At 37.5% G+C, this 72,089-nt stretch overlaps 1 protein-coding gene across 10 annotated transcripts; it reads right to left on the bottom strand.

Annotated features, from left to right (window-relative positions):
• Positions 1 to 22,816: 22,816 nt before the first annotated feature.
• Positions 22,817 to 56,502, bottom strand: KMT5B (lysine methyltransferase 5B). Of its 10 annotated transcripts, none has more exons than XM_087919797.1 (11): positions 56,289 to 56,371; positions 40,537 to 40,772; positions 39,768 to 39,884; positions 38,612 to 38,759; positions 33,584 to 33,749; positions 31,740 to 31,849; positions 31,043 to 31,209; positions 30,739 to 30,758; positions 30,496 to 30,632; positions 28,659 to 28,855; positions 22,817 to 25,456 (listed from the first exon to the last, which is right to left on the bottom strand). In XM_087919797.1, the coding sequence occupies exons 4-11, from the start codon at positions 38,704 to 38,706 to the stop codon at positions 23,985 to 23,987; spliced, it is 2,364 nt and encodes a 787-aa protein (XP_087775923.1). In that variant the 5' UTR covers positions 38,707 to 38,759; positions 39,768 to 39,884; positions 40,537 to 40,772; positions 56,289 to 56,371; the 3' UTR covers positions 22,817 to 23,984. The 10 variants fall into 10 exon arrangements, with proteins under 10 accessions (XP_087775923.1, XP_087775933.1, XP_087775916.1 ...); XM_087919807.1 differs by lacking the exon at positions 39,768 to 39,884 and adding an exon at positions 32,900 to 32,959; XM_087919790.1 differs by lacking the exon at positions 56,289 to 56,371 and adding an exon at positions 55,766 to 56,202.
• Positions 56,503 to 72,089: the final 15,587 nt, after the last annotated feature.

Raw genomic sequence — 72,089 nt, 5'->3', positions numbered from 1 at the left:
CATGGCAGGTCGGTGGACCCGGGTGGAGGAGCAGCTGCTCCAGGATGACCAAAGGGCCAGTCCTGTGACTACTGCAGTTCTGGAATATGGGACTGACTTTCCCACCAATGTCAGCAAGCCACCCGGGGTGGATTTCCCTCCCCCGCCATTGGTCTTACCTTCCAATTCCAGCTCGTGTGGCTCTACTCAAGGTAAGGTTTGCACTCGGCTGAGGGTTGGGGGCAAGCGGGTGGGCGGGCCATGTGGGCAGCACAGCCTTGTGTTCCTGCGCAGCCTGGATTAATTGCTTTGGGGTGTGTGCTTTGGGGAGGGGACATTTCTCTGCGGACCACCAATGGTTCCCCACTCCACTGGTTGGCGACCACTGCTCCAAAGGACCCAAAGGCAGGATAAGAATCAATGGATGGAAACTAATCAAGGAGAGAATCAACCTAGAACTAAGGAGGAATTTCCTAACAGTTACAATTAATCATTGGAATGACTTGGCTCCAGAAGCTATGGATGCTCCAATACTGGAGATTTTTAAGAGGTGATTTGGACAACCATTTTTCTGAAATGATATAGGGCAGTGGTTGCCAACCAGTGGGCCGTGGACCACCCCGAAAGCTCCTCCCAAAGCTATTGATCCAGGCTGCACGGGAACACAAGGCTGTGCCGCCCACTTGGCCCGCGGGAACACAAGGCTTGCGTCACTTGTATTGCGAACAACATGAAGTAGTGAGGGGAGAGGGGAAAGGGCGGAGTGGGGAACTTACCCCACGCACCCCATGCGCCTGGCCTGGCCACTGGGCTGCTTCTTTCCACTTCTTACTTCTTCTGCTTTTGGCTGCATTCAAGGAAAGCAGCAAAAGTCTTTCTTTCTCTCCCCCAAACTCCACCAGAAATGAGTCTTTGAGATCCTGCAAGGCATCCTGTTCCCAGAAGCTGCGCCGGCAAAGACTCATTTCAGGTGGAGTTTGGGGGAGAGAAAGAAAGACTTTTGCTGCTTTGCTTGCATGAAGCCAAAAGTCAGTCTCTCTCTCTCTCTCTCTCTCTCTCTCTCGAACAGAGCTGGAGACAGTATCCTGAGATCCCAAATAAAGAATGATCAATCTGTAGGAAAACAGGTGGGAAATTTTCCTGCAGACGTTTTTTGGGATTTTCCCAGGATCTCTGCTGCTTTCTGCAGAGACCCTGGGTAAACACCAGCAAGCCACCGTCAGTCAAAATTCATATTAGTGGTCCACGGGATTTAAAATTATGAATTTGGTGATCCTTGAGGTCCGAAAGGTTGGTGACCCCTGATATAGGGTCTTCAGCTTGAGCAAGGGCTTGAACAAAACGAACTGCAAGATTCCTTCCAACTCTGTTATTCTGTTATTTTGTCTGAATGGCTCTATTCGGGTTGATGGGAGAGCCCCCAAGGCTGGTAGTGCTTGAGGATTTTAATTTGTGAATGTTGAAACTTTAATTCAGTCATATTGTTTTCATGTTAAAAAAAAGGGAGGGGGTTTCATTTGAAAGCATTGAAGTAGCCCCCAAATGAATCCAGATTAACTTTAAACTATTAGGTTGGGAGCAAAAATTGTACTATGTTGTTTACAAACTGTACAAAGAGGATTTCCTGGAATGGGTTCTGGCCCCTCACTAGCCTTGGGGAGGCCATGTTGTGAACTTGCCACTTCACACACTGCTTGTTTTAGCAGCTCTTGCTCAAGGTCCTTATCTTGAATTCTTGTTTGTGCAGCTTGTTTGGAGCCAAATCCCTCAGTGCCAATTCCTCCACGTTGGTGTAGCTCATCTGAGCACAATGCTCTTTTGCACAATTTTCTGGTTTGCTGATCAGAGGCCGCCACCTTGTCAGAATCCATTGTTTTCAGAATGCTTCTAATTAAAACTGCTAGCCAATCGTGTGGGGGTTTCTGAAAGGTGCATTTCCACTTCAGGGAAAGCTGGAAAGGTTTTGCTTTGCCAGGTCTTCAGAACACAAGCTGTCTTCTGTTTGTTCCCCCCTCCACACACTATTCTTCCCTTTTCTTTTCTCTTTGCACCCCAGCTGTTTCCTGCTGCACTCCCCCTAGGTGGCCTAATGTCAGACGCTTTCAAGATATGATTATATATCATTAAGTCATTTTAGACTCTCAGGGACTACATAGATGGTTCTTCCAAAAGGATCTTTGAACAGAAGGAAAAAGTGTCTGTCTTGTCACGATGAAGGATTGGAGAGATCAAGAGCAACCTGATTTGAGAAGGGCCCTGCCTGATCTCTACAATTTGTCCTTCAACACTTCCATGCCTTTGTAAAGCTATTTTACTTTCCCTGAGGATTGAAGGAAACTCATCCAGTGCAGTAAAACCTGTTGATCCAAAGCTTCCTAATCTCTGAAAAGGAGTTAAAAAGCAATTTCCGGAAGTGATTAGAAAAAGAAGTATACAGACCTAGAGTCCTTAAAAGCACCTTCACCAGCACACCAAATTGGATTGGCCCCATTTTGGTCGTAGGCCATGCTTGTACCTCTGAAAGGCTGTTCAAAGCAAACTGACTAACCAAATGCCTCTGATGGGAAATCTGGAAGTTCTTTTAATTAATGCCAATAGTTGTGCAGTCATAGAACACCTAATTCACGGTTTGTTTATTTACTTCTGCTGTTTATATGCTGCTGAACTCCAAAAAGGCTCTGAAGGGTTTATGATGATGTAAAATAAAACAGAAAAAGAAAGAAAGAAAGAAAGAAAGAAAGAAAGAAAGAAAGAAAGAAAGAAAGAAAGAAAGAAAGAAAGAAAGAAAGAAAGAAACTCTTAAAGCCAGCAGCAATCCATCTCCTAGTCTCTGAGGAAAATACTTTTAAGAGTGATACAAACTTTAAAAATTTATTATTTATTAATCAAATTTATGTAGCTGTCCATCTCACCATAAGTGACACTGGGCAGCACACAGCAATCACATAAAGAACAAAAATAGATATACTTTTTTTTTTTTAAAAAAATCTACATTAAGAAATAAATAGTATAAAAAGCAAATGCACACACTTAATATGAAGACCACCATATCTTTAATCCCCAAAGGCTTTCTGGAATTGTGGAGCCTGTCAGCTTTCCAGAATGCTAAGAGGGTTGCTGTTGACCTGGCCTCAAGTGGAACACTATGCCAAAGGAAAAGCTCCTGGAAAAGAATACCTTTGGGATCCCTGATCAAGGCAATCCCTCAAAGGTGGGCCTAGGAGAGTATCTTCCCTTACAGAAGGATAGAAACCCTGGGGAGAACATGCTCCTGCAGATGTTCAGGACCTGAGTCTTATAGGCCTTTAAAGGACAATCAGCCCTTGAAGGGATCTGAAAACCAATTGGCACTCACTGCAATTCTTGCTGTGGTCATGTTATTTGAGCAAACCAAGTGAACCCCTTAATTATTTGAACGGCTGCACCAGTGATGGTATTCTACAGGTTCAGCCCAGTTTGGCCAAACTGGTAGCTCTGATGATCATCTGTGATCGAACTGATTCGCTTTGACAATCAGCTACTGGGCCCTCCCATCCACCCCGGATCTATACTGACCTTTATTTTCTGCTTTTCAACCTCAGCTGCTTTGCGCAGAACAGCCGATTGTGGCACGTCAGCTGTTTTACACACAGGGCTTGCAGAAGAAGGTGAGTTGGAAATGCACGCGCGCAAAGCGCATGCTCACATTGAACCTGTAGGAAAAAGTTTTGAAACCCACCACTGGGCTGGACTCTAGATCAGGTGAAATTTCCAAGCGGTCTTCAAGGGCAGCTAGTTGGAATTACCCAATTGTCCAAGGCTGAGTGACTATAAATGGGCCTCTGATTCAGGGATGGCCATAAATGTCACACAAGGCAGAGCTGTGCAAGGGCACAACTAATAGGAGAACTCTCTCCTCCCCTCACTCATACTTTCATGATACCATGTACCTCTTCAGTGGGCTCTTTGAGGGTCCAAGGCCATCTCTGTAAATAATGCTAGAGACTAGAGGCTAATAGTGTTATTCACCATGCAAATGTATCCTATTTATTTATTTTAATTAAATGCAGCTTTGCAAAAAGTCACGTAGGAAAAAGAGAGAAGGATTTGGCATCACACTTGTGGCAATAAATCAAATATCCTTTCCCTGAAACAGTTCTTTATTTTCCAAATAGACAATCCTGGTGCTTCCCCAGGCTACTGAATCTTCTTGTGGAGTAATTTCATTCTGGCCAGTTAAGTAACTGTAATTAAAAGAAAGACTGGGAACAAGTAAAGGTTGGATAAAATAAAACTGTCATCAGAAAGATTTACAGTGATAAGAACTACAAAATACCACGTGAGGGTGAATTGTCTTATTTACAAAATGCATATAGCCTGCTGAATGGTTATAATGACAGCATGCCTGTTGTGTGCACTCAGCCCATAGTATCTTGCTTTTGCAACAAAGCCTGGAGAATGTCAAGGTTATAGTGACAAAGAAAGCAAAAACAAAGGTGATCCTTGAAGCCAGAAGTTTGCTCATCTGTTCAAGCTTTCATGAATAGAAAATGATGAGTAATGAATGATAAACATAACATTGGAACATGGATTATAGTTTTATGCTAAGGAAAACATTTTATTCCTTTGCAATCCATTAAGGGTATGGTTATTAGTTGTGAAACTACTTAAGAGTGGGAGATGTTAAATGGGGAGTATTAAGCAAATTCCTTTAACAAATCCAGAGAGTTCTCATGACAAAGTTCCAATACCAACTATTGACTTGGTCTGTTACATAATGCTTCTTATTCTTTCTCAGAAATACTTCATTTGCATTTTGAACATAACTTTGCTAGCTTCACATACTGATGCCAGAACAAGCCACTTTGGTTGTTTCATATAATGCTATCTGAAGGCCAAGAAGAAACACTAGAACTTCTGATGTTTTGAAATATTTGTGTGGAGAGAGAGAGAGTGTGTGTGTATGTGTGTATATATATATATATGGGGCATTCAGCTTTGTTCGGGTATTTTCCCATGTCATTGTAGTTGTGCTTTTAAAGTTGTAGCAACGTTTCGGCAGAATCTCATCTGCCATCATCAGGCTTCTGTATAGTGTCCATCTGTGAGTCAGGCTTTTATAGTGGTTTCAGATTTAAATTTGGGGCAGCCTATTGCTGTGCCAGAATGGTTTTTTCTTCACCCTGATTGGTTGGGAGTCTTGGTTTGTGTTTATTGGTCTTGGAGTTTGCTGTGTTCTGCTTGATTGGTGTTTCTAATATCTTCTGTCTGTTTTTTGGCTCTTTTTGTATCTTGATAACACACTGAGACATAATAGAGACCCAGAAGATGAACAGACCTATGGAACAGCTGTCCTGCCCTACATAAGAGGTGCTACAGACAAAATTAGTAAGATACTGCACAGACATCACATCAAGACTGCCTTCAAAACAGACAGAAAAATAGCAGCCATCCTTAGAAACCCCAAAGATAAAATTGACCTGGAAAACCAAGGCATATACAAAGTCCCCTGTGCATCATGCCCGGCCACATACATTGGACAGACCAATAGAAGAATAAGTACCCGCCTGGATGAACACAAAAATGCAGTCAAAAAGCTGGAACACACTTCCTCACTAGTCCAACACATGGAAGCCACAGGTCATAGCATCAACTTCAATGGCACCAAAACCCTAGCCACTATAGAAAACCCCAGCCACAGAATCATCAGAGAAGCCATAGAGATTGAAAAAAGACCAGAAAGCATGAATAGAAGAGATGATTCTACCAGATTGTCAATCATTTGGAAGCCTGCACTCACAAACAAAAAAATCTCCACACCACAAGCCGGGCAAACACCTGGGCACAGACAGATCCCCCCTGATACCTCCAGCTCAAACACACCCCAACCAGGCACCCAGATGAAACCTAGCTTCCTAACTAATGATAGCCATCCATTTACCCAGAGCCAAGCTGCACTAAAGGCCTCCAATAAAGTAACACAATGTTGCCAGCCAATCAAAATACAAAAAGAGCCAAAAAACAGACAGAAGATATTAGAAACACCAATCAAGCAGAACACAGCAAACTCCAAGACCAATAAATACAGACCAAGACTCCCAACCAATCAGGGTGAAGAAAAAACCATGCTGGCACAGCAATAGGCTGCCCCAAATTTAAATCTTAAACCACTGTAAAAGTCTGACTCACAGATGAACACTATACAGAAGCCTGATGATGGCAGATGAGATTCTGCCGAAATGTTGCTACAACTTTAAAAGCACAATTACAATGACGTGGGAAAATACCCGAACAAAGCTGAATGCCATACATCTAAGTACCCGCAAAAACTTAAGAAAACATATATATATATACATATACATACATACATACACACACAGAGAGAGAGAGAGAGAGACAGGGAGAGAGGGATAGGGAGAGAGAGAGAGAGAGCATCTATACTAGCCATCAAGCCATGCCCCCAGAACCTGTAGTAAAAATTTTTGAATCCCACCACTGGTCATTTCCCAAATCTGTTACCAGTCAGAATTCCAGGGATACAAGTATGTACCATGTTTCTCCAACAACACGGCCTCCATGAATAGGAAGGCCCAGCATGATTTCTAGGCATGAGGTGAAATTAAGCCCCACCCTCAAAATTTAGGCCTATTAAATCCATGTGTTTCCCCGCCATTTCTCACATTGTTCGTTAGAACTACACGAGAGGAAGAGAAATGAGGGGGGAAGGGCAGGGTGGGTGGGGAGAAAACTTGCCTTTAGGAGTGAGTGCCCTGCAGATAGCCTAGGCTAGAATACCCCAATCTACCGATAGAACATCAGCCGATAGAAGCTCCCCAAAGGAAGAGCCGCTTCGGGGTGAGGCATGTCTGCCCATGTCCCCTCGCCATTAGGCAGTGTCTTTCGGGCGATGGAAGCTCCCCAAGGGCAGTCACTAGCCACTTCAATCAGCCGATAGAAACAGCCTCGCGGCGCGGAGAATATGCGTGTGCTCGCCCCGAGGCTGGTTCTACCGGCCGATCAAAGTGGCTGGTGATTGCCCTTGGGGAGCTTCCATCGCCCGAAAGACACTGCCTAATGGCGAGAGGACACGGGCAGCCATACCTTGCCCCGAAGCGGCTGGGGACTCTGCCTTTGGGGAGCTTTCGTCGGCTGATAGAAACGGCCTCATGGAGAGGTACGTGCGTATGGGCTGTTCTAGGTGGGGGAGGAAATTAAATCACTCCCGAAAAGACGACCTAGCCGTTTTTTCGGGGGTCAAAAAAAAAAAAAAGAAGGCCCGGCCTTATTTTGTGAGAAACACGGTACTTAGTAAGGCAGAAAAACAAAGAAACACAGTGCAGGTAAATATTTGATGGACTTGCCAAGATCAGCAAAGTATTTTATTCCTTGCATGTGAGAAAGCAGCCACCTGCATTCAGTGTGTCGGGTTCCTCTCCTCTTTTAGTGTTTAGTCTGCCATTTCAAGGTCTCCACTTCATAGCAGGCACTTATCTCTTTCCCTCTGCTTTGCCTCTATCAGACTTTGCTTTCCTGTCTATTAACATCATCCTTGGCTGCTTTGTACTCCAGTTGTCATTATTTTGTTCTCCTCTATCTCTCAAATCTCCTTTTTTTCTCCTCCCTGTGTCAACAGTTACACAATAGCAGATGCATGCACGTCAAGAAAACTTACAAGATAAGGCAATACTAAATACTGTATAAATCTTTACAATAGTACCAAGAACACTGATAAGTGCTGAACTAAAGATCTGTTGGTTGACTTTTTTTCCTTCAAGTGCTAGGCTACATTGTTCTATATTCATTGGAGAAAATATAGCCATTTAGGAATTACAATACTGGAGGCTAGATGAACAATTAGGATTTTCACTTTCTATATTGGAAAATAATCTGAGCAAAGTCAGAAATGGGTGGGCAGTGACTGGACACTATATTCCTTGTGAATTCAACCAGTGAAGGAATGGACTTGCTCTACAATAGAGTGGGATGGTGGCAAGGTCCTACTCAGAAGTGTGGAAGGATGCCACTGGAAAGTTTTGGATGAAGGAACTAGAGACCTTCTCCTGGGGGCCAAGAAGTTCAGCCCATGTGCAAGCACATGCCTCATTGCTTCTTTACAAATATGTCATTTTCTTTTTCTTGTTATTTTTTTTTTGTTAACATTCTTTATCAAAATCTTTCTTATATTTCCTTACTTGTTGAGGAAGATTGTACCATCTTTCTTGCATGACTGTATGTCCCTCCCTCTCTTTCTATCATGATAGCTTGTTTTGAAAGTCACTTTCCCTCCCTTTTTGAAATGTTGAGATATACAGTAAGTATATATTATACGTCATCATGTTCTTTATGAGTTATAGCAGGGTCTTCAAACTTGACAGTTTTAAGACTTGTGGACTTCAACTCCCAGAATTCCTTCTCCAGTCATGTTAGCTCAGGAATTCTGGGAGTTGAAGTCCACAAGTCTTAAAACTGTCAAGTTTGAAGACCCTTGAGTTATAGCATCAGTTGCTGGTCATATGCCGTTTGAACAGCAGTACTGATCAATTCCACTGTACAGGATCTTGTTCTGAATAGCGTATGTTATTTAGTTATCTGAATTAATGTGTCTCTTCCTGATCCACTTATATTCACTTATTCTTCAAACATCCAATACTTTTAATGTTTTCCTTAGCTTAGTTCATATTCTTTGTGTGCCATGTCCTGTTCCTACATGTCCTTGCAGAGGTGGGAGTGAAAGTTTCGCCCTCCCACATGCTTTGGCTTCAACGGGGATTCCTCCTGCTCCCCCACTTTTTTTGCTGGCTATTTGGGAAAGAAGCTGTCCAATTAGAAAGAAATGAAGGGGGACAAACATTAGGTGGTTTGTCTCAAGGTATTTCCTTTGTGATAAGACAAAATACTCTCTGTTCTTTTTCAGGCCTATTTAAATATCAGTTTCTTACTTTCCCTGTGAGCACTAGAGTACACCAGGGAAAGTGCCTGAATCAACCTCTTTTATTCAGGATATTCCTGCCTATTGCCAAGAACAGAAACCTGTTTGACAGATAATTCTGTTCCAGCAATTTTCACTGCATGGATGAGTAGAGAGGCCAGCATTCTGGGCAGGAACACCACCAATTGTGCTGAAAGATCCCTGAAAGAAGCATTGTTCTGGAGCACCCTTGCTCCAAAATTGTGCCTTTGGCTTATATACTCATCATGCTGGCTGGGGAAGGGAGGAATGGGAGTTATAGCCCATCACTCCTGAAGGGGTTTGAAGGATAATAGGGCGAGGCTGTCTGGCTTGTCTTACCGAGCCTGGCAAATGAAAGGGATTGGGAACACAGAACCATTTAATTAACTTAGAAATGTGGTGCTAGCAATAAACAAAACGGATGGATAGTTATATAGTAACTGAAGTTTACCTACACCAATTTACAGACAATTGCAATGTTTGTTCATGTGTTACTCTGGAATACACTTGAGGAGCTTACTTATGTAGATGAGGAAGGAATTCTTTGAGGCTTCAGAGGAAGATATAGCAAATTGTTGTAGAATCGACCATCACGGCAAAAACCAAGGAACTGGTGAAGAGACCTGTTCCTTGGAACCTGTCCAGATAAGGAGAGGAAGGGAGATCACCCATTTGTGCTCTGGACAGCTGCTCCCTACAAGAAGACTGAGGAACAATGGTTTTCCACAGGTTTGAGTAATAGGAGACCATAAGATTAGCCATCTTGTTCACAACTGCGGCAGAGATTTTTAAAGGACACAAACCTCATTTCTTAGTCACTTTTGGAAATTGCTCGCTAACTACTCATGCAATTTTATATAAATTACAGAAAGAAAAGAATATTGAAATTACAAGAGGGAGATACTTTGTTAAGGAACAATGCAGCCAAACAAAAAGTATTTTATCAATATCATTCCAGGGAGAAAAGCCAAATAATTTTTCCAAGGCCAATATAGCACTAATATTAAAGAGAGACAAGACTTGACTTTAACAGGAAACTATTGGGCTGATACCATTATTGAAATGTCTACAATTTGTTCACAAGAGACCGAGAGACTGAAAATATTTTTTAAAGAATTTATTCAGGAGGATCAATGTGGCTTTTTTACCTAAAAGATAAAGGACAATGTTAGAAAAGTGCTGAAATTTTGGAATATTTGGAGCAATATAATGAAAATCAAACAGAACTAGTTACCTTACCTTAGACTGAGAGGATGCTTTTGATAATTTGAACTGAGATTTTTTTTTTTGTTCAGAGTTTTGAAAGATAAGAATTTTTAAAAAGAACTTTGTAAATCAATGTCTACTTCACAGAAAGGACAAATAAGTGTTAATGGAGATCTAACAAACCTTGTGAGACACAGAAAAGAAGGAATGCCCACGATCTTCTCTTCTGTTTATTTTGGGTTTTAGAAATACTGAATAGATGTATAAGTAAAGCTAAGAGAATTGTGGGGAAAATATTTAAAAAGAAAGTTATACGTTAAGGGCTTTTGCTGGTGATTTGGTGTTGATTCTGGAAGACCCTTTAAAGGGAATTGAAATACTATGTGCAAATTAAAAGAATTTGGTACATCAGCAGGTTTCAAGCTTAATAAACAGAAGACATTCACAAAAAAAAATAACATTTATGAAAAAATAAAATCAAACAGAATTGGTAAATAAAACAGATTTTAAGATTGAGAAGGTAAACTATTTGGGTATTAATATGACAAACATAAAGTGTATGTTATTTCAAAATAGCCATGTTAAAACACCGAATGAGGTTGAAAAAGACGTGTTAAGATGGGAGAAACTATACCTGTCATCACTGGGAAAGATTTCTATGAAAAAAAATAATGTCTTGCCTAGAATGTTTTTCTTTCAGACAATACCTGTGTTGACAACTGACACATCATTTAAACAGTAGTAGTAGGATATATTTAAAGTTGTATGGCAGGGGAAAAAGCCACAAGTTAGATGTAAGATGTTACAAGATGCAAAGGAAAGAGGAGGATTGAGTCTATCTGATTTGAATTTTTATTTTACAATTCACTGCTTGGTTTGGATGAAAAAATGGTTGCTTCTGAGAAATAGAAGGCTTTTGGAATTAGGGCACGACCTGCGATTTGGTGGCACGGATAGTTGTTGTACAACAAAGTTAATTTGGATTTCAAAAATCATTATTTTAAATGTGACATATTGAGAATATGGAATAGATACAAACCCAGATTTTGCCTGAAAAGACCTTTGTGACTTTCAGGACAAGAAGCATTTTATAAACAAGAAATAATAAGCAATCACAAATGGCTAAGTTATCATGAAATAGTAGACTTTTGTCAAGGGAAATGTAAAAAAAAATCAAAAGAACTGGTGGCAATTGGTAATGGTTCTCTCTCTTATTTATAGTTATTAGTAATATTTAAGGTAGACAAACATTTTATGGTTTTTCAACACTATAAGACTGAATTTAAAATAGAATTGTGGACAAATATTAACATGTAACTATTAACATGTACAAACTGTTATTGAAATTTGAAATAGAAGAATAAGTGAAAAATGTATGAGAAGGTAGGCTAAATACATAGGTGAAATATTGTTTAGGGTTTGATAATTAGACACGATAGATTATAGAAAGAAGAAAGATGTGTTTATTCATAGAGTAAGAAGTCATTTTAAACTGTACTGTAAAAATGTTGGAAACTATTTTTTCTTTTCTATTTTTCTTTTCCTTTTTTCCTTTTCTTGCATTTTTATCTGATTTCTTTCATTTTTTTCCTTGCGTGTGCATTAGTTTTTTAATTCATTTTTATTTTCCTTTTTAAAAATCTTTAGTAAAAATTATAGTAAGTTATAAATGGATATATATGGGTCCAGATAAAATTGGAATATTTTATAAGTTTTTGGAATTAACTATAAAGTACAAATAGCTTCTCATAAGAAATAGGTTCTCATTGGGTTTTTATAATATATAAATTGGGTTTAAATAATATAATTTAAAAAGACATTGGAAGGCTACAAAAAAGATATACAAACCTGTAAGATGATGCAAAACATAATGACAATAAAAATACTGAAGGAGACTTTTGAAGAATGAAATCAGAAAATAATAGCTGTGATATCAACATTGTCAATAATGATGTCTGCTTCTATGGAGAGCCGATTTACAAAAGACATTAAAGAAATGTGGAACACATTTTATCTGACAAAATAGAAATGTTATCAAAAATAAATTTACAACCGACATGCCAAGAGAATGATTTAGAAAATTTAAAAATAAAAAGGGATTTTTTGAGGTGCCTTAGTAAAAGCAATTTAGTACACAACCCTTCTTCCTCTTCCACCCAACAACCATCTCTTTGTTTCTAGCTTTGTGCTAAACTGCCACTAATTATGCATGCAGGTAATTTAATTTCAAATGCTGTTGTTTCCATACATATTGATGTTGCTAGATAAATAAACAAGCCTATAGAGTTTGAACCTTTTTATTCAAACTTGAACATGCAAAATCCTTTTTTAACCAATTTAACCTACTGCAAACATTAAATAATCCAGCAATTTGGGGGCGTTGGCTACTGTTTACTATCTTTGCTATTGCTTGGTGTATTTGTCCGGTGACAGAATGATCACAACATGAACATTCCCCACTCCGGCCGCTTCATCTTTAATTCATATTTGGGTCTGTTTTAGTGAGGAGGACATTTTTGTCTCCACTTACTTTGCTATGCAATAAATCTATTCATCTTTAAAGTACCATAATTTCTTTGCTCTTTCAGCAATATTAAGAGACATAGCCTGTCAAAGAATACCCTGCGTTCTCCCAAGTGTGCGTATTATTCACTATTCTTTCAAAAGTCAGTACCAACCTGCAGGCACTGGCTGAATTACTGGATTAGGTATTGTTGGGATACATAGCAAGCACTAAGCCAAAGTTCAAGTAGTGCAGCTTTTAATGGCAATCCAACTTTGGCACAGGACTTCTTTCAGGAGTTGCGTGGAGGATCAGAGTCTAAGGCCAGCCTACCATAAAAAAAGAACTTAAATATGCACAGATAGTTCTCTGTTGCCCTTTGAATGGACACATGAACAGCTTGGCAGAACTCCAGTTCTCAGTTTTCTCCTTCCTCCCTTTTTATCAATTAGACCTGGGAACAGACATGACAACTCAGCTTGGTTAGGATGAACTTTGGTTACAGAGTGACCTGTTTATTCTGACAGTGGGAATCTCTATCAAGGTGAGCCTCCAAAATCAATATTTTACATCACTAAACTCAGTGACCTGGTAGGTTAAGAAAAGTTCTTTAACCAAGATGGATACACATATATTCTTCCCAAGAATATCTACTGCATAGAACATACCTCATCTTCAAAATGAACCTTTAATATAGTACCAGTAACTTTGGGTTGCACACAAAGCGAATTTTAGAACACATAACCAGTAGCTGAAGGTCAGCATTTCCTGATCCAATGCTTGCCAGATGTTAGACGATACGTTTTGTAATATCCAGCCAGCATGTATACTTAAACACATCTAGAAAGCATAATGGTAGTAGCCTGTCAACCTAGGCATCAGAACACCTTGTTCTTCATTTCTGCAGATACAGATCTTGGCTGTAAAATTCTACTGTGTTTCTCACAAAATAAGGCCGGGCCTTATTTTTTTTTTTGACCACCCTGAAAAAGCGGCCAGGCCATCTTTTCGGGGGTGATTTAATTTTCTCCCCCACCTAGAGTGGCCCATACGCACATACCTGTTCACGAGGCTGTTTCTATCGGCCAACGAAAGCTCCCCGAAGGCAGAGTCCCCAGGCGCTTCGGGGCAAGGCATGGCTGCCCATGTCCCCTTGCCATTAGGCAGTGTCTTTCGGGCGATGGAAGCTCCCCAAAGGCAATCACCAGCCACTTTGATCGGCCGGTAGAAGCGGCCTCGGGGCGAGTGCACACACAGACTCCCCCCACTGTGAGGCTGTTTCTATTGGCCCATCGAAGTGGCTAGTGACTGCCCTTGGGGAGCTTCCATCACCCGAAAGTCACTGCCTAATGGCGAGGGGACACGGGCAGCCACGCCTTGCCCTAAAGCGGCTCTGCCTTTGGGGAGCTTCTATCGGCTGATGTTCTATCGGTAGATCGGGGTATTCTAGCCTAGGCTACCTGCAGGGCACTCACTCCTAAAGGCAAGTTTTCTCCCCCCCCCACCTTGCCCTTTCCCCCCCATTTCTCTTCCCCTCATGTAGTTCTAACGAACAATGTGAGAAATGGTGGGGAAACGCATGGATTAAATAGGCCTAAATTTTGGGGGTGGGGCTTAATTTCACCTCATGCCTAGAAATCATGCTGGGCCTTCCTATTCATGGAGGCCGTATTGTAGATGACAGTTGGGTGACAGCAAAATGACACATTGTCATGATTACAAAGCATTTGTAATCATTTGGAACGATAATTAAAAATCTCCCCAACAGACACTTTCTTCCAAGAAGGATTCCTCTATAAGAGATAATTACAATTAGTTGTCACTGTCATATTGAGCCTGTTGACACATTCTGTTTGTCTATTTGCCAGCCTATCTACCCACCCATCAGTTTATTGCAAAGGGAAAGGGAGATACATGGAAATTACTAAACAGAATTATTGTACAGACATGTTTGCTGCGTATTATAATATTAGAATAAAATGCAAACTATATAGTATTAAAAGAAACAATTCACTTTTATCTTTATATATCAACTTGGATTAGACCAGACCAAAAGATAGCTTTACAATGGGTTAACTTTAGCATTTCCAAAACTGTTATATTGAATCAACATTAATAAGGAAAACATGGAGAAGACTTCAGCTTCATTCTGTACGATTCATTCTTCTTGTTTTTCCAAATTTTAAAATCCAACCATAGCTGTCTGTTACTTTATATTAATTGGCTTTGGCAGAACAAAAGTATACATATGTATCACGTAAAGAATATCACAGTGGAGAAGACTTTATAAATTTCCCCGATAAAGCAACTTTTGTGCTCAGTTCCCAACATTAAAAATAATTTTATACTAAATAAGCAATGGGAAGGAAGGAAGGAAGGAAGGAAGGAAGGGAGGGAGGGAGGGAGGGAGGGAGGGAGAGAGGAAGGAAGGAAGGGATTCTCATGCTTCCTATCCCCATTAGCATTTGTGTTGCTACCATTAGATTCCTCATAAAACATGCCACCATATTTTGATATAGGTAATCTTTTTAAATTCTTTTCAAGATCTGCCCTATATAAAGTACAGTATATTCAAAACAGTTTATTCAATGATTACCCCAACATCCCACAGTACTGAAAAAAGTAAGTTGTCTTTACAAAAGAACTCAAGGACTTCCAGTGGAAGAATAGCAAAGCTATAATCCGTGGAGAGCAGAGATGACAAAGATGGAAGAAATAGTGAATAGACCAGTTTGTTGGAACCTGTCCATCAAGGAGAAGATGAGAGAGTGCCCACATGTTATGGACAACTAAGGGATTAATCATCAACTCACAACCAGGGTAAAGTCTTTTAAAGGACACTAAGTACTCTAGCCTTGCTTCTTTCTGGAATTTGCTTTTATGTAACTATCTTTAAAATGATTAAGATCTTTGGGAGGGCAAGTTTGAAAAGTCACCTGGAGAATGGCTTCATTTTTAAATAAAGGAAAAATTAAGTATAAGAACTTAAAAGGATTTGAAATAAATGGCAAAAGGTTAAGTAAGATTTTCAACTAAGAAAATTATAAACAAATTAAAGGTCCAAATTTGAAATATTGAAAGTTTTACTGTTTTGGATTTTGGAACTAACTGCTTTTCATGGGAACTAGAATTACATTGCCAGTTACTGTAGGTCATAACAGAGATTAGAGTCCTTGTTATTATATGGGACACTAGAGGGGACCAAACATTTTAGGCAAAAATAAAAAAGTGCCTTTGGTTTTAATTAGAATTGGAATTTACAAAACAAAAAACATTAACATTTGACTTATTGAAGGAGATAATTGAAGAATGGGCCCAGAAATTAGTACCCAAAATATCAACAATGTCAGTAATAAACTAATAAATAATAAGCAGAGTTTCTATAGACAGACTACGTTTAATGGATATCCATAAAGAAATAACAGATGTGAAACAAATCTTGCTTGATGAGATATAGTGGAATCAGAAATATTGGTTTTTAAAAGGCTGGATTGCAAGTTTGAAAAGGTATTTAAAGTGGAAATTCAAGTGACAGGCCAAGAGAATGAACTAGGTAAGGACCCTTTACTAGATATACAAAACAAACTGGCTTAAGTTTTAAGAAATAAAGGGGAAATGCAAATGATAAAAGAGAATGATCTGGATAATGTGATTTATTGGATTTACAAAGGATGCTTAATATAAGAAGCCTATGAGATGGGATAAAGAAGATGGGGAAATATGTCTTAAAGATTTTGTTTATGAGTTATGCAAAGAAAAGATACCTGTTTGTAATTTTATGGGGGTGGGTGGGTGAAGAGCTATCTAACATGTTTTTGTGTTATGATAAAGATTGGAAGTAACTTATTTACATTTTTTCTTTCTCTTTATTTTCTTCTTTACCTTGTTTGCACTTTATTGTTTTTCTTTGAATTTGGTTTGTATTAGGTTGTACTCTTCAGAAAATATATATATATTATAAAAGAACGTTACAGCTGGCTATAAAGTAAATAGGTTGACCTTCAGAAGTAATAAGTTCAGGAATCATTTTGGATTGTACACCTGATTCCTAGGAGAGAAACAGGATAAATCTATTTATTATTATTAGGATCCCTGTGTATCATTCATCTCATCTCAGTTATATCTTGTTTGAGCTTTCACTGTTCATTCTCACACAGCCAATTTTACACATTGGCAGTAGTAGCTGGTAACTCTAAGGAACTTACAGCTCCCCTTTTCTGGGTTCCATCTCACATTTCTCCTACCTGCTACATTGCATTTCCCCTTTTAGGAAACCTTTCTACTGTTGTGTTAGTTAAAAGGATCTGTTTTGAAGCAATCCGGATGATGGAAACAAGCGTAGTTGCTTTAATTTATGCCAATGCCCAAGAATGCTGGCAGTAGTGGTCTAAAACATCTGGAGGTACCAACATGCTCAAATGCCTTGTTTACTCACATGTGGCTCCTCTGGCAACAGGATGCTGGGGAAGTCAAGGACAAGAGACTCATTCAAAATGAATACTTAAGAGAAATGAAGTGAAATTATTTCACCACATATGCAGAATTCAGGTAATGTAGAGTGACATACTCAAACTACTAGAAGTAGGATCCGAGTCCTGTGATTCTTTTCTCTTCAATTTTCCTCAGATTAATTCCCCATTCACATTTCCTCTGAAATCACCTCCCTCCACAAGAAAAAGATGCTTTCCTATTTATAAACTACTAGAAGTTCAAGCACATGATGTGTTATGGGGATCCAGGGCAAAAGAGGGAGATCATTCATGCCTTGAAAAGCCATCGTTTTCTCACTCAGATCTGTTTTTCATGCAAATACAATCGGCTCTAAAAGGTGGGATATAAATATTTAAAAATATCCTTCAAATCCATTTCATAGTCTAAAATATTTCATGTAAAAATAAAGAATATTGTTTTTCATTTTCAGCATGCTTGTAGATATTTTCAGGAGAAGTTAGATTATCTCTCTTCATTCAATCGAATGTGAACTTTGCCAGGTTCTACTGAGTCAGAAATTAAGCACAGCTAGCCTGGCCTTTTAATCAATCAATTTTTTTAAAAAGGTCAATTGTAAGCAAGTTGAGAAATAGGCTACAGCTATAGAGTATTAGCACCATCTACAGGGGATCAAACCAATACATTATCCATTTCTTAAACCTATTTTTATTTCATTATTACAAATGTAATCTGAATATGGCATTCTCTGGCACAGACTTATTATAAACATCATGATATCCTTGGGTGTAAGAGCACTGCTTTTAATTGCTCTGTATTTCCATTTTGTTTGACTTACTAGGAGCTAGTTAAAAACAAAAGACAACCTCAAAGGCTCAGGCTGATTTTTGTAAATAAATCCAAAGTGTTAGAGCTGACTGGTGAAAAGTTGCTGGCAAATTTCTGCACTCTTTGAGCAAATCACATTCTTAGCTTTTTAAAGCAGATTTTTTTAATCTCATCCCACAGTACTTATTTGGACAAATTACTGGAATGTCAGATATTATCTAATATTTATCCATATATTACTGTTTGTGCATATTAATGATTTCTATCTCCAATTCATTACTGTTTATAAATCTTTGCAACAAATTGATTTCTGGAAGAATCTTTGAGGAATTTAGCAAAAGAATTGGGGTCCTTGTGCATCTACATCACAGAAATGCAATTTTTTTTTTATGGAGTTACTCATATGATTAATGTTGCTTCTACGTCCTTTTTAAAAGGTGTACAACTTATTTTTGATTTTGAAATAATGAAACCATTATAATTTCAATGATTTGTGAGATTTAGTGTAGATTTTATTTACTTTTTCTAGAAAGCTTTTCAGGGGTGTCCACAAAATACTTTAGAGTCAAATGATCAAGCCACATTCATGCTACAGGACTTTTGATATGGTTGGCAAATGATTTATTCTTCCACTGTTTTATAATCCCTAATAGTATGCTCTTAATATTAATGCTATTATAATTATGCATGCCACGAGTTTATGAAGGAATTTAAAGCATATATTTAGCTGGGACACTTCATGCAGTTTGCTTTCATCCAATAGATAAGTATCTATTAATTGATTTTTCTACACTGAGTCACAATTTTCCACCTGGCGCTTTCATATCTAAAGCTTCAAGAGAACAGCATAATCATCTTCTGTAATGGTATGTATGAAATATCTTAGAGGAGACAGAAGGAAAGCTGCAAACTGGCAATTGGCATATAAAAGATACAGAAAGGAGGATGTCGGAAAAAATTCAGAAGGGACAAACCCCCCACCCACCCCAGTATTAGTGACAGTAAAAGAAAAGGGAAGGGAGGAATACTTCAGGTTGTTATGTAACCTTACAATAAAGATATAGAATTAGCACTCTGGGTTTATTTCTCTGGTCTGGACTACCTTGCAGAGCTAACATCTTCATCATCTCCTACATGGCAACCCTTCATTCATTTATAGTCCACAGAACCTCCAGATATGATAAACATATCACATCTTTGAACTCATTCTTTTTAAGATTTGGGTTTTAACTCACCTCACCAGCATCTTAATTACCATGACTATAACTCAGGGTAGATCTCGACTTTTTACCTTTGCATGATAAAGATCCCAGGTCAGGTCGAAATTCTTGAGACCTCAATGAATCTGGTTGATTGGGTGGATATACTGGTAGGATACACAGAACATACCACATAAAATAATAACAACAATAATAATTATTACCATAAGTATTCCAAGAAAATGAACCTTGAACACACAAAGAAATTCAGTTGCTGTTGCATGTAAGGTTGAGACTAGACTTGGTTAGTACTTGGATGAGATCAGCAGGAAATCTGAGAGCTGTAGACAACAAAAAAAGCCATAATTTACTACTCTGTTAAGAAAATTGTAGCTGTCTGGGCTATATAAGCATACTGATATGGCATATTACTGGTCTGAAAGTTACAAAAATAGTTATGTTTCGATGCTATTTTTAGAGTTAAAGCTATATAATACATTTGGAGTTCACAATTTGAGCTGCTTAAATAATGTAGCATTAATATAGCGTTCTATACAAGCCTAAAGATTCTTGCATGTAATAACTCTTCATTTGTTACAATTGATTTGGACTACTCCATTATACACTGAAATTCAAGCCATTTTGGAAAAAGACTTTTTGAAAATAAAAGTTCTGGCATTTCCATTTTAATTTTTTTTGTTTTTTTGCTATTTTTATACAGGTGTACTGTTCCAGATTTTAAAAAGAAATGATTTATGGGAAACAAATGAAAATTAGGGTACAGTATATACAGTGGGCCTTCATTTTGGTTCATGTCATGTATTCTGTAGAGCATTATCACCATGCTAAAAAATAAAAAATACTATTTACTAATTCTAGTCAACTTTTAACAGGCATTCAGGATATTTCAGATTGATAAGAAAGATTATTATTTCACCAATAATACCACATTTGACTGGATTGTTTTCACAACATTCTAAAGAGTTTTATGCCAAAAACAATGAGTCAGAAACACATTTCAGCAACAACTGCACACTTCACATTTTAAAAGAAAAAGGAATGTTCACAAAGCATAATCATATAGTGTAAAAATAATCATATAGTGCATTGAACAGGTCAGATTTTTTTCCTCAGCCAATTCAATATTTAAATAAATTTAAATTCTGAATCCCTCCCTCCCGTTTGTTCTATTCATTTCAAATCAGTTTGGGCATGGAACACTGATGTTTACACTCTTTTGCTAAATATTTTATATACTGGATATAGCTCAGAGCAAGGATTAGAGCTTCCCACAAAAGCTGAAGTATTGCACCATCATCACCACGAATATCGAAGATAGTTATCATCAAATATCCTTGGGATAAATAGTGTAAGTTGCAGAAAGGATGGAAAAAATGCCAGAAAATAATTTCAGTTCCACATTCCTAACTTTACTGTCACTTATATGAAATCTGAAACAGAAACATACAAATTTTGAGAGATTGTTTGATGTAGTGTTTTACGCATCAGGCTAGACACCAGGAGATGGTAGGTTCTAATCCTGCCTTAGATATTAAGCCAACTGGAGGGACCTTCAGCAAACCGTTAGCTCCCTCAGCCCTAGGAAGGAGGCAAGAGCAAACCTAAAAATCTTGCCAAGAAAACTGCAATGATTGAACAGGCAGTCATCAGGGACTAAGAAACAAATCACAGTTTGTATAAAAACTGTAGCAATTTAGGGCTAGATGTGCCACTAATTCATATGAGAAAATTCCCGTTCAGGGCAAATCTCAAAGCTTGCTATTATGAATTGTTAGGTTTTACATAAAATGCATGCTCTTGTAGCTTCCCTAGCATTAGGTCTGCATCATACGAATTCTAGAATAACTTTTTCTCTGAACAGTAAGTAGCAAAAATTTCTGCCTTAACTGGTTATGAACATGTATGGTACTTTTAAGTAGCACAAACTGACCATTATTTATTTAGAAAAAAATGGTCATTTGCCTTGATGTTTGTACATGTCCTCCTGTTAATGATGGCAATCGAGATCGGAATTTAACATTGCTAAGTAAAGTAGTTGCAAAGCAGGATGTCATGTGAAGATGCCATGTGAATGTGCAACTTAGTGATGGCACTTGCTATTAAGTAAAACTTGCACCATCGTTAATGATGACATCATGAGGTCACCATGTACAGCCTCCTGCCGGCTTGCCCACTGATTTCGTTTGTGGGATGCTGGCAATGAAGATTGCAAAGGGTGATTATGTACCTGTGGGATGTTGTGACACTGTAATTGCACAGCAGGCGCAGAGCCATCATTGGGCAAGGACCACCTGTACTATGAGAGAATAGGGTGCTCTCTGATGAAACTTCTCTAGAAATAAATTACTTCCAATAGCTCTGCCAACATAACTTGAACAGATTCTTCAAGATGTGCACTTATATCTTTGTCTCCAAAATAACTGCCATCTGCTGCCAAGCAGGCTGATCTTTAATGCAATGAGAGCAATGCATGAAGTACAGTAATGAACCACAGCAGTGCACTGACTGGCATCAGTACTCAACTAGTTGTCCTCCAGCTGGTGATTACATGGCTAGACATCCTGGAGATTTGTAGACTCATCTTAATGGGAAGACTGGAAGGTTGTGCCGGAGTAACATTAGAAGTCATATCATACTATATACCACTGGCATACACTCACTGTAGGTTCTTCTTGGCAGCAGCACAATTATGGTGTGGTTACAAATGTTACGGTTAACAAAAAGTTTTACTCAGAAATTAAAAACTGTTTACTATACCCAAATTCCACCCCAAACAATATAATGAATGATATATATACACATATGCATATATATAAATATATATATGGTATTCAGCTTTGTTCAGGTATTTTCCCACATTATTATAGTTGTGCTTTTAAAGTTGTAGCAACGTTTCGGCAGAATCTAATCTGCCATCATCAGGCTTCTGTATAGTGTTAGTCTGTGAGTCAGACTTTCACAGCCGTTTCTGTTTTAAATTTGAAAGTCTTGAAAACTTAAGAATTGAAACTTAAGAATTGAAAACTTAAGAAAACATATATATATGTTGATATACATATATCATATATATAAAATGATATACCAATATGATTACTTGTCAGGGAAAAATAATCTCGCATGGGCCAAAAAAAATCATATATATATAATGATATTGGTCGGTCTAAAAACAACTGGTAATAATGAGAATTACAACCATAGAGGAAAAGTGGTACAACTGGAAGAGAAGATAACTATCCTCAGAAACTCAGCAATTGCATGTGGTTACAGAAGGCTTAACAGGAATAATTTTCCATTGCACAAGAACTTCCCTATTCAACAAAGAGCCCAATTTGTGTTATTTGCATCACTCCCAAATTGATAAGATTTGAAAAATTGCTTATAAATATATACCCAGTAAGTCAAGTGGTTTGGAAACTTAGAAAGAGGGAGATGAATGTTCTGTGGAATTTGGTACCCTACCTGATGATTCTGTGCAAAATTCTACACATAGAACGATAATGACAAATACCTCTGATTACATGCCTATTAAAAATGAGATTAAGATCAAATAAATGGTTAATTTTACAGCTTTGATTATGTTACTTTTCATTCTAGCTCTATAAAACAGGAAATTCTTTAAAAAATACAAATACTTAAAATCTCAGAATATGAGCTAAACAAGCCCAAGAACAAAAAAAAAAGTCCACTGGTCAGAGCTTAAACTATGTTTATAATTTCCTATTTATTGTCATTAATGTATTTCTAAACTTAAAAACCCTTCTGGTAAGTTATCAATTTTTATGACAAAATTTTGCACAACACACAAATATTTACAACATGTACATTTTCTTTTTCAGTCTTTTTACACTGGATCTCAAAAGACAAACATTTTATAGATTACCACAGAACAAAAGCTGTGACTTAGGCTTTTCTTTTAAATTTCATAAAACTATCATAAGTTAAAGTGAATAGGTTTCTTTAAATTCCTCGTAGCATTTTTTTTTACAAGTGCAACAGAAAACTATGAGGATCCAATTAGAATGGCTGCAATTAATTGGATAAATGTTGCCTGTTGTAATCACATTGTTTCACAGCAAGTTCTTGAAAAAATAAGCACCAATCATTCTTGCAAAGAACAATTTTATCTAAAAGTATTGAAAAAAGTGTTAAATACAAGGTGTTTTAATTTACATAACAAGAAATAAATACACCATCCAAACTTGTATTCTGCATACTGCTACTCTTGTACATATAATGTACTAAAAGTCAGCAAACTGTCAAACACCCTTTTTTTTAAAGAAATCAATTTGACTTCAAACCAACGGTTTGCTACTGTAACAAAGGCCACAAACAGTACGTCTGGGGACAGCATACAGTGTTAAAACTGACAAACTTCAGAGGGGAAAACATCTAGCAATTAAACGGAAAAGCTGTATTTCATTGCTGGTGATATTAACATACTAGGAAACCTTAATAGGCCACTACTATGATTTCTTTTAGATTATTTAGTCAGATGTAAGAGCAAAATAATGCTCTTGACAGATTAAAAATTGTTTAGCCACATTATTGTGATTTAATTATCCTTCATGGAAAAATCTGATGGCATTTTTGTAATTATGCTTGAGCCTTTATTTTACAATAGAGCATTTTTCTCTAACTCAGAATTGCACATAAGAAGGCTATTAAAAAGTACAATAAAAATCTGCACAACTTGACTTAAGGAGTCAATATGCTGTACACTTTCTACAATATTATGTTGATATAAGTGAACAAACAATAAAGAAGTGCTTCCACTAACATTTTGAGAAAGTTAATCAGTTGAAGAATAATTGTCTGGAATTTTGTTTTGTTTTTTTAAAAAATGGACATCTTCAATTTAAGACCTGTAAGCTTATGCATTGAGCCTTAAAGACTGATCTTCTCTTCTCCTGGAAGAAATGTCAATGTCTATTGAATCCTTTCCAACTATAAGCCTTAAACGCTTAGCTGGAGGCAGAGGAATAAAATCATCCTCAAAATCATCCTCATATTCCTCCTCCTCCTCCTCCTCTTCTGCAGATGAAGAATCATCAATAGTTTCTTCTTCATATTGACTATAATTGTCCACTTCCATCCGTGACTCTAGTAGTGAAAGAGGATCACTGCAACACATTCCGTTCTCATGAAGGTCATCTGAGTACATTCCCCTATTTTCTTCTTCTCGCTTTAGCTGTATTTTTAATTTTGTTGAACTACTACTTGATCCTGAGTTAAACCCATTATTAAGCTTTGCTACATATAAATTATTATCTTTCTCATGGTCTTTACTTAATTTGATGCTTATTTTTGAAGAATTCATTCCATCATTTTCTTGGTCATTAGTCTTGCTGTTGCTATCATGCCGCCTTCGCAGAGTAAGTTTGGGAATCCCAGAGCTGTTTTCAAGAATGAGTTGTGCATCATACCTTGTGATTCGCCTTTTCTTTTTACTTTTTGCAGTTCTAAAGCGCTCTTTGACTTTGAAAGTGTCAGAAGTTACAATGGAACAGCCACCGGATGCAGGGACACAGTCTTTATATCCAATGGCTGAATCCATTACACTGTTTATCTCTCCTAGGTCAGAATGTGAACTGATCAAATCTGGCAATTTATCTTTGCCAGTCAACGAATGCGCACAATCTGTTTCCTCCATTTTTGCTGATGGCTTCGCCAGTCTCCCTTGTCGAGATTTCTTTTTGGCCACAACTCTTTCACTCTTCTGACACCTCCCCTCCACCTTCTGTGCTGCCATAAGAGATTGCTCACTCTCCAGAAGCACATGAGACTCCTGTTCCAAGCTATTGGCTCGCATGCCTGTCAAACTGTTTTTATAGCTATTTAGCATATTTGGTTCAAGCTTTAAGTCAGAGGTCTCTTTCAGATTCGTTCGCGTTCTCATTGACCTCCGTGTTATGTATGTACAGGGTGATATTTCCCCAGGTTCATGAGCACCTTTCACTGAATTTAATTTATATTCTCGCGCTGCATGCCTTGTTAAGCAGCCACTAGACACTGCAACTTTCACTGGTCCCTCTGTTTCTTTGTCCTTCTTAATGGGCAAATTTTTATACAGAACTATTTTGGGTTCTTTAAGAACCAAATTTCCCATTTCGAGTTTCCTAGATGCATTTTTTTGTTCTGGCCTTTTGCACTGATTTCGCAACTTTATCTTTGAAAGTAAAGGCTTTGCAGGCTTTTTCAGTCTCTTTGGTACCCTGGAATTATTTAAATGAGTTAGTCTGGATGAGGTAGAATTTGATGAAGTTGGAATTCTTGAAATAGACTGCCTGGTTAATGTCCTGTTCTTGCTGTTCTTTTTTACACCAATTGAAGATTTGCGGGTAGCTGTAGGAGTAAACAAAATAAATGTTTAAAAAGTTCATTCTGCCTTCATATTGAAATCAAAATGTGCAGAAACAATGTTTTTGCTTACTGCAGGGCTACATCCTACATAAAAAATAAAGCGTGCCATTAAAATAACTTGATTAATAATGGATTTAAAAGTTATTTAACTTTTAAGTTTAACAAGGAAAAATAAGTTTAACAAGAAAAAACTTCTGTATTAATTCCCTAAGCAACTTTTGTAATTTGGGCAGTTAAAATAATGCACTGAATATAAATACCCAGTACAGACTATACCAGCACTGCACCAATATGTGCACTTAACTAACCTTTAATGGAGCAATATTCCAGAAATATGTGGCCTTCAGAACTCCCATTTTACCACGATGAAATCAGAATTATGCCTATTGGACTTGTGAATGTGGTATTAGAAAAAAAATATGGGAAATTAATATTGTATCGTAACTGCTCCAAGATTATTGTATGCCAAAATTGGAAAAGTAATGAAATACCTTCAGTAGAAGACCAGATTATAAAATTAACTGAACTTGCAAAAATGGCAAAGGTGACCAGTCTGATTAGGAAAAAAAATGACAGACTATTTTTGGAAAGATTAAAAAGAATGGGGAAAATATTAAGATAATAATTACTTGATAGAAAGAAGGGTAGAAGGCATCAAAGTAAGTTTTTTTTCATTTCTTTCTTTTTCATCTTTCTTTCTTTGTGTATTTTAATGTATGAAAACATTGTAGTAAAAATATGTATAAAAATACTTTTAAGCCATTAGCTGTTGACCTCATTATTATAGAAGTGAATGGGGAAGTCACTTATTCAATGCCTGACTCAACACGTTTTGGTTTAATTTCATATTTTTAAGATAATCATAATGCTTTTAAGATATCATCATAATGCTGTTTAAAAATGTAAAAATACTTGGAATATCTAGTATATTATATATCAATAAATTGGAATTTACCACTAAATGAAGAAATCATAGGTTTATCAACAACAAAAAGCAGCAAAAAATGTCAAATGTTAAAAAGAGAGTATGACTCCAGAGTTACCACACTGGATTAATGAAATGGTTCATTTTATGGTTATAAACTTGCACTCTATCAATGTAATAGAACAACCAATCAATTTTACCCAATTTGACTATTTAATAGTATGTTTAAAACCTAGATAAGTTTATCTATTCAGAAGCAAATAAGGAGTATGGCTGGAGTTAGATATAGGTTCAAACTGTTCTACGGTGATCTGGTCAGCAAAGTGAAATTATTTCTATCTTAGTGAGCCTGCAGAATGTCAGCCACCAATTAGGATATCCCGAACCCTTAGAACAAACCAGTATGAATTACGGTTCTCTGGTACAGCATTTAATAGATAAAATTATGTGTGTTCATTCTGAGTTGGAAGCCTTAGAGAAGAAAGCTACTGAGATGAGAGGTAATGTCCTATGATATTATATGAAAAGGTTTTAAGTTTGTGCATCTTGAGGATGTGGCTAGAATTCTCTTAGTAATGTTACCTGCATGTCAGTCTTTCAAAGTAGATCAGGAAACACACTCGACATGAAGACCAGAACTATACTATATTGAGACAGGCTATAATAACAGGAGTCGTACTGAATTCTCTTTGCAAGATGCTTCTTAATGAATGCTTCTCTCCTCTTTATTTACATACACCTTCTGAATATTTGTTTCAAGCAGTAAAAACTTTCTTGAAGGGGGTAATTCCACATCCTTGAAAGGGATCCTGGACTGCTCATTCCTTAAAAAGTGAAACCTGAATTCAATGGAATGGAGCTAGATAACTAACATGCATAAAACCTTATGAGTTTTAAAGTGCTTCCACTCCTTCGTGAAAGGGCAAGCCCAATCAGTAGTTATAAGAGGATAAATGATGGCCTACATACACTCCATTATGGAATGACCCAGGGCTTAGTCCTTTCCCTAGGCCTGTGATGGTGAACCTATGGCACGCGTGCCCTCTCAGATGGCATGTGAGCCATCGTCCCATTTCAGCTCTGACGCGCAGGCCATCTGCCAGCCAGCTGGCCTTCAGGTCTCTGCCATGCAGGCACAGGGGGCGGGGTGTATGGGGATGCACATGCACGGGGAATGGGGTGCACGTGGAGGGGGTTGCACGTGCAATGTGGCGCATGCGTGGTGCTTGCACATGCATGTGCACGCATTGCATTTTGGGGGTTCAGGAGTGTGCGCGTGCATTTGCGTGCTTGGTCCAGAAAAGATTAGCCATCACTGCCCTAGACTATTTAATTTTTCTGTGAAACTACTAGGAGATGTTATTAGTCAATTCAGAGTGAAGTACACTCAATATGCTGATGATACTCAGTGGTACAGCTCTGTTCTGGGCACAAAGGAAGATGCAGTAGAAGTTCTAACGTTTGACAAAGTGGGGGAAAAGAAGCTGAAATTCAATGCAAGCAAGATGGATAACTGTTCATTTAAATACCTTATTCCAAGATTGAAGCAAACCTAAGTTGTATTCACAACCTCAAAGACTCTTACTCATTCCTTATTATATTGTTAAGTTATTATAATTTGCTGTGAATGGGCTGTATTTCCATTTCTGTCCACTCCAGACAGCCAGGGAGCACTTGCTAAGTGTTTTTATACCAAGTGAAGTATTCTCTGAGGAAATTCACTTCCTATGGAACAATTTCCCCTAAGGAAAGGATTGCTTCTATTCTTATGGTTTTCTGAAAACTGATAAAAATCTGATTCTTCCAGAAACCTTCACGAATTGTGGAGCCACTGATACCTAGATCAATCACTGTATTAATAGAATCTGTAGTTTATGATTGTATATTTTAATAATGCATTATCTATTATTGTTACTTTTGCTATTTTAGTATCCAAATACTGGATTAATACAGAGATAAATAGCCCAAATAATAAATATTTTTGTTCTTTTCTCCTGTTCACTTTTGTGATTTTTGTTCCTTTTGTGTTCTTTACACAAAAATATTAAATATACAAAAAAATGGAAAAAGTGCAACCACTAGTTATTTCACTAGATTCTAAACTACTGATTAATCCCAGAACTCTCTATTCCAAATATCCTTTGCCGCCATAAAGCTTACAATGTTTATTTTCTTTTTAGATTTGTGAAGACTCTATCTCAATCTTGTTAAGAATGCTTACATAAAATACATTTCAAAATATTCTTGCCACTTGCTTACTTGCATTAGCTTTTTCCTGAGTGGTATCTGCATCAGTGTTAGAGCTGACAGATTGACTGTCAGAATTTTTACTGCTATCACCCAATTTTTTAAGCCTGTTTAAACGTTTATCTGTTTCTCTAAGTCCGTATTTGCTATTGATCACAGGAGTAGGTGCAGGCAGTCCCATTCTTGATTTAAAAGCACCAGTTCCACGTCTAAAAAAAAAGAGTAACACATATTAATTATACTGCACATAACATTAATAAAATGAAAGCTAATTAAATAGTTTGAATTCTGGGTTTGTATTGGTATTTTAAAGAAAAGAATTGTTCATATAGTTAAAAATTCTGCTATTATAATTTAAGGGAAGTTAATTAAAAAATTGTAAAGTTACTCCTTTAACATTTCCCTTTTTCCAAAGGTGCTTTTTTCAGGAGGCAACTGGATTTCCTTGTTTTTTCTTTTGAAGACGTTTTGCTTCAAAAGAAAAACCAAGAAATTTCAGTTGGCTCCTGATAAAAGCACCTTTGGTACAACCACGACCTGGATAACTGAGAATCTCTACAGATTTTTCTTTCTTAAAAATCCATATATCAAGTGAAGTATGCTTCCTCAATTTAATGAACTATATTTCATTAATAACACAAAATTAGAAGAATCAACATATGTTCTGTAGAAAATATTTTGTATTATTTCTTCAGGATACAGAGGATATGATCTGAAGATATCTTTTACTGAATTCATACGTATGAATAGTATATCTAGTAAGTAGGTATAGGATAAAATAATTTTTGTGAAGCTGAATAACTATGCCTAACTTTAAGCTTAATATAGAAATGTGATAAATTAAATTGATATGAAGTTTAAAATTAAAAGTATATTTACTGCATGCCAGAAACAACTAAGTGCAAAATTGAACAAAACGAAAAAAAAAATTAAAGCATTTCTAACATTTTCCATTTTTAAATATGCTCAAGCAAGAAAAAGTAGAGAGGTGTAAGATATTCTGTATACAAGGTGTTATATGCATGTAACCAGCTGGCTTTGGATGGTCCATACCTGCACCAAAACACATAAGGTTTGGATATAAAAAAATCAAGAATCTAGTAGTTTTTTTCAATTAATTTTACCAAAAGGCATGACCTTTAATGAGTTGTGGCTCACTATCACATGCATAAAGTAGTTAGACTGATATTGGATTTAAACTGTGATGAGGTGAGGGCGAGGGAAGGGAGGGTAAGACAAATTGTTATGTAGATGCAAATTATATGAGTTAAAAATCTATTGTGTTTCTTGAGACTTTTCCTAGATTGTCCAAAAACTTTTGAGGTGAGTTAAGCAGTCTCTTACTCAATGGTGCTGTTAAAGCTTTGTTTTTTTTCAGCATATTATACATTACACCTAGTCTTCACTTAATGACCATCCTGCTTAGTAACAATCTGAAGTTAAAATGGTGCTGGAAAAGTAACTTTACAATTGGTCCTTGCATTTACAACCCTTGCACAATCCTACCTAAATGAGCAGTTCCAGTGGTAGTCAAATCATTCCAATGCTCTTCCCCCATGTTGTTTAACATTTATAAGGAAGTACTAGGAGAAGCCATCCATCAATTTGATGTGAGACTTAAGATTTATTTCATTCCAATTTGCCTTTGGTTTCGACTGATTCTGCATGATCTTTATAGTTATAGACCTATTCTTTCATATTTTAAATGGCTTTCTTTACATTTTTATTGAACTTTGATGTAAACTTTCAAGCTTAATGGAATTGGGTACTTAAGAAATATAATTAATAATATCAATCAATACGGTGCTACATGTTGCCTTAAGATTACAAACTGTACATTCCATTTTACCTTTCACATGTGTAGCATTCACAAAATTCATTATTTTCTCCGAAAAAGCCATCTCCGTAATAGCAAGAAATTTCCTCCCCAGGTTCAATATCTCGCAAAGCTTTCACGCATGCTGTATCCCGGCCAGTTGAAACAAACTGTAGAGGATGAATGATTAAAATTTATTTTATTTTTTTTTTAAAAAAATTTTTTAAATATAATTTCATTTTAAAAATCTGATTATGTAAAACATTGCACACCTACCTTACAGTTGGGTCTGCAATCTGAAAAAGGTCCAAAAGATAAAATCAATTAACTGTTGATAAGACCTGAAACATGAATAATTACAAATACCTAAAGTAACGTTTTATATAGCAAGATTTATAATATATTGCACAACTTAACTGAAACAGGCACTATACCAAAATTTGAAATATTTAGTGAATAATACTAGCACCATTTCAAGTAGGATTATTATTTTAGATCATTCTAATTAAATTAGGGTATAAATAAAAAGACATTAAGAAGGACTTACAAATTCAACTGTTTTTTTTAAATGTCTGCTTACCATGATTAATGAAAGCAGCTGGACCAAGCCACAGTTGAGCACAGTTTTTCCGTGTTGAATACATGACACTGAAGTCATTTTCTCCATGTCTGAGCAACATATTCTCTTCTAGTTCAGAGAGTTCGGCAATACAACCTACTAATAACTCAATCTTGTCATTTCGTTTCCTAGTAAACAAAGAAATAAATTATTTTGTATAATTTTATTTCCATAATACGAAAGTTTAAAAAGGGATACATTCTGTCTCCCAACCAGACTTGTTTTGTAGAATGTTGGCTTTCTTAATGAAACGTTAAAAAAAAGTCTTATTGCTAGTAGTCATTAGTTCTTGAATTTGCTAAATTCAATAGTAATTCAGGTTGCAGAGGTTACAAGTGGTTCAACACAGATTTTATTTACTTTTTGTTCAATTTAATTTTGGCACTGCCTGACTTCTAAGGTGGGTGAAGATCTGACAATCAATCTAGGAGGAAATCCTTTCAACTGAAAGAAAATAATGCTAAAGCAGCAGCAGACTGGAAAAATGAAAAATAATGAAAACCAGATAAAAGCTCAGAAGGGGCATTTTAGAAAGGCATCCCTGGCACCTAAAATGTTGTTTTTATTTCATTTATCACATTTTAAACCGCCTATTTCCCTCACACAATTTTTTTGCTTCAAAAATCTGGCTTCGCAACATTTTTTCCCCAATACTTACCACTCTTTTGTTGCAACTATTTTGGCTCCATTTTGCTCTGATGAGTATCGATTGCATGGCAATATTTCAAATCCACTGTCAGTTGCAAACATTCGTAAATAAATAAATACCTGCAGCAGGAAAAAAATATTTAAAAAACCTGCTAAGAACTATAGTACACTCTGTGCTGCCAAATTGCATAACCTATGCTACACTTGCTAAAAACTCAGAATACTAACACCTCACTGATACGCTTCACAGAATCTCAGAGTATATATAAATTAGCATGTATTTTATATAACATACAGTATAAAATTTGAGCTTTCAAAATCACTTTTATGGGAAAAAGGGGAGAGGAAAAGTAATTATATCCTTACAGAGACTTCCAGCCAACGTCACATGAATTATCAAATTGTGTATTACATGTTATCACCATGAGTTCCAGCATTCTCCAGTCAGGGAAGAAAGTTAGTTTTGGAATGTATTACTCTCCAATTCTCAAATGTCTGACAATTCTCTGAGACACAGCATTACCAAACTATTCAAGAGTATTCAAGGCTTTAGAGCAGGGGTGTCAAACTCAAGGCCTGCAGGCTGGATCTGGCCCGCAGGGTGCTTAGATCTGGCCCACGGGGCTGCCCCGGAAATATCAAAGGACCAGCCCATGATGTCTCTCCCAGCCAAAACAGGGCATGGGGGAGGCACTTTCACGCGCACCCCCAATGGCCCATTTTCGGCTGGCATGCTGCAGGCCGTGGAGGCTGAAAACAGGCCGTGGGAGGGGCACTTGAGGCCCCCCATGGCCCATTTTTGGCTGGCAGAGTGCTGCAGGAAAATGGGCTGTTGGGGGGCCACGGGGGGGCATGCACAGCCCCCCATGACCCATTTTGGCCAACAGGGTGCTGCAGGAAGCGTCCATCTCCCCCTTCCTCCCACCAGCCCACAAAGAACTACAATGCTGATTCGGCCCTTGAAGAAATCCAGTTTGACACCCCTGTTTTCGAGCAGGGATCTCCAACCTTGGCCATTTTAAGACTAGTGGACTTCAACTCCCAGAATTCCTCAGTAGGCAAGCTGGCTGAGGAATTCTGGAAGTTGAAGTCCACTAGTCTTAAAGTGGCCAAGGTTGGAGATCCCTGTTTTAGAGTACTGAACTAAGAATTCCTTTAAAAATAACACACCTTTTTCCAAAGGACAGACTTTCAATGTATGAAGCCCTAATTTCCTCAATGTGTAATATTCTGCAAAGATGAGATGTAAATTATATCTTTTAAAAAACAATAAAAATAGGACGCTAATTGTTTTAGCTATTGAATATTTAAATTTTGCATTTCTTGATAAAACTATTGTGCCTATATTGCTCAGTCAGAATTTCTGGCTTATTCCTTAAATTCAGTCTTCAATCTTATATTTATTCACTTCCTATATACCACTCACTAAGGAAAGCTGTATTTTAATGCATCAGTTTAAAGTCATTTCATAGGTGATATAATTCTAGTTATTTCTTTATCATGATTAAATCATCAAGTATATCTGCACAAACTTTTTACAAGACACAGCATTTTTGTATAAAGAACAATTTCCTTCATTTGATTCCAGCTGCCTCTGATAACATTTTCTTTTTTCTTTTCCTTGAAGTTTTCTACTATCTCAGTCCTTTCCCTTTTTCTGCTGTTAATTTTCATTCAGCTAGTTAATTTTTCTTTATTAAATTATCAAATTTGTACATCATCCAACTCTAAGCAACTCTGGGCATTTGCTAAAGATAGAAACAGACATTTTTTTTCTACCAGTTTAACATCCACAATATCCTATAAACTGTACTTGTAACAAACTGAACTTGGATTAAGTATAAATACACCTACATGTTCTTTGAACAACCTTTCCTGCATTTTGTTCTTGTTAAGAAAATAGTGCCGGGCCCAGTCACCTGACGTCAAGGACTTGAAGGCTTTTTCCAAGTGCTCATCTTTCTTAAAACGCTCAATCACCTCCTTCAGTTCCTCTTGTCTTCCTTTTATTGGTCGAAACCTCAGGCAAAAAAGGAAAAAAACCCAAGATAGAACTTCAATCAAGCTGCATTTTATATACCCACTTTATATATTCAGAGAAACGAAATTACAATAGGACCAAAAGTAGAAATGAATATTGTTTCAACAGGTTTTACACAAATGATTAAAAGAGGAATAATTATAGTTACTGGAGTAGGAGAAACATTTTAATAATGACAAGGAAATATCAATAGCCCTGTAAAAAACATGGGGGAAGTCACATCTCAAATACAGTATTTGTTATCTCAGTGATGTTCTGTTATTTGCATGAGAGATACTAATCAAATAAAGCTTTTAAAAACATAGTTTGTTTTACATATGTATAGTGTTAAATCTACAAGGTAGTTCAGACAAGAAGCACAAACCATGAATTATTAAATTGCCTTTAATGTAACAGTATTTTACAATTCTGAAAGCACTTCTTCCCTCCTTTACTTTTACTTTCCACAAAACCAGAGAGGGATTCTTGTGAGATGCTTGTTTTCCTTCTATGGGCTGAGATACCTTTTGCATGACTGTTGGTAGGCTGAGGCACCATCTCCCAAGATCCTACAGGCCATCACATGCACTAAATAATGAAGGTTTTCCTCATATGAAAGATTCCTTTCTTTTAAGACGCTGAGCATCGTTTTCTCCCATATCTTCCTATTTACACGCTCCAGTCACGTGATAATTCTTTATCTCCCAATTTCTTTAATGCAGTTAATCCCAAGACTCAGCTTCTATGTGGCACTCACCTTATGCAATTCTGTAGCAAGATGTGTTGAACTCTGATATTGTACAGTTAGGTGGTATGTTAAAAATGTCTAAGGAATTCAGTCAAAACTCTAATTGAACTTGGATATTTTTAGTTCTGTTCAATATTTTTATAAACTATTTATTAATTTTACTTATTTTCTTTGCCTCTTGAGCTCTTTTTAGGAATAGGTAGGATACAAGCTTTCAGAGAAAATCCAATATAGAGATAATTCTTGATTTACTATCACAACTGCAACAGAGGTAGTATTCAGCAGGTTCTGACCAGTTCTGGAAATTTTGAGTAGTTCGGAGAACCAGCAAATACTACCTCTGACTGCAGATTTTACAGTATCCTTCCCCTGCCACACCCACAGAACCTGTAGTAAAAAAAATTGAATCCCACCATTGCACTGCAACCAGAATTTCCATTGCTAAGGAAGATGGTTGAAAATAAATCACTCCCAGTTTTATAAAGTTTTTTTGCCATGAAATCACTGCAGTTGTTAAGTAAATTGTGTGGTTGTGAAGTGAATGCGGCTTTCTTCATTAGTTATGCTTTTTGGAAGCTGGCTGGGAAGGTCACAAATTGTGATCACATGTCCCCAAGATGCTGTAACCATCATCAATACATGACTTTGCCAAGCACCCAAATTTTTTCCATGTGACTATGGGATTATTGCAATGGTTAAGTATGAGGACCGATTGTAAGTCACTTTTTCAGTGCCACTATAACTTCAGAATAAATGATTGTAAGTCAAGGAGTATCTGTATTAAATAGATAAAATGATATAATTTTTGCATTATCTGATCTTTTAGCAACAGTATCATTTGTTTCTAGATTCTGAATGTTGGAATAATATTCTTATTACACAATTTAATGAACAACACAGAGAAGGTTTTGATATAATTTTAATTAAGAAACCTGTATTTTTCTTGTGATGGTGTGGTGGGTTTATTATTATTCGGGTTTTTTTTTTGCAAATCCATGCATTGGCCTCTCTGTAAATATGGCTTGGCTCATTTATTTATTTATTAAATTTGTATGCTGCCCGTTTTGCTGTCACATGACTCTGGGTGGCTTACATGATAAAACAATATTATAAAAGATTAAAACAGTAAAACAATAAATATAACATTAAAACAATTATTTGAAGCTATTGTACAGATATTACTCAGCAATGCAGGACTATAGCATATTTTGCTTTGCTTTTTAATTATCTGTAGGAGATGGTGAATGGTCATACAGGTGGTGCTTGCTTAATGGCTGCTCATTCAGTAACTGAACTTATGATGGTGTTGAACAAGTGCTACTTGCGACTGGTCCTTGAAGTTTCAGCTGTCACAATGTTCCCATGGTCACAATTGAGATGGGGGGGGGGCAGCTCTCAATTGTGGTGTGGCATTCCAGTCAGGTGAACACTATTTGCAACTTTCCAGGTTCCAATAAGTGAAGTCAATGGGAAAGCAAACGATGATCAAATTATGTTCTGGTGATAACCAGAAGTGCCAGAGTTGCTGTTGCTAAGCAGTCATGTGATACCAGACCTTACAATCATGTAGCTTAGTGATGGAAATTCCAATCCCAATTGCCATAGTTAATTTAGGCCAGAAAGTTGGGCGAAGTGCCTCTTTGTCATTTTAGAAAAGTCACATCTGTGCAAATGGGAAATTTAGAAAAAGTCAAATGGGGGAGGCTAGCAATTTGCTTGTCTTGAATTGCTCAATCGGCTTCACTTTGTGTTTCTTGAGAAGGAGATAGCAGTATTAAAGACAAATTCAGACCACCGCATGTTCTTTTGACATAGTTTTCCTCTTGGTTGATACTAACTGGATCAGTTGAGGAGGATCTAGTCAATTATCAACACAACCACCACCACTACTCTTCCATGGAAGGGAGGTGATACCCAGCTTGAAGAAGGCAGTGCTCTGTATGCTCTTCAATTAAGTATCATTAGATATGCTTGTTCGGATAATTATACTTGTCAAATTTGCACTGTTGGCACAAGTGGTTGAGAGAGCATTGACTGAACAATTCTGGATTCTCCTGGATGGAGAGTAGGATTTAGATACATTTCAACTGATTAGAGAATAGATCATGGCCTGGAAAAAGCACATCTGTTAATTACTTCAGGCCAATTATCATGACACTTAAAATGTATCTATTATGACAATCTTTTAATTTTCAGCTTCAGATAACCTCTAAAATTTGTTGGTAATCGAAGTATAAGAATACAAAATGTCATTTTAATAAGACATGGATAGTGCTCGATTTATAACAAATGAGGCAAGAATTTTCATTGCTAAGCAAGGCAGTTGTGAGTTGTGCCCAATTTTATGACTTTTGCCATATCTGCTACATGAATCACACAATTGTTAAGTTAACCATTGTTAAGTGAATTTGGCTTCTCCCACTGACTTTGCTTTCAAAAGCCAGCTGAGAAAGCCACATACACTTTGTAAATATATGCTGGCTGACAAGAACCCAAATTTGTTCATGAGACTATGAGGATACTACAACAATCATAAGCGTGAGGACCAGTCACTTTCCTCAGTGCTGGTGTAACTTTGATATTCTTGAAGCTTGGCTAAATGAATTGTTGTGAACTGAGGACCACCTGTACCAAAAAAGTATGCATTAGAGTTTTTTATCAGTTCAAACTGAGAAGGCCCAATAGACAACTGAATAATCCTGAATCCCTTATTGCCTTCCTCATACATCCCAGCATTTTAAGTATATTAAGTTATATACCAAACCTGTAGAATAGGAGTGTCAAACTCTCGTTCGTCACAGTGTTGTCACGTGATGTATTGTGACTTTTCCCCCCTTCACTAAACTGGGCATGGGTAGCACATGACACATCAGCCTGCAGGCCGCAAGTTTGACTGTCCTGCTGTAGAATATTGCTATATAAAGAACTATAGATTTAGCAAGCATTGAGGATAGCAAAGAAGAACACTGTTCAATGTTGGAAAGACAGAGTTACTCAGATTTACAATTTGGGATTACAAATACATGTTTACTTCTATTTATGAGTTGGGTTTTTTTAATTGATGTAATATAATTGATGCATATTGTCTTGTGTAAATTAGTTTAATTACCTGTTTAAAAACAAGGCTCAATTACATCTCTTGTATGTAAAGTATGTTTCTTGTATCTTGTATATAAAGTGTGTTTCCTGTATCTTTTTACTTTTTGTCAATCAAACCAAAAAGGAAATTATAATCCATCCTAATAATTTAGGTTGAGATGTTTTAATTTAACATGTTATTTTTAAGGTCAATTTTACTAATAAAAATCTTCAAATTTAGGGATGGTTATAAAGCAAGAAATCCTAATATTTTTCTTGGTATTTAAAATAAATAAGAAATATAGCTGCAGTATCAATGTTTTTTACAGGCTGTTGAAGGTTGTGAATAGTTTTTTTTGCTAAAAAAATTATGATGTATTTCAGTTACCTAACAAAGATAGAGCCACAAGCACACACACGCAGAGTGTGTCATATAATTAAAAGCTCTATTATGAAGTCTAAGGAATAGCAGAAAACTTAAAGAATGTGATTTCTAATAAGACAGGATTCTTTCAAAAACACAACGGTAAATCTTTCTTTATTATTTGCTTTAAATAATTTCCCTACTTTATATAATAAAATGAAGCAGCCATTACATAATGCTCATTAAAATACTTTCATGTTATTGTAATTTATTCATTACTATTATGTACCAGTCTATATACTATCCAATCTCAATTCTTCGAGCATTTTAACATCATCCACACATAAAACGGAGTAATAAAAAATCCTTAAAAAGCAAAACAAATAACTTCAGGAAAACCCAATAAAGATGGGTTGAGAGAAACAAATTTAGTATCTCAAAATCTTTGATGCAGGTTGCCCTTCATAAATACAGCTTGAGGGCTTATGAAGAACATGTTAATGAAGACAAAAAAACAACAACCCTGAATTAAAGCAGTCAAAATTTCCTTAATTAAATACCTAATTCCCAGGCTCTGGGTTGGTTTTTTTTACACTTTACATTTGTCAGATCCACATAGATTTTAACTAAAACAAATAAGGATTTATGTTTGCTAAATAATAAAACAATTACCTAGTGTTCATTTTATGTGTTTGAAAGCCTAAATATGGATCAAGAACCAAACTAGTTGCTAGGTCATCATTTTCACATAGCTCCTTGGCAGACATTCCAGAAGAAGGCACGTAGCGACTTTGGCCCTCAAATCCCGAACCACCACTACCTGCATAAATCAAAACAAACGATTAGCTGATACTGAACGCTGAATTGTATTAATCTTTCTCCTTGTATAGGGAACAAGAAAAAAAACAGGATTCTTGAGAATGCAGAAGCTTCTCCCAAGTTAAGTGTTGGTCCGGTGGTGGGCACAATGCTTTATTTATGCAGAAGATTCATTTTCACCAGGATATTTGTGACGACAGAAGTTACCACATGACTGAACAGAGACTTTCAAGTGAGGCCCATAGGAAATGTCCAGGGAATGAACAATGCATATATCATAAAGAGCCAAAAGATGATTTTAAGAGTCATCTTTTGTATGAATTAATGAGAATGCTTTACAGTGTAGGTTGTATGGCATCTCAGATGAATTATTTTTATTAAAAAAAAGTAATTTAGCTTATAAAATTTATACCATATTTTATCTGACAGTGGTCTAAACTTGTACATTTCTACTTTTGTGAAATAATAACATTGCTTTTTAGCAAATCCTCTCTATTCTTTTTCCACAAAAAGTTTTTTATTTTATATTTACAATATAAATCCTCTCTAATCTGATATCAATTCACATGGCTCTTTCATTTTATCCCTCAAACATTAAATAAAAATAACAACTCTCTGATTTTAAAATTTTATCATATATAGGCAACCAGCATTTTTAGTGCAGCCTGCAGGTATTCCTTAAAATTAGGTGTAATGGTATGAAGTGATTGATTTGCAGTTGGTCCATTCAGTAAACCATATAATAAAGGAGTCATGTTTTCATATAAAGTATATTATATAAAAGAAAAATGATGCAAGCACAATCTGCCAATGAATAATTTGTTATTCAGTTTCAACATGTTGACATTTAGAGCAAAACAAGTCCTTTTCATTGCATGCTTGATTTCAGGATAAAACCATATTCTATGTCCAAAAACCTAAAGCAAATCAAAGTCTTCTATCCTACTCAGAAGTTCTCCAGTTACAAAAGGAAAGGAGAAATGATTGTTGTAAGTAGAAAGTTATGTACCTCTGCTGGATTATTAAATTAGTATTGACTTCAGTAGTGCAATTTTGGTCTTGGCCTAGTTGTATAATGACATATGAAGTATGACGTGACAGCAAGAATGTCTTACTTGGAGTTGCTCTGAAAAATGAAGCCATATAAGCCATATGAATCTTTATGACCATTAAAAATAGTAAAGCATGTAAACTTGTTTCCCCATGTGAAACAGATTATAATAAATAAATGGCAACATCTAAACCAACCAAAACCGAGAAGAAATTACCCTCATATGTTCAGCAATGTATACTCAAATTAAAGCTTGCCTTTAAATCTTCAGGGTATTTATTTCTTTTAAACTAATGTACTATCATTTTAACTGAGATCCAATGCCTACATGAAAATGAAATTAAACTATTGAGTAGGAGGTCTTTAAAACTGCTCCTGTAAACATACACTCCCCAGAATATTGTGACTGTAGATTGTGTTCTAGTGATCTTTTCTGCAACGAATTGTAAATATGTGGAAAACTGAATTCTTTACCACTGCAAATTATGCATTAGCAACATTTGTTAACATTGAAAGGAAGACTATAAGGCTCACACTTAAGCTTTCAATGGGACTTCAATTTATTTAAAAAGTATAAATTATTTGAGCACACTGCTGTGTCAACATATATGAATGAGAAAGTTTGTAAATATATACAAGTAAGAAAATATATTTGGCAAATACAGCCTTTTTAAAATTAACAAATATAGTAACTCGAGATCATCCTAGCACATTAACATATACATACATCTGCTGGACCGTCTCTCAACTCCATTTTTGCCAGTCTTTGGATTTTCCTTTCCAGAATGCTGTAATTTGGACTGATTTTGATGGTGGTCATTAGATAACCTGCTTCCATTTCTCCGGCCATTCACCACCATGTTCTTGGATTCTCCCAACCACTTCATTCCCACAGACAATTTGCCCCCGTTGCATTTAGTCCTTCTTCCAAAGGCTTTAGGAAATTAATGGTAATCCAGTTTCCTAATAGAAAAAGAATGCATAAACATAAACAAACTGTTCAAAGCAACCCTATTAATGCTATATAATAGTATATAAAAATAATACAGTGTATTTTTTACATATTTTGTTTAGGTAGTTCTCAATTCACCAACGTTAGTGATTGTTCAAAGTTACAATGGCACTGAAAAAGCAATTTGTGACAGATTTTCACAGTAATGACTGTTGCAGCATCCCCATCATCCCACATTTTGATAATATGATCAAAATCCAGGCACTTGGCAACTAGCATTTATTTATGACAGCTGCATTCTCCTAGGGTCATGTGATATCCATTTGTAACCTTGCCAATTAGCTTCCAATGAGCACAAAGGGGGGAGCCAGAGTCGCTTAATGACCTCATGATTCACTTAACAACTGCAGTGATTTGCTCAACCGTGGTAAAATGGTCACAAAATGGGGCAAAACTTACTTAACTGCCTTAATAATATAAATTTTAGACTCAATAATGGTTGTAAGTCAAGAACTAGCTGTACTATATTTCTTGATATATATTCTAATTTTTCCATTAAAACGAAGTTTCTCTTGGTTGCTTTGCAAAGTGTTCCCCTTCACTTTGTAGAACCCTCGTTCCAGGCTGACCACAGCAAAAACACTCAAGTTAGAAGATGGGGTAATTTGTAACATTTTGTGCAGGTCCTTCTTGCTTCTCTTCAGAAAGTAATCTTAAGGTCTAACTAGATATAACAATATTCATCACAATCAGATGGAGATGTTATGACCCTACTCAGACCTCCTCATGAATTCCTCAGAAGTGACGAATTTGATGATTATGAAATTCATATCTGATAAAAAAAACTCATAGCACAACTGAATCATACTAGTTCCGATCCTAACTCTCTAGGTTACCATCCTAATAAAATACAGCAACTTTAAAGCTATGAGAATGGGACCGGGTTGAAAATCAAATAATAGAGATGGGGGAGAGGCAAAGTACTGATTTAATTCCATCTTCAGCTTTGGCAATAACATGCACTTGCAAAGCAGTGGCACTGTTTTGAGCAGACACATGGCTCATCAATATTATTTTTTATTAGAATTATCCTGCCTTTATTTTTATCAGCTCAAAGTGGTGTACAAAGCTAACATTCCCCACCTCCTATTTTCTCCACAACAATCCTGAGAGGTGGGTTGGAATGGGAGTGTGTGACTGGCCTAAAATCATCCACCCAGATTCATTCCTAAGGGAACACTAGAACTCAGTCTTCTGGTTTCTAAGCCCTGAACCTTAGCCACTGCAACATCTTCATGACTAACCTAGAACAAGGCATTCTTAACTCTCAAAACCTGAAGCTCCTCTTTGACTTGAGGTTCAGTGAAGACATTTTTTATCATCTGGCCATTAAAATTTATCTCTCATCAAATTCCACCATGCCTTCAATAATTTCCACCCTTCCACCAACTTCAGCCTAGACCAATTAACAGAACAAGTCCACTTCTTTGATATCACTATAAAATTATACAATGGATGTAAAAACATGACCAAGAAACCTACAGATTGTCCAGCATATCTATATGCTTCCAGCCTCCACCCAGAATACACCACCTAATCTATCATTTATAGCCGGGTTCTATGCTACAATCACATTTCTTCTGAACCACTTGATTGATACATTAAACTGATGGAATTAAACCAGTCATTCAGGAGACTGAACTTACTCATCCAACAAGATCAATAAGCAAAGAAATTTAACCAGATCAATGAAGGACCTTTTAAAAGATAGACCATAGAAACAGAATTCCTCTAGTTGTAACCTGAAGTTTAAGTCATTCAATCAGCTGATCAGGTATACTCCATACTGTACAATGAGACCACATTTTCTTAGATACTGTGTGGCAAGCCAATATTTGCATACTGCTAATCACTGAACCTGAAGCAAATTCTTAAAGCAACAAGCAGTAGCAGGACAATTATGACAATATAGGAATCAAACTCTAAAACCACATGTCTACTTTGCCCCACATATGAATATAGGTATCTTCAGGTGTTCTTCCTCCAATGTGGTATTTACCATAATCTGCCAGCAAAATTAAATAATATCTAAGCATTTCAACCTCCCAAATTACACTGTAAAACAGGGGTACTCAAACTATACCCCGCTGAAGCCATTAATCCAGCCTGTGTGGGGTTATGAGGCTGCCCTGCCCACATTGCCCCGCCCACCTGCCAGCACCCACCCTTTGGCCGAGCGCAGGACTTCCCTTTGCAAGTCCCGTGGGCTAGAACTGGAGGGTAAGGCCAATGTTTTTGCCAGCAGAGTGCTTCTAGGGGTCAGGGGAGACCAAAAAAGAGGGGGACAGAGGCCCGGGGAGGCATCCGCGCTCCCTGTTTTTGGCCGGCAGAGTGCTTCTGGGAGATGGGAGAGGCCAAAAAAGGGGCCGGCAGAGGCCTGGGGAGGCATCCGCCCTCTATTTTTGGCTGGCAGAGTGCTTCTGGGGGATGGGGGAGGCTAAAAATGGGCCACACCTTTTGCCAGCTGGGGAAAGAACTCAAAGATTTGCCAGGGACTTCAGTCCACTGTCACTCTGCTGTAGGGGAAAAAAATGAAGGGTCCCAATGGGAGAGGCTGCACCTGCTGCATAATTACACATCGCTTCCAAGAGTCATGCTTAGTGCCAGGTACCTGTGTGCTTTCCATTCATCCTTGGTGAAGCAGAGCAGAAGCAGAGAGGGGTGGGAGGCCTGAGAGCATGCCACACCCCAGCACAACACTATCCCATGCCGGCCTGATTAGCCCAGAAGCAGAAGATCCCCCAGGTCACATGCTGGATGCAAGGTCCGAGGCGGGGGGGGGGCAAGTGGGCGGCCCTCAGTGGAGAGAGCCACCCTGGCACTAAGAGCAACTCTTGGAAGCGATGCTTAATTATGCATCAGGCACAGCCTCTCCCATTGGGACCCTTCACCTCCCCCCCGCACGGCAGAGCGACGGTGGCAAATCTTTGACCTCTTTCCTTGGCCGATGAAAGGCGCACCCCTTCACTCATGAGGAGAGCTTGGCAGCCTGTGGAGAAGCAAAGCTGGTGAGACGCGAGCAAGCTAGGGACTGGGTGCCTCAACAGCTGCCCCACCATCTTCTCCCCCCCGCCGCCGCTTGGCTGCCCATCCTTCTCCCACTCGGCAGTTCCAGGGCAGTAGCCGGTGAGGCTGCCTGACCCTGAAGGAGAACGTCTGTTTCTGCTCCTGGAGACGCAGGCAGGAAGGGCATCCAAGCGGCGGCGGTGAGGGAAAGAAGACAGCAGAGCGGCTGTTGCGGTGCCCGCTCTCTAACTAGCTCACATCTCAGTGGCCACTGAGCCCCCGCCTTGGGGCTTCCTTGCCTGACCTGTTCCAAGCGATGCCTGCCTGGTCGGATCCTGCCTGCCAGTCATGCGGAGCCCTTAATTGAGCCTGTTGCATGCATTCGGCATGTGCGGAAGAAGCTCCAGGACAGCTAGCGAGAGTCCAAAAGATGATTGAGACCACCGCAATGTGAATGGAATGAAAATAGGAGAGAATGGAATGGGAATTGGAATAGGATGAGATGGGATGGAATAGCAAAAGCAATAACATGGAGTGGGAGTGGGAATAGGATGGAATGGGAATGGAAATGGAAAGGAATGGAATTGAACGAGGTATTCCAGGGCACTGCCAGGATTGAAGAGGATCCTGCTGAAGATGCCCAGGAGAGAGAGAGAGAGAGAGAGAGAGAGAGAGAGAGAGATGTGGAAAGAGATATGGAAAGAGAGAGAGACAGAGACAGAGACAGAGAGACTTGTTCATTGTAAGCTTCTTGGGGCTGAGAAGAATTGCTGCAACTGAGCAATCCTGCAGTGGACCACTAAACAACCTAAAAAACGATTTAGTAAAAAGAAAAGTCAACCAAAAGAGCAACATGCAAACAAAAGCAAATAAAACACCCTCAGGAGCAAAACAAATGAAAGTTTAATTTGTGTGTATTTTTAAATGGACTGTCAAATTGGCAAAATGGACTGCTAAATTGGCCACATCCACCCAGTCACATGACACCTAGACACACCCACCCAGTTACATGACCATCTAGGCATGCCCACCCAGATGGTCTGGCCCCCCAACAGTCTGAAGGACTGTGAATTGGCCCTCCATTTAAAAAGTTTGAGGACCCCTGCTGTAGAATATGACAAAATGAATATTTACAAAATGTTTTGTAAAAACAGACTTAACACCATCAAGCAAGATGCTGTTGAACTTACATCCATCAAAACACTTACAGGGAATTTTAGGAGGTCTCAACAAACACAATGTGTTTTAATGCATTTCTACTGTTAATTGATACTTATAATTTTTCTCTGATTATAAGTATATGACTGGCAACTGCATAACCAATCTATTTCTCCCCCTTTTCCCCCACACTTCTCATTTCATCTTACAGTCTAACCAGTGCATCTGATGAAGTGAAATGTAGCTCACAAAAGCTTATGCCTTTTAACAAAAACTGTCAGTTCAAAAAGGTAGACTTCTGACCTTTTTGTCACCAAAATGACTCCCCTCCTACAAAATCTAAAGTCAATTAGCTGTAAACAATTCAAACATCTCAACTTGAAAGTAAATTTAAGATTCTAGATTAGATAAGAGCTATAATAGTTCCATTAGAGTTTAGTACTTTCACTTAACATTTCGACCAATCTGTCAAGGTTTGGCAACAAAATAGTGTGAAAAACAGCAAATGACAACTTCCAGTCTTTAACTGACAAACAAAGGAGAAGAGAAAATTAATTGTTCCTCCCATTTACACAGCAGTTTAATCTTGTGAGATTAATCATGTCCTCTCAGAATTTGTCTACACCTATCCCAGTAACCTAGATTTATATCAAAATTCGAATAGTGACTGGTTGGGTTTTAATGATACAGTTAAGACTGTTCTGACTTCCCTTTTCTGCTATGATTTATAATTTTTTTCCTTTTTTGAAAAAAATAGTTGATAAATTTTATCTCTTCCACAATTGGTCTAGTCCCAAAAACAAAATGGATGGAAAGGCCTGACAAATGCCTTAACGCCATAAGCACAGAAAGCAAGAATACAGAACCATGGAGAAGAAGAAAGGTATCTGATACATTCCTTAGAATAGTGGTCGCCAATAGTGGTCAGCCGTGAGAAAATTTTGGTGGGCCGCAGAGAAATCTCACCCCCAGAACGCCCTCCCAAAGCAATTAATCCAGGCCGCGCAGAAACACAAGGCTGCACCTCCCACATGGCCTGCCGGAACCCTCCCTGCCCACTCACTCCTTACCCGACAAACTTGCCTGCTAAATTGCTATTTTTCCTTTTTCCGACCATCATCTGTTCTGCTCTGCGGGGAGATTTAGATTAGCTATGAAGCAGGAAATGATTGGATTTCTTGCTTTCTAGCTAGTCTTCAGATCTTCGGCTCTGCTTTTAAGCGCAGCCAAACCTCCCTTAGGACTGAAGGTTTGCTTGCAAGCAAATTCAGTGCAGACTCACAGCAAGCAAATTTGAGAGACTGAGTTAGCCGATGGCAGATAGATAGATCACTGAATAATTCTGTGAGCAACTCAATCTGCCTGCTTTACCCGATTTTGGGTAAAAGTTGCTCTTTTTTATTAAAAAATTCAATATTTACACGCATGGTGTGTTGTGAGTTAATTTTGTGAGTTTGCTTGTAAGCAAATTTTATGTGACAGACTGAGCTAGCCAATGGCAGATAGATAGATCTCTGAATGAATCTGTGATTCTGTGAGCAACTCAATCTTCTTACCTGCTTTGCCTGATTTTGGGTAAAAGTTGCTCTTTTTTATAAAAAAATCAATATTTATATAAATATTTGTAATATTTACATACAAGCCATGCCCAGCCAGTCACATGACCACCAAGCCACACCCACAAATTAGGCCACACCCACAGAACCATTTAGTGGTCCCTGGGATCTAAAATTATGAGTTTGGTGGTCCCTGAGGTCTAAAAGGTTGGCGACCCCTGCCTTAGAAGACAAGTAACATAACAAGAACTAGTAAGCCACATACCGAGGCAGGAGGTGAAGCTAGAGTATGTAGGCCAAAGTATCCTGGGAAAAGAAGCATGAAATTGTATCTCTTTCATTTTAAACGCTCAGCACTGTGACTAAACTATGTCATTATTGTCTCCACTACATGAAACAATATAGTTCCAATATAAAAATGTGTAAAGTTGAAATAAATGCTATAAAATCCTTTTAAAATGTCACCATGGAACATGGAATTCAACTGGGAATGAGGAAAAGCCTTTGGAAATACTATGTGTCTTCAGAACAAAGAATAAAAACATAGTACAATTTAATAAAGTAATTTATAAATCTCTCTATTGAGCATCCGCCCTGCTATAAATTCATTATATTAACGTAGCCATTATGTGATCAACACTAATATTATTCTGGTAATTTATATGAAGAACTTTAAAGACTTTGGAAATTTCTTACAAAATAAAAACCAAACTAAAGAAATTTTAAAAAAATAAAGTTAAAAAATAATCTATACCAGTTATGGCTAACCTTTTCTGGACTGAGTGCCAAACCCACAAAATGCAATGCCCCCCCCCCCATGCATGCACATATGACCCCCGCACATGTGCTCCACCCCTTCACACATGTGCACGACCCCTGCACACGCCCCACCCCTGCACGACCCCTGCTCCCGTGCTTGTGCGGCAGAGACCCGAAGGCCAGCTGGCCGGTGGGAGGTGCGTGCGCGTTTGAGCTGAAAAGCGACGGCTCGCATGCCATCAGAGAGGACACTGTGTGCCACCTCTGGCACGCTTGCCATAGGTTCGCCATCATGGATCTATACCCATACTATTTTTATATATCTGTATCTCTCTCTATATATAATATACGTAACACTTTATTTCTAATTTTTCTAGTACCTTCTTTACCTTCTATCTCTCTTTAGTTATGAAGACTGGGAGGCAGGCCTATTTATAGGCCATGCAAAGTGAGAGGGAAGGGAGCAAGATGCACCAACTTTGCCTTAGTCACCTGTAACTTTCCTAAATATTATGTCCTTGGTGAAACCTGGAACAAACAAAATATTCCAAGTTTTGGTTCAGCTGTACTTATGACGGTAATTGAATCCAAAATTATGGTTGTAAGATGTTACAATTGCAAGTTGAGGCACTCACATGACTGGAACTAAATTTTCAGCTTTTTTGTGGTACTCATTAAGCAAATGCTGTGGCCATTAAACAAACACATTTGTTAAGCAAATCCATTCATTTGAATGAGTTTTTTTTTTGCCAGAAACCAGCAAATACTCCCCCTCCCCAAAACTGTGATCATGTAACAGAAATATCACAGCGAATCATAAAGCTGACCTGCCTGATATGTGGTCATATGACATGGAGGAGTGTGACATTTACAATGACTGGGATACCTCTTCTGTAGCTATTATAACTTCAAAGTGTTGTAAAATGACCAGTCATTAAGCGAGGGCTACTCGTATTGTGAACTGCCTGCAATGACTTTATCTTTTTTTTTCTTGGACTGTATTTTTTTTTAGCATTTATTTTAATTCCACTCTTCAATAAATCACTATCATACCAATTTGTACAATATTCCTATTAGCATACCTTTAGTCATTTTCCATCTATTTATTGGGAAACTAACTCAATACCCTGCTTCGCTACTAAACTATACTGTTGGGCTTAGTTTTGGGGGAAGAAAATAAGGGGAAAAAATTCTGCCTCTGCCTAACAGCATCCATCGGTATTCATCTGGTCGTCAGTGTGTGAGCTGAGGGATGTTTAGAAACTGAAACAGTATTTGCTGTATGAGCAAGGAGACAGCAAGGAGCCTGGGCGTGGCTTAGCTCAAGTGTCCTGTACTAAAGCTGCTTGGTGCTATGAAACTGAAACTCCTCTCCTCTGCTTTTGTTTTGCATTTGGAACAGATTTTTTTTTTCAGGTGAGAAGGCGGCGTAGAACTTCTTAGTATCAGTGTGTGTTAATAATAATATAAGAAATACTAATACTCTGATGGTCATTTCGAAAAATCCTTTCTTAGTGAGCACCTAGAAGCCAAGAGGACCAGGTGCCAAATTTCAAGTTTGTAGGCTTTATGGTTCTGGAGATGTTGTGATGTTGCATGAGTGGTATTTCACTTTTATATAGATTACCTACTAATACTTTTTATACACAATATATACCTTCTTTCCCAAGCACCTATTAATTTCTTTCACTTCTTTCCTTTTTGTCCATGCCTAGTGGTTCTCAAGTTCTGCTCTTGATAAACCACAGCATGGTTTATCCCATATTCATAATTTACTCTTCTCTGTGTTCTTGCTAATATTCTCAATATTGTATTATAAACACTCAAATTAATGACTTCATATTTACATTTGTTTGCAATATGTCATGAAGGAACTGATGCAACTTAAAACAGTGTAGTTGGAACCAAATCATATTCATTCAACCTGGTGGCTCAAAATAGTCCAATGACTATTCTGTCTTACTATCACCTATATACGGTGGTGCTTAAAAGTTGACGAACCCTTTTGAATTTTTAATATTTCTGCATAAGCATGACCTAAATTGTCATCTGTTTGCCACATAAGTTCTAAAACCAGATAAAGAGAATCTAATTAAACAACTGGGTCACAAATATCATGCTTGTTTGCTAATTTATTGATGGAAAATGATAAAAAGCTACATATTGTGTCTACAAAAAAAACAAATCTCTGCCCTAACAAACATGAGGATAATTGATTATAAGTTATACATAATACAGTTTCTGGGATTCCTGTAATACATCCCTTTCTTCTCAATGAACTCTGTTAATAAAAATGATGTGCTAATCATTCTTGAAAAAAAATCACTTTTAAACAGTTGCCTAAGATTCTGACACAAATAAATATCAGAATTAGCAGTTTGTGGAATAATTGGTTCTACTTTATATGAATAAAATATATTCATATCATTATCAGCTTTTATTTATTATAATATTACAAATGTTATATGTTACTGGTGGATATATGTATTGAAACCTTAATAGAAACAAATGGGGGAATATAAGGACAAGTGGTTCAGCTTGTGTAACTCATTCAGATGTGGAATTAAAGAAAACAGAGGAAAGGCTTATACAAAATAAGTGCAAGAAAAGTATGAGAAGTAAATTTAAAAAAGAACTGTACTAAACTTGTGTGTTGCACTGATCACTGCTGTAAGATATTTCTGGGGGGAAACAATATTGGTCTATGGCAGCAAAAATCAGAAGTCTGAGATAACCTTTTCTGGCAATCATATTTATTAAAAGGCAGATGATTTTATTTAATTTGTGCAGCTCACTTCTCCAGATATAAAGAGTTAGTTTATGGATATAGGATTTAAACTGGGTTGTGATGAGAGGGAAAGACGGGTTGGTTATGTTGATATAGGCTACATGTGGGACAGATTACAAGTATGCATCAAAGCTCAATACCAGCTATAACAAAACTTGTAAACATTCATACTCATATTAATATCAGAATCTCATTTATTTCACTGGAATATATTTCCACAGATAAACCTTTGTGGGCTTCTAATATGTTTTCTTCTTCTTCTGTTTCTACGTCTGGCAGCTACATAGACAAGTCCATGCATACAAACTCAGTTTTCCTGGCAAACTTTTTGCAAGTGGTTTGCTACTGCCTAAGGTTGAGAGAAAGTAACTGGCCCGAAGTCACCCATATGTCTTCCATGCCTAAGGCAACTCACTAGACAACTCAGGACCCATTCATTGTTTCAGGGATATTTCCTTATCTAAACTTCCCATTTCCTGCCAGCTTCCCCACTGACTTTTTTTGTAGGAAGCTGGCAAGAAATGTTGATCATGTGGCTGTAGTAGACTGACCTGTTATGATTTTGTCAATTTTCAATCCTATGGGAATCATGGAGATCCCATGTCAACCACTTGCATCCCCCAAATCCTACCGGATCAGCAAGCATCTGAGTTGCTCATTTGTCCTTCCCTTGCTGTCCACAACTCTTAAACTTTTTCAAATTTCAGCTTCTTTTCTAAACCAGCCAATTGCTGCTTGCCTGTTGGGCCTTGCTGCCAGCTGATTAGGTGCAGGAGCAGAAGAATATGGGAAAGAAAAGTAGGGATATGGCTCCACCATCTTTCCCTATACCACACAACCTACAGAAAGTGTACTTGGAAGGCGCAGTGGCACTGAAGTGGCCACAACTTCCCCAAATTTCATTCCTATGGGAGTCATAGGTGCCAATATTCTGTACATTAGATCATTTGAGTTACTTGATTCAATAATTTCGCCAAATGAAGGGTTACAAACAGATACAGGAGTATATAGATGGTCTCCTAGCTTCTAGTCCAGCATCTTCACCCGCTCTATCCAATTAGCTTATTTTTAAAAAGTTTAATAATACTTCTATCCCATATAAATTTGACTTTTGTTATAAACTTTAAACAATATACTATTACCCAGAAATGGAAACCATGACTGCAAGTTAATTTCACAAAAAGAAACATCTTGGCCAGGCAGCCTCCTACTATTGAGCAGTAGCTGTAAATCCAGAAGGATCACCAAGTCCGTACCAGTCTCAAATAGTGAAGTACTCCCTCATCCATTCAATGGTTAAAACATCCCTGATCTGGGGGGAGGGGGAAATTAAAATATTACAACCATTTACTCTTGTCAAGACTAAGGCAAGTTTGTTCCACTCCGTTCAGACCCTACAATATTCAATTACTTACTTTGCTTACTGTAACATTTTCTAAGTGCAAAAGGTTGATTTAACTTGAAGAAACAAAAATCTAGATCAGTGAAATTAAGATGTTTTCTACAACATATATACAGTATTAAGATAATCCTTTAGAATTATGCATAATCTTGCAATATTGGTATGTGATCTGACCTTCATCCAAGGCCTATTGAACAAAAAAAAAGAAACTCTGGTTAAACAGACATTACCCCAAACAGTTTACTGCATTATGTCTTTACTAAACACCTTGAGCCACTATTCATTGTATTAAAAACTATATTCCCATGGTTGCACGCACCTTTATCCAAATTACACATGGCCTCGTGTGACACTTTGAATTGGACAAGGGAGTACATCACCTAGGGAAGAAGGCCTGGAATGGGTCCTAGCCGAATGACCAGGTGTGATTTGGTTAACGACACCAACTGGGACTGCTGGAATTGCAATTGCTAAGTGACGAGGTCATGTGGAGTCAAGCTTTACAACTGCATAACTCAGCAGTGGAAATTCTGATCTTTGTACTATCATTCTAACAAACTTACGATCTTATAAATTACTGTTAGTATATTGTGCAGCATATTCACAAGGAATACCAGACTGATATAGAAAAAGTTTGATATAACAGTCATTATTACCACATCTACTGCATGTATGGTTTCTCTAAAGAATGCATTGGATCCATAAAGAGGTTGGCAGAAAAGAGAGGACTTGTAAACTCACAAACCTTTGAATCACAATGGAATTAACTAACAATGTAACAATGAAAGCCTTAGGGAAACATGAAGGCAGACAATAGGTTGGACTTGCCTAATTTGCTACAGAAGAGTTCTGTCAGCATATCATGCAGTGTAACATAACTGCCAGAACTATTTGTTTAATACTGACTAATTAAGCATTATATAACATTATAAAAGCTTACTCATTCTCTAACATTAATACCACTCCTAGTAAAGATAGTGTCCCATTATACACTATCATAATCAATATACATGAAATATTTTTAAATAATTGCAAATTACAAACAAAACCAAAAATAACAAAAAATTTCACTCCAAATCTCAAAATTCTTACTTTATTTACAAGTTAGATAAATAAAAAAGAGAATCATTCCAACAAATGCCTTTCTTAATGGCTGAAATTCAAAAGTAGGTCACATTCTCAAAAGGAAAAAACTATCTTAAGATCTATCTAAAATGCAAAATATATCTGCCTAACAATATTAATACATTTATTGTAATTTTTGTAGGTTATGAAATAAAAGAAACATTTTAAAAAATGGAATAGTGGAAACTATAGCCATGTACATCACTGAGAAATTAAAACAAAGAAAAATACATATAATACAGCGTGAACTCAAATATAATGCTATTTATCTATATAAAATCATTAATAACAATTTGGTTTGTACCTATTTGACAAAGGAGAAAGAAGAAAAATAGGTATAATTTTTCTTTGTTTAGTAAAATTGTTACTAATGCAGGCATACAGTATCAGTAACTCCCCCATCTCTTTGTTTACTATCTAGCTTGAATAAGAATCCTGTAGAGAACTTAAAACGTACACAAAATTTTACAACCAAGTTGAATATTTGATATTGCACACAAACTTTGTTTTTTCAATGGCTAGCATTGTTTTATAAGATACTTTATTGAAATACAAAAAAATATCCTACCCAACAGCCTAATTTAAAGTAATATGAACAAAAAGTATGCATTTGGAACAAAGATTCAAAAAGAAAAGGTTGTTGGCATGGACATCTTAAAAAATGCAGATTGTGCAGATATTTTAAATTCCATGATTATATTACTATCCGTGAAGCTGATAAATTTGTCAATTTAAAACTATATCTATTTGGACAAACCACTTTAGACAACAGGTTCATTCATTCATATATTTTTAATGTTCTGACACTCAATTACTCATATAGAGAAAATATTAGCTAAAGAACAAGCATTCCTAAAGTGAAAATGGTGAAGCATTTTACCATGCTAAGTCTCCACAGTTAGCCTGACAATCCAGACATCATACAACTTTATGACTTCACAGGCTACCTTAGCCCTTATTTTGGAAGAATAAAATATAGCTCCATTTATAGCAATGTTTTTCAAACTTTTTGTATTTGGGGTACAAGTTTCATACTATACTAATTGGCCACAGAATTTCTGTATATTGTAAAATAATCCAAGGATTGTCTCTCACTCCTGCTGCAAAGCACAGATTAAGTTTATTTTCCATAATTGGTACAGATGTTTTAGGATTGCATCTTTCAGTGTTTCTTATGTGTAGGCTCCAGAATAGAGAATACTGGATTAGATCAACTAATGTGATATTTGTATCCTGCATTGACTAAAAGCACACCCTCAGTTATAATACAGTTCAGAGTCTGCTTGTAGCTATATACCCTGCTGGGCAATATTAGGATAACAAGTGTTTTAGAAATGTTTATTCAACATTATATGCTTTCTCCAGCAAGCTTTTGAGTAATGCAAAGTGTCCTAAAATATTGTCTAAAAATAACTTTTTCAAACCACTTTGTGATCCAATAATATATCTATTTCTATTTCACACTATGGCAGTGTTATCAACTTTAATCAAACTGCTAGACAACAAACACATTTTTCTTCCCAGCAAACATTCTGCTACCTTGCTGATGTTACCATCTAATTGGTGTTAGAAAGTATAGTCATATTCTTTGAAACAAACATTTCTTAAAAAAACCATTAAGAACTAAAAATAATAGGATGGAGATTCAAAGTAATCAAAAGGGACTATTGCATTCTTTCCCCAACAATTACCTTTCTTTCATTCTACAGCACTGGGAATGCCCCTTTCAAATGCACTCCAGTACAGGTAGTTCTTGACTACAATTGAGCCCAGAACTTAGGTAACTAAGTGAGAAATTTGTTAAATGAGTTTTGCCCCATTTTACTACTTTTCTTGTCACATTTGTTAAGTCAACAACTGCAGGTGTTAAATTAGTAATACAATTGTTAAGTGAAGCTGGCTTCCCCATTGATTTTGCTCATCAGAAAGTCGCAAAGGATTATCCCATGACGCTGGGACATTGCAACTGTCATAAATATGAATCAGTTGTCAAGCATCTGAATGTGAATCACCCATAGGGATGCTGCAAAGGTCGTAAGTGTGAAAAATGGTCATAACTCGCCATTGTAACTTCAAACGGCCACTAAATGAGCTGTTGTAAGTGGAGGACTACCTGTACTGAAAAATCTGCTCGATTGGGACCATGGATACGAAGTCCCTGCTACTTCAGCGACTCTTTTCTGAATCTCCAGCGCCCCCTACAGGCCTCCTTTGGCTTTTCTCATCGGCCAGGGGCGGCAAGCTCCTCCAACAGTCAATCCCTACCGGCTCCAGTCATGTTTGTTTCTGCCTCGGGCACGACAACCCAAACCTCTCTGAAACGTTAAAAGGGATTAGGACCCCCCTCAGAACAAAATTCAGGCTTACGAACCTCCTGGAGAAATCTCGCCCCGACCTGCCTCTCTGAAATGCCACAGGAGCGCAGGAATGTCAGCTGTCATAGCTACTAAATCCCAAGCGGGGTGGCCCAAGACCAGCTGCCCTCCTCCGGCCCTTTTCCTACCAACGACAGGCTCCGCTCTTCCGGGAAGAGCCCATCCGAAGATCCCTGCCCTCAAGGGGCAGCCCTGGAGCTAATGAGCCCTCCGAGGCCTAACCCCGAGGGAACACAGCCCAAGTCCCTCCAGCTCCTTGGAGACGCGAAACGACCCAAAGCAGCCGCCGGCATATGGAAGCCCACAACGGGGTGCGCCGAGTCGGGGTCGCCAAGGCCTCTCCCGATATCGCCGGACTCCCTCTGCCTTCTCCAGCCTGACAGGCGTCCCCCGGCTCTGCGAAGGAGGCCCGGTTCCTTCCCTCGGAGCTCTGCCGAGCATCGCCTGGCTCCCCCCGCCGCCCTCTCACCTCGGTCGGTCCTCCCTCAGCCTCATTCCCTATCGCATTGTCCTTCTCTCCGGGGAGAACCAGCAGACCTCTCCTAGGCCGAGCCCCACGGGAAATAAGGGCTCTCCCCACATTGTCTCTGCAAGGGACCCCCGACCTTTCTCTTCAGCTACGAGAAGCCCCCGCACCCCCACACGCCTCCGTTTCCCCGGGCCAGGCCCAACCCAACAGGCCTCGCTTCTCCCTCCCGCCCCTCCCCGGAAGGAGCGGGGCCCTTGTCCGTGTGCCAGTTCCAGCCGCCCCCTTTCGTCCACGCGAAGCACTCACCTCCCGATTGCCACCGGGCCCCGCCGTCCTGTTCGCCCCCGCGGCCCCCTAATCCAAAGCCTCTGTCGTCGAGCCGGAGACTCCCAACCAGAGGCGAAAAAAAATTAATCATAAAAAATAATAATAAAAATAATTCCAAGGGGGGAAAAATGGCGGATTAAAATCCAAGATGGCGGCACCAAAGGGCGAATAATCTCGGGCAACGCTGCCTAGAGATCCATCCGCCGCGTCCGCGAGAAGAAGTCCCCGAGGCCGCACACAACGACCCTGCAGCGCTACAACGGGGCTGCGGCACGCTGCGAGTCTTCTACGAGGAGAGCCTGTCACCTCCAGCAGACCCGCGCCGGCGAAATCCTGCTGTGCGCAAAAGCCTTTTGTCTTTCCTCTAGGCCCCTTGGCTTCCTCGCACGGCCATAAGAAACGCCTCCCGCTTGTGCGCTCTGAGAAGGCGGAGGAACACTTCGAACTGGAAGAGGACCTCTTTTGCGAGAGCGGAGGGATACATCGTCACAGAGATTCTTACCTTAGTGTACTGTTTTAACTCGAGGGGCCGAAGAGAGGTAGCAGCCAAGCATCGCCTCTGCAGTCCCGACACCTCTCTGGGAGGCGGAAGAACATTGCTCATACGGTTACATACCCCTCGCAAGGTTCGAAGCGGAGGGATACACGAATAAACAAGGGATGTTTAGCAGAGTTTTGTGAGGCTGAAAGAAATCCATTAAAAATCAATCCGCCCTACTCCCTCCCCTCCAGCCCTTTAAATAAACCCGAGTTTTGACGAAACCCGTCGGGCCGCTCGGTTCGGAGTTTCGCTATGGCAGCCTAGTTCATCTGCCCTTAAATTGACACCGGCCGAGGCGAGTGCAGTTCCCTGGCCGCGAGTGGCTCGGGCGTGTATGCCCCGGATTCGAGGCTCCTAATTTAGCTTCGTATTGGAGACCGCGGGAAAGAAGGAATCCGAATCCAGACCCGATTGTTCACATTTCCTTTCACAAGTTAGCCCACCGAAGGCTGGGTGGGGCAAAGGTCTCTAGAAAAAAACGTTGCACGAGGCTCTGGTTCCTCAAAACCGAACAAACCTAAGATGGGTCGTAGGTTGCTTGTCCCCCCTGCCCCCCCCCCCCATCTCTTTTCTCGAACAAAAGGGAAAGTGACGGGTGATGACAAGGGGCTTGTCACCTGGAAAAGACGCCCCCCCCTTGAATTCTGTAAGCAGCGGCAGCCTTTTGCATACGTTACTCGCGGAAAAATAAAATGTGTGGGGGAAAGATGACGTTGGAAACCAAGGGGAGCGGGGCTGTCCGGCGCGATGCGCAATTGGGGGCTCTCCGAAACAAATTTTTCAAAGAGGGCTGGATAGACAACTTGGTGTCATATTCTTTTAGTGCATCCTGTGGGCGGCTGTCATTTAGCTTTGATCTTCCGAGGGCTGGCTTGTAGGTTAATTTAGTCGCTAAAACTTGACTCGGTACACAAACAGCGTAGCTTTTCATCGCTTTCTTTGTCATAACCACAAATTTAACCTTTTGGGGTTCCCCTTTTCTTGTTCCTCTTCAGTTTGCAGTAGTTTGGCTCTTTTGCATATTTTAAGATTTACATCTAGAGCAGGTAGTAGACTGCAGCAGCTCAGTCCTTTTCTTGGGCGTCTTTCCTAAATGGACTAAACTGTTACCTATTTCCTTTAACTAGGTCTGTTGTGTGTACAGGTACTTACTGTATATATGTTGGAGAGATTTTGTTGATAATGAATTGTTCTATTTTCACAATCCTAGAGCAGAGCTCAAAAGCATGGCTTCTGTTATATAACCATTATATCAGCTGTTTAAAAAAACAAGGAAAGATGTATTTGTTAAAGGGATTCAAGGAAGGTAAAAAGAGGGGAACCTAAGGAAAACTGGGCAGGAAAAAAAATGGGAAAGTAGCAAACTTGTGTAAGTTTATTCACATGACAAATGATTTTGCAAACTTTCAACAACAGTGATGCTCTAGGTTGGATATCTTTGATATTTTTTCAGATCTTTAATTTAGGAGAATCACTGTGGTGTGTTTGCCACAGCATATCTAGACAATGAGTGACATTGAAAATGGATGTGCTGCATTCCCCCCTTGTCAAAACTGACCATGTAAACAAGATCCCATGCTTATGTGGTACAAATCTGGGGTAGTATACATTTCCAATTTGAATTATAGGCATCTTTGTTTAGGATCAGCAATTTGGTCATTAAGCTAAATTGTTGCTAAGTGAAACTATGACTATGATCTTATGATCTTTCTTCAGCTTTTCCTTGCTTTACAGACCCACAAAGTTTGTAAATCAGGGCTGTCAAACTCGCAACCCACTTTGCTGGATACATCACGCACTGGCCACGCCCATGCCTGGGTTAAAGAAGGGGGAAAAAAATTCTGATACATCATGTGATGCCACCATGTTGTGAGTTTGACACTCCTGTTGTAAATGGAAGGACTGGTTGCAAACTTACTTTGTCATCACTGTCATAACTGCAGTTGCTAAATGAGGTTTACCTTATTGTCTGAGTTCTACATAGTGTGGGACATCCAGTTACAACATCCACCACAGATGCCTTGTTGTCTCTATCTGAAGGTATCCAGTGAATGAAAACTCACCACTTTGTAAAAAAACAGTTCCATTGCTGAACTATTCACATTAGAATTTTTTTTTTAATGTTCAGTCAAAATCTGCAATTCTGCTCCAAATTCTGTCTTCTGGGATTTCCATGGGATATTTCTTCATGTCTAGTGGAATATCTGTAACATTTGAATCCACTCAAAATAGTGATTGCTGTGGAACAAAAGTGAGCTTGAGATCTTGATTAACAGGCTATATGCAATAGCAAGTAATGTGATACATCTACTGTTAATCAAACTGATTGGCTTAGCCTGTTGTCATGTAAAACCTTGAACTGCAAATTATATTGGTGTGTAGCACAACAGTATTTGCAGGGAAAGGTAAATATAAAATTAAGGTATTGATCTTGATTGCATGTGCCAAGACCCATATGTTGGAGGGGCATTCAAAAGATATGAGGCTTCAATTGTTTTTTTCACAACCAATATTTTGACTTTTTTGATCTCTCCAGAGATTAGTCTAGTTTGTTGTACAAGCACACCCAGCATGGTTGATAATTCATAGAAACCTGGAAAATTGGATTAATTTAATAAAACTTATAGTTCAAAAATTTTCATTTCCAGCCAGAATGGAAAATTCAACAGGCAGTACACTGGATAAAATTGTTAGCTAGACTACATCTTCCATTCAATCGTGTCTGTTCTCAAAGACTGCCTGCATAAATTACTGTTTTCTTGGCCAGGTTTTTCAGAAGTGGTTTGCTATTTCCACCACTAAGATTGAGAGATAATGCCCAAGGTCACCCAGATGAGATTTTCTACCTAAGGGCAGACTAGAATCCTGCTCTGCCTTAACCACTGCACCAAACTGGCTCTCATAGACTGCATCTAAACCACTTTAAATAATTAATTGCTGCTTCTATTGCTAGTTTATAGAGAAATCTAGGCTGAAATATGGTTGGATAATTTATAATTCAGTATTAGGTCCTTGGTTATCTCTGAGCTTGGTTGTTTTCTGGCAGGTGTTTCATTACCCAAACTAGATAACATCATCAATGATAATCAAGAGTAGGGTTCACTCTCAATTTATATTCTAGTGCAGGGGTCTCCAACCTTGGCAACTTTAAGACTTGTGGACTTCTGGGAGTTGAAATCCACAAGTTTTAAAGTTGTCAAGATTGGAGACACCTGTTCTAGTGGCTTGCCCTGTCGATGCTTGTGCGAGTGATCTTGAAGATTCTTTAGTTGGGCTGTTTACTGTTAGCCAAAGAGCCTCTTAAGACAATCCCCATCAACATTGACAGGGCAATGTTCAAAGTGTTCAATGTGCAAAGTAAGTTTGCAACCAGTCCTTACATTTACAACAGGAGTGTCAAACTCACGTCACGGTTTATATTATTAGAATATAAACTGAGAGCAAACTCCACTTCTTATTGGTACTGATGATGTTACCTAGTTTGGATAATGAAACGTCTGCAAGAAAACAACCAAGCTTAGAGAGCAGCAAAGAACTCTCATTTCAACCCTGAGCTACAAATATTCTCCTTTCTTGGTAATTCAGTATGTCATACAAAGAGAGCCAGTTTATTGTAGTGGTTTAAGGGATCAGGCTACAAATGGATTCAACATGTAATTGCTAAAATTATAAACTCCTGTTTTAGGTTTGAAACAAAAGAACAAGTTAAAAAGTGCATCATAAAATGGGCTGATACTTTTGGCCATAATTATACAGATGAAGCAATGGGAAAGAAAGTGGCTTAAAGGACTGAAATTCACTTATAATTTAGGAGAGAACTTTTATAAAATGATGTACCATTGGTCCAGGAAAGCATTATCTAAGATTTATAAAGGCATATCTAAGATTTATAAAGGTAATTGTAATTAATATTGGAAATGTGAAAAACAAGGGATATTTGACTGTTCATAGTGGACTTGTGAAAAAAATTGGATACAAATACACATAAAGATGCAAAGAATGTTGAAGATGAAACCAGATTTTTTAAAATTTGGACTTATGGATAGCCAATTAGAAAAGATTAATGGAAGATTGATAACTACAGTGAGACTACTATATGCATAAACATGGAAAAATACTCACAATGGAGGAATATCATATAAAGGTGGCAGAAATGGAACAATTCACCAGTTTGATCCAGAATAAAACAATAAGAACTCTTATGAAAGACTAGAAACCTCTTATAGACTTCTTGCTGAAAATGAGAAAATTGAATTGGTTATTTATGGATGTGCTGATTAAAAAGAATTTATATGGAAAAAAGCTAATAATGTAATGGAAAGAAGGAGGAAGGATAATCAGTTTGTAACTGCTTTAAAGACTTCTTTTTTACTGGCTGTATTGTTTCCTGTTTTTTCTTTTGTCTATTTCTTAACTTTTTAATATATTTTTCATCTTTATCTTCTACATACCATATGTTAAAATATCTAATAAAAATACATTATTCTGTGCTTCCCAGAATCATTTTTGGCAAGTTGGGTGGTGATATAAATTTAGCAGTGCTGGGATTCATCCGATTCAGACCATTTCCACCTATTTTTTGCCTGTTGTGGGAGGCGGGGATCAGAATGGGCGGAAAATGGGGCACGCACTTCATATCCTGTCCCAATTTCTCTTTGTTTCTCCCTTTCATTCTATTATTCAAATTATATTTCTTACTAAAAAAAAGAAAAAAAATTGTTGCTTTTCCAAGACAATACACAAACAGACAAAACATAAAACATAAAAACATAAAACATCTTTTCTGAAAGTTGCTTGATCCCGGGTTAAAACTCATCGTACAGACACAACTTCAAAAATCATGTTCATGTTATATACCATTCCATATCTTATTACGATTTTCAATTTTCTATATAGCTTCTTCCCTCTTTTAACTTTCTTAGTTTTATTCTACTTATTATCTCAGTTCAAATCATAATACTTGTCATTCTTTGTCTGTTCTATTTCCAGCTATCCATTCATCCTCTTTAAACAAAACTTCTCCTGTACACTAATTGGAGTATGATGCCTTTAACTCTTTCCCCTAGCTTAATAATACTTAATATCACACATAACTTGTATTGGGATTCTGTTTAGTATATTCTAAAATTACACAATGTATTATATAAGAAAACAACAACAACAACAACAAAGGAACAAATTTATAGATATATAATGTGACTAATACCACTATCAATACCATTAAGAAATTAATCATACATATTAATACTCATTTATATCTTAAGCATTTTATTCTAAAAACATATATAAAAACACAATCTTATGTACCTTACAGAATCCCTTTTTCAATTAAATTTACCCATTGTCTCTAAATGAATTTTGTTTCTTTAAATCTTGCTTCCCGTCATTAAGGCTTCTCATCCCTTCCTTACTCCCTTGCTTATTCTTCTCCTTACCCTTTTTACCCCTTTGTCTCTCCACCTCCCTTTTCTTCTTCTGCTTTCCCCCTTTCTGTTGTTTTCTAACCTTGCATCCACCTTTCAACTCATTTTTGTCTTTTTGGGTTGTTTTTTTAAGTCTTAAAGTCCCCTTTTTCTTTTCCTCTTTCTCCTCCTCCCCAAATAGAATCACTTGTTCATCAAAGATGGCTTCTTCTTTATCCCAATCATCCTGCTGCGCAATCGATTCTCCATAAGTATATACCGCCATTTCTAGAAATTGAAAAAGAGTGCCCAAAGTCTCTTTCCATTCTTGTTCTTCCTTTTTATATTTTTGATATTCAGTTTTTAATTCATCCACAGATAATGCCATTATAAAGAGAAAAAGATTTTCCCAGAACAACCACCCAAGTGCTTTGGATCAAAAATAATTCCCAAAAGTTCCAAAGTCACCAAACAATCCAAATAAACTATTTCTTTTAGCACTTTTTTCTTTCTTCCGTTTCTTTTTCTGGGGTTGCTGTTAAGTCACAAAGTTCCAATTAAGATATATCTTTTTGAAGTCTTATTAATGTTCAAATAGCTCTTTAAAATTCTAGGCAGTCTCCTCCTTGTTTTCAAATTCTACTCCAATTTTTTTCCTCTCCCTTCCCACTTACAGCAAAAAAGATTTTTCTTTAAATATTCAGAAATCCATATCCCCTTAGCATTAGCATAGCCTTTAACATTTAGCATACCTCCAATGCGGGTTTTCCGATTTCTCATAAAGTTCTATTGCTGTTACATTTGGAAGGAGAGTGAAAAGAAAAAAAGTTTTCCTTTTAATTTCCATTCGCCACTTAGCACAATCTTGAGAACAATGTATCTTTAGTAAATTTTGAGTTCCAGGATACTTTCACTGTTGCTTTGTCCCGGTCAGCAAAGATCACTTTCATTACTTGACAGCTCCTCCTGCACCTTTTTTTTCTGGCTGAGCTCTTCTATGTGGTGGCCATTGCTGACCGCTGCTCAGCTGCCTTTGGAAAAGGGGTTTAGCCGGCTAGGGAAGAGAGATGCGATGTCTCTCGTCCCTGCCAGAGCCCCCCTGTCTTCACCACTTATACAAGGGTGGCTTAGCCCCAAAGCTGATGGCTCGGAGCACTTGGGCAGTGAACACAGGCAGAAACCGCGTACAGTCACGGATTCCTGCCTGCTCCGAAGCGCTGCAGACCAGAAATCCCAAAACCCTCCTCCTTTCTTAAGGTCATATTTTATTTTTCCAACAATCTGTAAATGCTTTCAAACTTTGCCAAATAATTTTTGTTATATAATTAGTGTATTGCTGGAAATTGGATGTACCATATCTGCACACATAATTACACTTTTCTCATAATTGTCTCTAGACATTTGAAGGTGAAGCTAAAAGTAAGATTGCTGGATTTTTTGGTAGAATATTCATATCAAAGTCAGCTCTTTGACTATGACAATTTGTCTGGCAATATGATTTCAAAGAATTGCAATCTTTGTAGGCACATAGACAAAACTTGGTTTCTTTTCCAAGGTCCTCACTGCTATTCTATCAAATGCTAGTCTGTAGTATAATCCTTGATCGCTAGTTCCTTTAATGTTGATAGTTAACCGTAAGGCCAGAAGCTGTCCACCAATATCTTCATTGTAAATGTTAAGATTAGCTACTGTACCTGTTGTCATTTGTTTGGTTTTATTTATATATAATCTTACTACCATTTTTCACCATTGTATATCCTTGACTTGCACTACAAGACCTAGCGGAACATTTGTATTTTTAGGCATCAGAATTATATCATCAAAATAGCAGAGGTTATTGATATGTCTTTGATTAGTTTTAAAACTATACTCATCTGATTCCAGTTCAGCTTCCTTCAATATATATTCTGCATATAGATTGGGAGCCTTCAACTTATGACCACAATTGAGCCCCAAATTTATGATGCTACATGAGAAATTTGTTAAGTGAGTTTTGCTCCATTTTATGACTTTTTTGCCACATTTTTTTAAGTTTTGCTGCAGTTGTTAAATTAGTAGCATGGTTGTTAAGTGAATCTGGCTTCTTCATTAATTTTACTTGTAAGAAGGTTGCAAAAAGAGATCACGTGTTCCCAGGACACTACAACCATCATAAATATGAACCAGTAGTTAAGCAACTGTAATGTAAATGACATGACAATGGGGATACTGCAACATTCATAAGTGTGAAAAATGGTCATAAGTCACTTTTTTCAGTGCAGTTGTAACTTTGAACAGTCACTATATGAACTGTTGTAAGTTGAGGACAATTTGTAGAGAGTGTACAGCCTTGTCTCACCCCTTTGCTGACCTGGAGTCAGTCTGTTGCCATGTTCTATGCATATTGTGGCTTCCTGGCCTATGTATAGGTCACATGAGGATAATGAGATATTTGGGGATACTCATTTTATTAAGTGCATTCCAGAGCTGGACATGATCAATACAATCTAAGGTCTTTCTATAAGCAATGAAGCACATATTGATTTCAATTTGATGTTCTTCGGCTTTCTCAATTATCCATTGTACATCAGTAGTAAAGTAAAAAAAGTTGAGCATCTGGCAACTTTCATTCAATATAGGGGTCTAGTCTTTGTTGGATGATCCTAAACATTGTTTTGGTAGCATGTGAAATTAAAAATATTTTAGATAGTTTGCCCAATCTGTTGACTCCTTTCTTTGGTATTGGTGTGTAGAACTCTTCCAATCTGCTGACTACTTTGTCCTTCTCCAGATTTGCTAGCTTGGTTAAAACCAAATTGGTTATAGATTCTTCTTCTGTTGCTTGCTATATTTCTGTAGATATTCAATCAATGCCAGTATTTCAATCTGATAATGATTAGAGTGCTGATCTAAATCATTTTCTACCACTAGAGATTTCTAATTTTGCGGGGGTGGGTGGGTATTGGTATCTCTAATGTACAGATTTTCAGTATACTCTTTCTTTAATGTTTCTTTGGTCTTCTTTGGATCAGTTGTTATCTGTCATTGGCATCCTTCAGCATACAATTTGAGATTGGAATTTCTTTCTGAATTCAGAGATCTTTTGGAAGATTTTCCTTGTTTATCCATATTTATTTTCATCTTCAATGTCTTTACAGATGCTGCAATATTGATTCTTTTTTCCTAACAATTCTCTGAAATTCTTTATTTCTGAGATCTTTGTCTTTCTTGGCATTGACTTCTCTTCTTTGCAATGTTCATGTTTGTTGTGACATCTAGTTTGCTTTTTTTCCTGCTTTTTTGATCTTTGGCAGTCTGTTTTCATATTCATCCATAACAACTGTTTAAGGTCATTCCACAGTTCCTCTATTGCTAATGTATGAAGTTCAGGACTTAAAAGCGAGTCCTGTGGTTCTCCTTGGAAATGATGAATATATGCTCAAGTTTACATTGTGGAAACTGATTCTCCTTCTTCTGCTTTAGCTTAACTTGGAATTTGCACATGAATAGTTTCTTTATTTGATCCACAGTCAGCTACATCTTTGATGTTATAAGTGAGCTCTTCTCATGTAGAAGAAATTGATTATAATTATAATAAGTTGATTTTGGTGTATTCCATCTGGTGATATCCATGTATCATATATTGGTCATTTTGGTTGTTTAAAGATTGTATTAGCAATCAGAAATCATTGAACTGGCAGAAATTGATAAGTCATTCTGTACATTTTGGTTTCCAAGGCCGTACAGTCCAACTCTATTTTCCTCCTCATTAATTCCACCTTTGGCATTACCATTGCCAAACACAAGCAGCACGTCTTGCTTGCATATTCTGTTGATTTCAGATTGAACTTAATCATAAAACTCATCAACCTCCTGTTCTGCATCAATGGTTGGAGCATAAACTTGGACAACTGTCATATTGGAAAGTCCTTGAAGTCTAATTACTATTATTTGCTCATTAATTGTGTGGTAGCCAAGTACTTTTCTTACTATATGTTTCCTAATTGTGAAAATAACACCATTCCTTCTTTATCCTATGTGATAAACAGTGTCATCTTTTGACTAAAAGTATTCAGAAAAATAGTGAAATTTGTTTTAAAACTCTAAAACAAATAGCAATCAATGATGTTAAATTCTGATTCGCACTTCTATTCTATACATTATTCTCTCCTTGATGAAGAATAAGACAACCTTCTCATCTGATGGCAGCCCGGAAGGAACAGAAGCAATGTGTTGGCGAATTCAGCTCTAAATGTGTACTCTCAATTTTTTCCATATTCTCCTTCAATTAACCTGTTACATTCTGGGAAGGAAAGAGGATACTGTCCTGTTACCAGTGTTAAACTTAGGGAGTCAGCTGCCAGTCCAATAAGGAATTCATGGAATAAGAAGACCTCTTGTTCTTTGCCTTAAGGCTTAAGCAATAAAATGGCTAAGGATGGCCCTTTATCCACCTATACTCCTCCTTGTCCCTTAAATTAAGGGGCAAAGATAAGTAGGAGGGCTGAATTTTTGCCTCAATGTACAAATCTGCATAATGGTCAACACTGCAATTCAATCCTAGTAAGACAAGAATACCATGAATAGAGTTTTCTGGGTAAGGAAGAAGTATGGTAATACAGTCTATTTTAATACACTCAAACGTTTCCTAAATAATGAGGCACACAATTTGTGAGTGCTATTTATTTTTGTATTGACCCTTGAGGTTCAGTTGTACTCGACAGCATGTAATGGCAGTCATGGATTTCTTTTGTTTAGGAATAATCTTGCAATTGTGATTCATGCTCTGGTACCTATGTCATTCACAGTATATAGGAGTGTGCTTGAAAAGTGTTTAGAAGCTTCTGGTTCAAATGCAGTCCTGACTGGGAATATTTAGGTTGGTAGTCCTGGGAGATTTGATTGCTTATTAGTTCACTTTCAATTCTAATTTGGGGTACCAGTATTATTTGTTGGACAGGGAGAGCATATTGGTACCATTATAGTTAAATTTTAAATCTCCAGAAACAGATGTATGTGAATAGCTTCTTTTTCTGTCTTTTTTTTTGCTTTTATTAAAAATTGTGTTGAAGTTCCTAGAGAATAGAAGAGCCATTTATAAATAGTTGCAGTCAATACTAATAGCTTAATAACTGTATCATTGCATATCAGCCTCCCAGATATTCATGTCTGTCATCAGCACTTGAGATGAAATGAAAAGCAACAAAGGAAAACTATTATTTCATCTGTGGCGTCCTTGTTATAGTGTATGTCATCTTTCCACTATGGAGTTATTGTTTGCTTGATGTTAATATAATTTTATTTATTTTAATAATCATTTATTAAACTTTTATACTGCCTGGCTCCCAATAATTCTGGGCAACTCATAAAAATAAATAATTATTTTACCATTGATTTGGATTTTAAATTGTACTGTAATCAATCTAGGGTAATTATGAAGACAGTATATAAATGTTGAAATGACTCAGTGAACAAGTGGATGAAAGGATAAATAAAAGCTGACTCTTGTGTAAAAAGTCAGGAAGTTTTGATCAAATTACCTTTATTAAGCAGTAAGTTCTTCTCAAAACATTAATTTGTACAAGTAGTCTTCAACCTATAAGTACAATTGAGCCCCCAAATTTCTGTTGCTAAGTGAGATAGTTGTTAAATGAGATTTTCCCCATGTTATAATCTTTCTTGACACAGTTGTTAAGTGAATCACTGCAGTTGTTAAGTTAGTAACATGGTGGTTAAATGAATCTGGCTTCCCCATTGATTTTGGTATCAGCACTAAAAGTGATCACATTGCCTCAGAAAACTACAACCATCATAAATATGAGCCAGTTGCCAAGCATCTGAATTATGATCATGTGACCATGTGGATGCTGCAACGGTCATAAATGTGAAAAATGATCATAAATCACTTTTTCCAGTGCCATTGTAATTTCAATCACTAAATGAACTGTTGTAAGTTGAGGACTACCTGTATTCTACTTTTCCTTTGTATATTTGAAAAAGCTAACAATTTTGCTTTGAGAGGAATGATAGTGCATCAATGTAAAACGCTGGCACAGAAATATAATTTTCTAGCACTTCCCAGAGTTTATTTCTTCAGCAACTCTTAAAAGAACCTTGGGTAGTAGGGCTGAAAATAGGCTTTTCTGAAATATGGGACATGTTTGCAAGAAGCATTAACACCTGAGGATATAAGCTGTGATTTTTAATTGACTGATATGTGCCATCAATTTGTTTTTTAACTATTACCAAACACATAGACAGATTTTCTAGATGATGATGTGTCTCAAATCTGGTCTTCCAACGTACACAGTCATTGGCACTATAAATGAATCCATCCCCTTTGGTATTGTTTATTTTCTTGTCCTTCCTTCCACTTTTCCCAGCATTAGAGCCTTCTCTAGAGAGCTCACTCTATGTAATGTGTGGTAAAATAAAGTAGAATAATTGAGCCTGGTCATTTATGCTGCAAGTGAGTCAGTGGTGGGATTCAAAAATTTTTACTACTGGTTCTGTGGGCGTGACTTGAGCGTGGCAGGGGAAGGATACTGTGAAATCTCCAGTTAGAGGTGGTATTTGCTGGTTCTCTGAATTACTCAAAATTTCCGCTACCGGTTCTACAGAGCTGGCCAGAACCTGCTGAACACCATCTCTGAAGTGAGTATTCTGGGTTGATCAACAATCCATTTGTTTTCTAGCCTGTCAATTCTTAGTGACCACGTGGATGGGCCACCTTTTCCAGGATGATTTATTGCCATCATGGCCTATCAAGATTCTCAAAGGTGCATCCATTGCTGCTATAATCAGATCTGTCCACCTTGCTGTTGATTGCCCTTTTTAAATTTTTCTTCCTGTCTTTCCCAGAATTTTAGACTTCTCAAAGAAGCTGAGACTTTGTAAAACTTGTCCAAATTATGATAATCTGAGCCTGCACATGTGTACCCTCATGTGAGAAATCTGGATGGATTTGTATAAAAAGTACAAATCAAAAGCAACATTTGCAGAGTTGTTTACAAAGATTTTTGGGGACTGCAGCCAAAGCTCTGATGAAGGGTACTGGTTTTGTATCCTTGTTTATACTGTACTGAAAAGGCTAAAAATACTGTTACAACACCAGTAAGTATTGATAAGTATTATGGATGCCATTAGAACAAATTATACTGTATGAAAGGTTTGGCATATGCAGTCATAATTACTGCTCTTGTTTGTGGGGCTGGAAAAGCATCAGCTTTCCTTATACCCTGAATTATTTAAAACACAAAACATGCACTCTTTCTCAGGATAAAAACTGTAGAAAATAGTATGTTCAAGTATAAACATTTTGAAAAACATAAACAATTGTTTGAAAGATCACATCTAGTATAGTACTTTCAGTCCATCACTGTTTCTTCCAACTTTGAAGAGGGTGCTTTCATTTGTCTGCTGAAGAACATTATCTTCAAATTGTTTTCCCGTAGACAAGAATTGCTTTGTGTTCCCCTCATTGACAAATAAATTAAAAATATCTGTCAGTGCATGGCATCTACTTGAGAAATAAAATATAAAACATATTCACACAAAATGTATCATTTGTAAGGCAGTGTTTGTTTTGAATTTAAACTGAAACACTACAATGTTCTTAGAATAAGTTTTATAGGCTTTTCAAAGTCTACTACAATTATTAAGAACTAATTGTTTACAGATGAGTGCTTGTTATTCTAACTTATTCCATTGTGGCTCAGGTTTTTTTTCCTGTTCTGACACAGCATAGTTGTCATCCTTTATTTAATCCTGTCCTTGGTACTTCTCTGGTGCTTTGCAGGTATATTGGGATTGGTTTACTGAGTGCAAATTTTAAAGTTAGGATTAGGGAATTACCTTTAGTCCTCCTCCTCCTCCTCCTCCTCCTCCCTCCTCCTCTTCCTCCTCCCCCCCAGTCCTCCTCTCCCCCTCCCCCTGCTCCTCCTCCATATCAACTGTATCCTGAAATCCCTGCTTTGCTGTTCCAGATAGGTGTTTGCCATCAAGACAGTGCAGGCAATGGTGCTGCTTGTAAGGAGTGACGATAGCCCTGTAAACATTTTCCCCACATTATCTCTATTTAGATAAACCTAAATATTGAGTGTAGTATCAATTATAGCAATTATCCATTACAGGTAGTCCCCATATTAAAACATCTGCTTTAAGAATAACTCCTAGATATGCATGTAGATCTCTCCTGAAGATGTCATTGAAATAACCAGAGATGGCCCTGAGTCCAAATACAATGATGGCTCGGTGGCCCCAAAATTTTGTAGAGTTGTTTGCAAAAATGAGTCCAGCAAACGCATATTCATTTATACAATAAACGCCATTGCAAAAACCATTCCCAACCACAAAAAACTTCGCTCAAGACCAGACTTATCCATGTTGCAAAGAATCTGCTCCCATGAACTCCGCAAGGAACTCAAAAGATGTCTAGACAATGGAGAGAAGGATCTCTACATTGACTACCACACAGATTGTATCAAAAGTAAGTCACACAACCCACAACTCCACATCCAACCCTACCTCATCCAATCCACCATCACTCAAAACTAGGCACGCATGCCCCTAACTACCCCAATTTCAACTACAACTGGACTTAAATGCAAGCTACTCAATGCAAGAAGCCTTGTGAATAAAATACCTGAATTTCTCCTCTTATTAAATATGGCTAAATTTGACATCATATTTGTCTGTGAAACATGGCTGAATGCATCTCTCCCTGACTCCATTACCACAGTAAGAGACTATCATGTTTATCATGTGAAATTCGTAGAGGAGGTGGTGTTGCTATCTTCTATAAAAAGTCCTTACATCTAAAAAACATCCAGGTTACCCAAGAGCTTGCTCTTCCTGAGACCATTGTCTGTGAACTGTCCTTAAATATCACATTTCGATTCTTACTATGTTACAGAGCCCCTGATTATGACATCGAATATGTAAACAAGCTAAATTCACTACTAACATGGGCAACATCCTGCCCACACACTTTTATCTTTCTTGGTGACTTCAATCTACCTCACATTAACTGGACCCTAAACGAATGTAAAACTGAACCCATACATGCAACCTTCTACAATACTGTAACAAACCTGGGACTGGAACAACTAGTAACCAACAATACTAGACTTAACTGCCTCAATCTCATCTTCTGCAATAGTTTGAATTCAATTTATGGAATACAAATTAAAGAACCCTTTTCCAACAGTGACCACAGCATGATTGACTTTTGTCTCAACATATGTCCACACAAAAATGAGACTGCCTGGAATTAAAAAGAACTTATAGCAAAATCTCCACAAGACTTCCAAAGGATACATCTTAACTGAAACATCACAACAAAATAGTAAAGCCCCAGGAAGAGAAAGTGAAAAAAGAAATAAGAAGAAACAGTTTGGGACTATTTGGATTACTAAGTGATCTCTGGATTCTTGGTTATTGCATTTAAATGACTAAAATCAATTGGGTGCTTGTTTAAAACTGTTTAAAATGGCTCCACTTTTAGAAGAACTGAAAATGGAACTTAAAAAGTACAAAGAAGATGCACAAGAAGGGAAAGGTTCTTTTGGCTTCATATTTCAGTTCTTAGAAATGGAGATTTGGAACTATGAGAAACAACAAGAAATGCCTGCAGAACAAGTAGATTGCGACAAAGAAGAAGCCATCTTTAATGAACAAGTAATCAGGTGGGGGAAAAAAAGGAAAGGGGGGAAAGAGAATGGAAAGTTTAAGATTGGGAAAAACAACCCCAAAAAAGAAAAGAGTGAAAAATAAGTATAAAATCAGAAAGCAACAGAAAAGGGAAATGCAGAAGAAAGAATTAGAGGTAGAGAGACAAGGGGGTAAAAAGGGGAGGGAGAAGAAGAGAGGGAGGAAAGAAAGGAAAAGAAGTTATAAAGGACAGAAACAAAATATAGAGAAACAGGGCCTATTTAGAGATAATGGATGAAAATCTAATGGAAAAAGGGATTCTATAAAGGTATATAAGATTACTATCTTATATTATTGTTATATTAGAAATAGAAATAATTTCAGAAAATATGAAACAATGTATGATTAAAATGTTTGATAAAATAGTTATCATAACTTAGTGGAATGCTTGTCAATAAATAAATGTAACAAAATGAATATTTAATGATTTACAAAACATGTGAAGAGAAATAAGGAAAAAATTAATTATGGAGATTATATGTGTCTTTAAGGAAGTATGATATTTAATTGAAAAATGTTAAAGGTGTTAAAACTTTAATGATTATTAATGATAGAACTGAATTGGAATGGAATGAGGGTTTATAATTACAAATATTTATAATCCTTTTTTTAAAAAGAATATAGTGTGTATTATAAGAATGTACCAAGCAGAATTAGATTGGAAGTTATG

The sequence above is a fragment of the Pseudonaja textilis genome, chromosome 1 (genome assembly GCF_049901715.1).
Source record: "Pseudonaja textilis isolate UNSWEBS1 chromosome 1, rPseTex1.2, whole genome shotgun sequence".
NCBI classification, from domain to species: domain Eukaryota; kingdom Metazoa; phylum Chordata; class Lepidosauria; order Squamata; family Elapidae; genus Pseudonaja; species Pseudonaja textilis.
Note: the sequence above shows the minus strand (reverse complement) of the source record. Positions and strands in the feature narration are given on the sequence as shown.

Bases quoted from the DNA above. Each gene is read 5' to 3' on its own strand.
- KMT5B (XM_087919781.1), bottom strand. From the start codon at position 40,696: ATGAAGTGGTTGGGAGAATCCAAGAACATGGTGGTGAATGGCCGGAGA. The intron at 31,850-33,583 runs GTAGGTGTATTT...TTCCTGCTGCAG, and splicing joins AAAGGTTGTTCAAAGAACAT to GTATTTATTTATTTACGAAT. The intron at 28,856-30,495 runs GTAAAATGGAAT...CTTTTTTTTTAG, and splicing joins GAATGCTACACATGTGAAAG to ACGTGGAACTGGTGCTTTTA.